The sequence below is a fragment of the Coregonus lavaretus genome (genome assembly GCF_964263955.1).
Source record: "Coregonus lavaretus genome assembly, chromosome: 15".
In the NCBI taxonomy this organism is placed as follows: Eukaryota; Metazoa; Chordata; class Actinopteri; order Salmoniformes; family Salmonidae; genus Coregonus; species Coregonus lavaretus.
The window spans coordinates 39,171,728-39,243,816 of NC_140002.1; the positions used below are offsets into that span (position 1 = coordinate 39,171,728).

Below are 72,089 nucleotides of genomic sequence, written 5' to 3' on the forward strand. Positions count from 1 at the left end.
AGGAAAAACGCCAAGGGGGATGAATACTTTTGCAAGGCACTGTATGAGTAGTATATGAGTATATGTATTTTTACCCATTTCTCAGGCCATTTTAGTGGCCTGTTAACTTAGGGGTTGGCTTGTCTTGTCAAATGGTGTTATTAAGGTTTTATTAACACTGACATACTGTCATAAGGTCATGTCAGTCCACCTTTATGTGTCACATTAATGAATCAAGGTGGATTCAATCTAAGTTGTCAAGAGCAAGCCACATCATAGCAGTTTAACATGGGTGTTGCTGTCACAAAAAACACCCAGTTAACAGAGAAGTAATGTGCTCTATGTACTGTATCTTAGGTTTTTAGGCTTTAAATGGTTTTCCATGTTAGAGTTTAAACTCACCCTGCTGAGCCTGTTACAGGAGCTTCAGACAGGATTATCCTCACTTTCCCTCTCTCTCCCTGGCTCTCTTGCTTTCTCCTTCCTTCCCCCTCTCAATTCCATTAAAGAGTAGCCTACTACAGTATATCCTTGGTGAGTTTATTACCAGTATGCTTGTACATCATTTTCACTCCAGTTCTTACTGTCATCCTTTTCTGGCCTTACATTATCTGTCTGATATGGATTTGGGGTCTTGAGATACACTACCAGTCAAAAGTTTGGCCACACCTACTCATTCAAGGGTTTTTCTTTATTTTTACTATTTTTTACATTGTAGAATAATAGTGAAGACATCAAAACTATGAAAGAACAACCCCCCTGTCTCAGCCTACAGTATCTATGTGTAATGAATACTCGGACAGAGTGGTAAGATCCAATCGCAGAATAGCGATGCTTTATTAGAGTACAGACAAGGGAATAGCTTAATCGTGGTCGGGCGGGCAGTGGTCAAAACCGGGCCAGGCAGAGGTACCAAGGGAGCGGGCGTAGTCGTAGTCGAGGGCACAGGCACAGGGTCAGAGTACGGTAATCACTGAGATAGACAAGCAGAGGGTTAAGCAATTCGGGGAGTCAAACAACAAGGCACTGGTCGGATACACGGGTAATCAAAAACAACAAACTCTCTCTCTCTCTCGGAACAAAACGCTTAGCAAGTCACAATGGAACAATACCTCGCACCGACTGAACTTCTGAGCACACCTTATATCCTACCCTAATTACGGACAGGTGTGCTCAGAACTCAGGTGAACCAGATCGAGTCTGATGACTCCCCCTCTCTGTAGATCGGGGAAGTGTCAGACTCTGTCTAGACCCAGCCAACCCCCGATCCCTTACAGTATCCCCCTCCCCAGGGCCGGCTCCTGACGGCCCTCTACCTATACCGGGTGGTCTTCCTCTGGGTCGGGGTCCGGGATGATCTGGGTGTTCAGCGTGGAAAGTGGCCTTGAGAGCGGGGTCTAGTATGTCCTTAGCAGGGACCCAGGACCGTTCCTCCGGTCCATATCCCTCCCAGTCCACGAGATATTCGATGCCCCCTCGTCTCCGTCTTGACTCCAGTATCTCGTGGACTGTATAGGTGGTGTCCTGTTCATCCTCCAAAGGTGGTGTAGTAGGTTGTTGAGCGATTGGTGGGTACATCGGGCTATAATGGACAGGTTTCAACAGGGAGACGTGGAACGTAGGGTTTATCCTGTAGTGTCGAGGGAGTAACAGACGGTAGGTGACAGGGTTAATACGTCTCTGTACCTTGAAGGGACCAATGTACCTGGGTTGGAGCTTCTTGCAGCTCCGTCGGAACCGCAGGTCTCGGGTAGACAGCCACACTCGCTGCCCGGGTTGATAAGTGGGAGTAGGTCTCCGGCGTTGGTCGCCGTAGGTCTTTTGCTGTTGTGAGGCTTGACTGAGATGTTGATGGGCCGTCTCCCAGACCTGCGCACTCCGACGGAACCACTCGTCCACCGCCGGTACCATCCCTGATGCGGCATCCCACGGGAACAGGGGTGGTTGATACCCTAGAACACACTGGAAGGGCGTTAGGCGTAGGGAGATGTGAATGAGGGAGTTCTGAGCATACTCTACCCAAGGAAGGAATCTGCTCCACTCTTGCGGCTGCCGCGAACATTGTTGCCGTAGATATTTCCCAATTTCCTGGTTGAGTCGTTCTGTCTGCCCATTGGCCTGGGGATGATATCCGGAGGTTAGGCTAACCGAGATGCCCAAGCGTTCGCAGAAGGCCTTCCATACCCGGGATACAAACTGGGGTCCCCGGTCGGAAACAATATCCTCCGGGACACCAAACTGCCGGAACACCTGGGTAAACATAGTCTCAGCCATCTGAGTGGCGTTAGGCAAACGGGTCATGGGTACCAACCGGCACATCTTGGAGAAACGATCGATGACCACGAGAATTACAGTATGGCCCTCTGATTCTGGTAGGTCGGTAACAAAGTCCATTGCAATGTGCGACCAGGGTCGTTGAGGAGTTGGCAATGGCATCAGCTTACCCTCCGGTAGTGCACGAGGTACCTTGGACTGAGCACATACTGGACAGGATAAGACATAGTCTCTGACATCATCTGTGCGGGAATCCCACCAGTATTTTCGGCTGATGAGTCGTGTAGTTCGAGTGATTCCGGGATGACCAGATCCCAGCGACGTGTGGCACCATTCCATCAGTTGAGGTCGAAGCAGAGCTGGTACAAACACCTTCGACACCGGGGTTTCTGGAGGAGCTGGTTCCGCTTGTAGGCTCTCCTGAATCGTGTCATCGATAGCCCACCTCACAGGACCAGCACGGCAACTCATGGGGAGGATAGGTTCTGGTTCCACCGGTCTTTCAGCGCGCTCGAACCGTCGGGAAAGCGCGTCCGCCTTACAATTCTTGGACCCGGGAATATAAGAGACAGTGAATTGGAAACGGGTGAAGAATAAAGACCACCTTGCCTGTCGGGAGTTCAGTCGCTTAGCACTGTGAAGATACTCCAGATTGCAGTGGTCCGTGAGCACTTGGAACGGATGAGCTGCTCCCTCCAGCCAATGTCTCCACTCCTCCAGTGCTAACTTCACCGCCAGTAATTCACGATTTCCCACGTCGTAGTTCTGCTCGACCGGATTCAGCTTCTTAGAAAAAAAAGCACAGGGTCGTGATTTGGGCGGCTCACCTTGGCGCTGGGATAGCACAGCTCCAACTCCAACCTTCGAGGCGTCCACCTCCACGATGAACGGCAAGGTAGGATCCGGCTGACATAAAATGGGAGCGGTGGTAAATCGTTGTTTCAATGTCTCAAAAGCCCGCACTGCCCCCTCCGTCCATTTCAGACCACGACCCTTGTAGCTGGTCATCGCCGACAGGGGAGCTGCGGTTGTGCTGAAATTACGCACGAACCGTCTATAGTAATTGGCAAACCCTAAGAATCTCTGGAGCTCTTTCACCGTCTGGGGTTGAGGCCAGTCTCGTACAGCTTGCACCTTGGATTCATCCTGTTTTACCCCGTCGGGAGTGAGTATGGCCCCAAGGAAGGAAATCGTCGTGACATGGAATTCACTCTTTTCGGCCTTCACGAACAGAGAGTGTTGTCGGATTCGGTCCAGAACCTGTCGTACATGGGACACATGTTCACTCAGAGAGTTAGAGTAGATTAGGATGTCATCAATGTACACTATGACAAAGCGATCAATCAAGTCCCTGAAAATGTCATTCATGAACGCCTGGAACACAGAGGGCGCGTTAGTAAGTCCATAGGGCATGACACAATATTCATAATGTCCTCGATGGGTGATGAAGGCGGTCTTCCATTCGTCCCCTTCTCTAATGCGCACCAGATTGTACGCACTCCTGAGGTCCAGTTTACTGTAGATGGAGGCCTGCCCCACCTGCTCGAGGGCTGCTGGAATCAAAGGAAGGGGGTAACGATTTTTTATGGTAATATCGTTCAAACCTCGATAGTCTATACAAGGACGCAGTCCGCCATCCTTTTTCTTAACAAAGAAAAAACTGGATGCGTCGGGAGACGTAGATGGGCGAATGGCCCCTTGCTGTAGTGCCTCATCAATATACTTGCTCATTGATTCTCGTTCCGGCTGTGACAATGGGTAGATTCGTCCGCGAGGAGGTGTAGCCCCGGATAGCAGATCAATTGCACAATCCCAGGCCCGATGCGGTGGTAACACGGTAGCCCTCTCCTTGGAGAACACCTGCGCGTAATCCTGGTACTCTGTAGGAACAACAGTAGACACCGCACCCTTCGCATCCTCCACAGTAGACGTTTTGCAAGGTAAAATGAGGCACTCTGCCCTACATACCTCACTCCAGGCCGTGATATCGCCAGATCTCCAGGAGATGACCGGATCATGGGTAACGAGCCAGGGGTGGCCGAGGACTAGCGGCTCCCGTGGAGCGGAGATGACGAACAGAATGATGTTCTCATGGTGCAGGGAGCCCACTTGTAATTGGATTTCCTCGGTACGGTGCGTAATGAATCCAGTGCCCATGGGCTCACCGTCTAGCGCGTTGACTCGCAGGGGAGGTTGAATTTGGATAAGTTGAACTCCCAACTCCTCAGCAAGACCCATATCCAGAAAGCTGGCAGCCGCTCCGGAATCAATAAGTCCTTCCAACCTGCGCACTTTCTCTCCGACAGATAAGGTGACTGGGACATACATTTGTTTGGATGTAATGTTCAAAACTGGAGTCTCACTCACCGGTTTGGCAGTTCCGAGGCGATATCCTGGGGTACGGTTTGGTCGTACCGGACATTGACGAACGAAATGACCCGACTGACCACAATACAGGCATAGTCCGTCTTGCCGACGTTGTTGTCTCACCGACCCTTGTAGAGGTGACCGTCCCAGTTGCATAGGTTCCTCCTCAGATTCTCTCCTCCGCTCTGTCGATTGCTGAGGACCAGTGGTCGAGGGCTCCCGGACTGTGGATACCTTGTGTTGCACTATCAGATTATCAATAGAGATGGCTATTTTGATAAACTCATGTAGCGCAGTGATATCTCCTCGACAAGCCAACTCAGTCTGTACGTCTTTGCGCAGCCCTCTTCGGAAAACGGTGAGCAAAGCCGTCTCGCTCCATCCGCTACCGGCTGCTATAGTACGGAACTCTAAAGCGTAGTCGGCTACGGTGCGACGGCCCTGCTGAAGTTCGCATAGTTGGTCTCCCACACTACGCCCAGATACTGGGTGGTCGAACACCTCCTGGAACAGTCTCTTGAACTGAACTTCCGCATTCAACTCGGGAACCTCACCTGCCCAAAGTGCAGTAGCCCAATCCAGTGCTCTTCCCGTTAGTAGAGAAATCATGAAATCCACCCTGCTACGGTCATCGGGAAACATAGTACGATTATACGACATATACAGGGACGTCTGAAGTAGAAACCCCTGACATTTGCCAGGTTCCCCGTCGTACCTAGTCGGTAGAGAAATCGGAGGTGTAGGACGAGGACTGACCGTGCTCGGGGTGGTGCCTTCAGCTGCACCAGCGTTGAGTAGCTGTAGGAGTTCATCCCTCCGTTTCTCCTGTATCTCCCATCGCCTCTGTAATTCCGCTGGATCCATGGTAAAGGCGAGGTATTCTGTCATGAATACTCGGACAGAGTGGTAAGATCCAATCGCAGAATAGCGATGCTTTATTAGAGTACAGACAAGGGAATAGCTTAATCGTGGTCGGGCGGGCTGTGGTCAAAACCGGGCCAGGCATAGACAGGCAGAGGTACCAAGGGAGCGGGCGTAGTCATAGTCGAGGGCACAGGCACAGGGTCAGAGTACGGTAATCACTGAGATAGACAAGCAGAGGGTTAAGCAATTCGGGGAGTCAAACAACAAGGCACTGGTCGGATACACGGGTAATCAAAAACAACAAACTCTCTCTCGGAACAAAACGCTTAGCAAGTCACAATGGAACAATACCTCGCACCGACTGAACTTCTGAGCACACCTTATATCCTACCCTAATTACGGACAGGTGTGCTCAGAACTCAGGTGACCCAGATCGAGTCTGATGACTCCCCCTCTCTGTAGATCGGGGAAGTGTCAGACTCTGTCTAGACCCAGCCAACCCCCGATCCCTTACACTATGCTGCAATAGTCTATGTGCCGGGGGGCTAGGGTCAGTCTGTTATATCTGGTGTTATTCTCCTGTCTTATCCGGTGTCCTGTGTGAATTTAAGCATGCTCCCTCTAATTCTCTCTCTCTCCCTTTCTCTCCCATCCCGGACGACCTGAGCCCTAGGACCATGCCTCAGGACTACCTGGCCTGATGACTCCTTGCTGTCCCCAGTCCACCTGGTCGTGCTGCTGCTCCAGTTTCCACTCTTCTGCCTGCGGCTATGGAACCCTGACCTGTTCACCGGACGTGCTACCTTGTGCCAGACCTGCTGTTTTCAACTCTCTCTATCTCTACCGCACCTGCTATTTCAACCTCTAAATGCCCGGCTATGAAAAGCCAAGTGACATTTACTCCTGATGTACTGACCTGTTGCAAGCTCTACAACCACTGTGATTATTATTTGACCCTGCTGGTCATCTATGAACGTTTGAACATCTTGGAGAAAAATCTGGCCTTAATGGCCATGTACTGTTATAATCTCCACCCGGCACAGCCAGAAGGGGACTGGCCACCCCTCAGAGCCTGGTTCCTCTCTAGGTTGCATCCTAGGTTTCTGCCTTTCTAGGGAGTTTTTCCTAGCCACCGTGCTTCTACATCTGTATTACTTGCTGTTTGGGGTTTTAGGCTGGGTTTCTGTATAGCACTTTGTGACATCTGCTGATGTAAAAAGGGCTTTATAAATACAATTTGATTGATTGATTGATTGATGTAGTAACCAAAAAAGTGTTAAACAAATCAAAAATATTTTATATTTCAGATTTTTCAAATAGCCACCCTTTGCCTTGATGGCAGCTTTGCACACTCTTGGCATTCTCTCAACCAGCTTCATGAGGTAGTCACCTGGAATGCATTTCAATTAATTGGTGTGCCTTCTTAAAAGTTAATTTGTGGAATTTATTTCCTTCTTAATGTGTTTGAGCCAATCAGTTGTATTGTGACAAGGTAGGGGTGGTATACAGAAGATAGCCCTATTTGGTAAAAGACCAAGTCCATATTATGGCAAGAACAGCTCAAATAAGCAAAGAGAAACAACAGTCCATCATTACTTTAAGACATGAAGATCAGTCAATATGGAACATTTTAAGAACTTTGAAAGTTTCTTCAAGTGCAGTCGCAAAAACCATCAAGTGCTATGATGAAACTGGCTCTCATGAGGACCGCCACAGGAATGGAAGACCCAAAGTTACCTCTGCTGCAGAGGATAAGATCATTAGAGTTACCAGCCTCAATTAGAGTTACCAGCCTCAGAAATTGCAGCCCAAATAAATGCTTCACAGAGTTCAAGTAACAGACACATCTCAACACCAACTGTTCAGAGGAGACTGTGTGAATCAGGCCTTCATGGTCGAATTGCTGCAAAGAAACCACTACTAAAGGACACCAATAAGAAGAAGAGACTTGCTTGGGCCAAGAAACACGAGCAATGGATATTAGACCGGTGGAAATGTGTCCTTTGGTCTGGAGTCCAAATTTGAGATTTTTGGTTCAACCGCCGTGGCTTTGTGAGATGCGGTGTGGGTGAACGGATGATCTCCGCATGTATATTTCCCACCATAAAGCATGGAGGAGGAGGTGTTATGGTGTGGGGGTGCTTGCTGGTGACACTGTCTGTGATTTATTTAGAATTCAAGGCACACTGAACCAGCATGGCTACCACAACATTCTGCAGCGATACGCCATCCCATCTGGTTTGGGTTTAGTGGGACTATCATTTGGTTTTCAACAGGACAATGACCCAACACACCTCCAGGCTGTGTAACGGCTATTTTACCAAGAAGGAGAGTGATGGAGTGCTGCATCAGATGACCTGGCCTCCACAATCCCCCGACCTCAAGCCAATTGAGATGGTTTGGGATGAGTCGGACCGCAGAGTGAAGGAAAAGCAGCCAACAAGTGCTCAGCATATGTGGTAACTCCTTCAAGACTGTTGGGAAAGCATTCCAGGTGAAGCTGGTTGAGAGAATGCCAAGAGTGTACAAAGCTGTCATCAAGGCAAAGGGTGGCTACTTTGAAGAATCTCAAATATAAAATATATTTTGATTTGTTTAACACCTTTTTGGTTACTCCATGATTCCATATGGGTTATTTCATAGTTTTGATGTCTTCACTATTATTCTACAATGTAGACAATAGTAAAAAAAAAAAAAAACCTGGAATGAGTAGGTGTGTCCAAACTTTTGACTGGTACTGTATATATTTGACTATATCAATCTACAAAGTGAAAAATCTGTCGATGTGCCCCTGAGCAAAGCACTTAACACCAATTTGCTCCTGGGGCACCGTACTACTATGGCTGACCCTGTAAAACAACACATTTCACTGCACCTATCCGTTTTGACAATAATAATTTAAAACAAATCTAAATTGATATCAATCCCCAATAAATGTTCACCACAGTGCTTGAGAGCTTCATGCTAACATTTCATAGAGGTTATGACAAGTTATAGGAGTGGCAGACGTATCAGTGCCCATGCTTATATCTATCATCCTGTCATCTTCAATTTGGTTCGTCAGAGCTCATCCATGTCCCCACCCCTGCTTCAAGGGAGGCTAGCTTTGCTGACCAGACAGAGGCCTGAATTCCAATAGGAAAGGCCCGTTTAATAGGATAGGTGAGAGATTAGTGCTAAGACGCTCCAGACGTCCAACATTGTCCAAATCCATTGTCTCACCTACCTAAGCATGGGCACACAGGTGCTAGAACAGGACTGAAGGGGCATCTGGACTTTATTAAATCACTTTTTGGGGGGATCAAGCATGTGAACTTTGACACACCTTCACCAACGAATCCAGAAGATTACAATTAAGTGTTTGGTGGCTTTTATTTCTCCCCACAGATTTTTTTTTCACAAACCCTTTGGTCATATTATTATTTATTTACTTTTGGATAACAAAACCATCTTTCTTCAACAAGAATCATCTTACTGTCTTTCCTTTGAGAAACACTCATCAGAATACTCCATCTCCAATTCAGAATTCTACCTGTTCCGCTTGAAGTTTTTCCAGACTTACTCTTCTTCACCTTTGACCCGATCCTTTCTCAGATCGGTCCAGCAGTCTGTTGCTGCACTCTCCTTCTTCCCCTCAGATCCAACACATCATCCCTTCATCACCACATTCCTCATCCATTACTCCCAGTGACCCTTGGAGCCTCAGTGGGCTCCCACCAACACCATGGTGCTGATGAAGATGAAGTTCCCTTTTGAGAAGAGGATGAAGCTAGCCCAGGGGCTATGGCTGCTCTCCTGGATGGCCACACTGGGCGGAGCGTTCACCTTCACCCTGGGCTGCTTCCTCAAGACCGAGCTCCGCAGGAGGGCCGAGGTACCACAATGCTCTACAACATTACACTGTACACAACGCCACTATGATTCTTGCAATACAAGGCATATTACTTATCCAGAAGCTTCACTTTCTCAGATTTCTCCTCTGGTGTTTAGGGTTGTATTCAGTGAAGTTCTACAGTAGAATGGAATGATACTAGTAAAGAGTGATACTAGTAAACGTTTAGTCATAAACTGCATGAAAAGCATGAGGGTGAAAAGGGGGGAAATTCATTACAGCTTATTTGAGTGTATTAGAGCTTAAATTAAGAGTTTATTTTTGAGTGCTTCAAGATAACACAATAAAATGCATTGGAGTGTTGAAGATAACATCTCATGCAGAATACAGGAGCCTTTGATAATGCTCTTATGAGTGAGATTGTGATAAGGTATTCATATTGGATAGGTGGTTAGGTGTGGACGTTATCAACAGGGGGAAACTGTCTCTGGTGTGAACATACCGGTGATAAACTGAGAATAGGGACAAGATAAATTGACCTACAGAGTCAAATCAAATGTTATTTGTCACATACAATGGGTGTAGACGTTACCGTTAAATGCTTGCTTCAAGTGACTGACATTTTTATTATGATCTCTATTCATCATCTATCTTGAGATTTCAGAATTTGGAATAATATACTATCAACTATTGCACTTGTTGAATACATAAATAGAAACAAAATTACCCTCAATGTAGCCTCTACCAGGCTTTCACCTCAGAGCAAGGGCTGGAAGCCGAGGCTACCCTCAATGCCGCCCTTTTGCAGCAAATAACTACCTAATTGATTTCCTCTAATACATAATTATGTTTCCAACTTTAAAGAATTAGATTAATCACCAACCTCTACACATTCAATATTACTCAAATATGGGATCAATGGGTTGAAAGCCTAAAATATCAGTTTATACTGTATAGTTTGCTGTATCACTGATGCATGAGGTCTTTCTGCCTACAGGTAATGGACAACACAGAGATCCATGCTGTGCCCAACACCCTGATGATAGTGGGCATGGCCTCTCTGGGTATCAACTACTTTGCTGGCCGTATGTGCCAGGATGCCCTGGACGCTGGACGCTTCCCCCGCTGGAAGACCTTCCTACAACCCTACTGGGGAGTCTCTCTCCTTTTCACCCTCCTCATGCTGATGACTGTGATCATGAGCTACGCCATGAAGGGGAATCTGGAGTGGTCCCTAAAGATCGGCCTGAAGAATGGCATCCGCTTCTACAAGGACACAGACACCCCTGGTCGCTGCTTCCAGAAGCAGACCATTGACCGCCTGCAAATGGAGTTCCAGTGCTGTGGAAACACCGACTTCAAGGACTGGTTCGAGGTCCAGTGGATCAGCAACCGCTACCTAGACTTCAGCTCTAAGGAAGTGAAGGAGTGAGTACTGGCAGAGACTATTAGAGGACTGGGAGCAGTCTGACAGTCTTTGGTAAAGGAATAATCCCATGTCATATTATAATTTCAATAAATCATTAAGGTTATAGGAAATTAGGCAGTTGAGGTGATACAAAGGCATGATGTAGACTGTTTATTCTCTACATTCCTCCCCTTCCCCATCTCTTCTTCTTTAGCCGTGTTAAGAGCAACGTGGACGGGCGTTACCTGTTTGATGGGGTCCCTTTCAGCTGCTGCAACCCCAGCTCCCCAAGACCCTGCATTCAGGACCGCCTCACCAACAACTCAGCCCACTACAACTACGAGCACCAGACTGAGGAGCTCAACATCTACATCCGCGGCTGCAGGGAGGCTCTGGTCAATTACTACATGGGCCTGATGAACACTATTGGTGCTGCGGTGCTGTCCTTCTTCCTGGTCCAGGTACCGTGCAGATATACAGTACCGGTCAAAAGTTTTAGAACACCTACTCATTCAAGGGTTTTTCTTTATTTTTACTATGTTCTACATTGTAGAATAATAGTGAAGACATCAAAACTATGAAATAACACATATGGAATCACGTAGTAACCAAAAAACTGTTCAACAAATCAAAATATATTTTATATTTGAGATTCTTCAAATAGCCACCCTTTGCCTTGATGACAGCTTTGCACACTCTTGGCATTCTCTCAACCAGATTCATGAGGTAGTCACCTGGAATGCATTTCAATTAACAGGTGTGCCTTCTTAAAAGTTAATTTGTGGAATTTATTTCCTTCTTAATGCGTTTGAGCCAATCAGTTGTATTGTGACAAGGTAGGGGTGGTATACAGAAGATAGCCCTATTTGGTAAAAGACCAAGTCCATATTATGGCAAGAACAGCTCAAATAATCAAAGAGGAACGACAGTCCATCATTACTTTAAGACATGAAGATTAGTCAATATGGAAAATGTCAAGAACTTTGAAAGTTTCTTCAAGTGCAGTCGCAAAAACCATCAAGCGCTATGATGAAACTGGCTCTCATGAGGACCGCCACAGGAATGGAAGACACAGAGTTACCTCTGCTGCAGAGGATAAGTTCATTAGATATAATAATATGGATATGTATAACAGTGTACTGGCATGTAGGTACTTCATAGTACCAGATCTACTGGGCTCTGTCCCAAATTGCATCATGTTCCCTATATAGTGTACTACTTTAGACCACTGTGGGCCTGGTCAGGAGTAGTGCCCTACATAGGGAATATGATGCTGTGGGCCTGGTCTGAAGTAGTGCCATTTGGGACGCACACTGAGTCATGTAGCTCCTTCATATACACCTGGGGCTGACAGACCGGTAGACAGACTGACAGACCGGTAGACAGATTGACAGACCGGTAGACAGACTGACAGACAGGTAGACAGACTGACAGACCGGTAGACAGACTGACAGACCGGTAGACAGACTGACAGACCGGTAGACAGACTGACAGACCGGTAGACAGACTGACAGACAGGTAGACAGACTGACAGACCGGTAGACAGACTGACAGACCGGTAAACAGACTGACAGACCGGTAGACAGACTGACAGACCGGTAGACAGACTGACAGACCGGTAGACAGACTGACAGACCGGTTGACAGACTGACAGACCGGTAGACAGACTGACAGACCGGTTGACAGACTGACAGACCGGTAGACAGACCGGTTGACAGACTGACAGACCGGTAGACAGACCGGTAGACAGACTGACAGACCGGTAGACAGACTGACAGACCGGTAGACAGACTGACAGACAGGTAGACAGACTGACAGACAGGTAGACAGACTGACAGACCAGTAGACAGACAGACAGACAGACAGACAGACAGACAGACAGACAGACAGACAGACAGACAGACAGACAGACAGACAGACAGACAGACAGACAGACAGACAGACAGACAGACAGACAGACAGACAGACAGACAGACTGTATGTAACAGAGATGTATCATCTACACATGGTGTATGACCAGTATGACAATGTATGCACTCACTAACTGTAAGTCGCTCTGGATAAGAGCGTCTGCTAAATGACTAAAATGTAAATGTAAATGTTACCAGCCTCAGAAATTGCAGTTCAAATAAATGCTTCACAGAGTTCAAGTAACAGACACATCTCAACATCAACTGTTCAGAGGAGACTGTGTGAATCAGGCCATGGTCAAATTGCTGCAAAGAAACCACTACTAAAGGACACCAATAAGAAGAAGAGACTTGCTTGGACCAAGAAACACGAGCAATGGACATTAGATCGGTGGAAATGTTGTCCTTTGGTCTGGAGTCCAAACTGGAGATTTTTGGTTCCAACCGCTGTGTATTTGTGAGACGCGGTGTGGGTGAACGGATGATCTCTGCATGTGTATTTCCCACAGTAAAGCATGGAGGAGGAGGTGTTATGGTGTGGGGGTGCTTTGCTGGTGACACTGTCTGTGATTTATTTAGAAATCAAGGTACACTTAACCAGCATGGCTACCACAGCATTCTGCAGCGATACGCCATCCCATCTGGTTTGGGCTTAGTGGGACTATAATTTGTTTTTAAACAGTACACCTTCAGGCTGTGGAAGGGCTATTTTACCAAGTAGGAGAGTGATGGAGTTCTGCATCAGATGACCTGGCCTCCACAATCCTCCGACCTCAACCAAATTGAGATGGTTTGGGATAAGTCGGACCGCAGAGTGAAGGAAAAGCAGCCAACAAGTGCTCAGCATATGTGGTAACTCCTTCAAGACTGTTGGAAAAGCATTCCAGATGAAGCTGGTTGAGAGAATGCCAAGAGTGTGCAAAGCTGTTATCAAGGCAAAGGGTGGCTATTTGAAGAATCTCAAATATAAAATATATTTTGATTTGTTGAACACTTATTTTGTTACTACATGATTCCATATGTGTTATTTCATAGTTTTGATTTCTTCACTATTATTCTACAATGTAGAAAATAGTAAAAATGAAGAAAAACCCTTGAATGAGTAGGTGTTCTAAAACTTTCGACCGATAGTGTATATCAACCTACAAATCTAAAAGTGAGATAAATGTCCTGTGTGGCAATCAGAAGGTCCCCAGAACAGACTCCTGTGAGGGGCCACAATTATACTTGTAGCTTGCTGTTGAGTAATACAGTATACCCACCCCCCTGTATAACCTTTCTCCCTTCTCCCATCCTTCCCCTCCAGTTATCAGTGCTGGTAAGTCTGCGGTACCTGCAGACAGCCATGGAGGCGGTGGCAGGGCAGGAGAACACTGAGATTGAGACCGAGGGGTACCTGTTGGAGAAAGGGGTGAAGGAGACAATCATGGAGTACGTGACTCCTGTGTTGGTTTTCCTTCAGCTAAACCAGGTCGGAAGTGAGGATGGCAGCGCTGAAGCTGGGGAGACCCCCGCCAAATAAAGTGGAGAAATCATAAGTTTTCAAACCGGGTGGTGTATGGGGCAAACATGGCACTTTATTGGGTAATAAATAATCTAACTAGACACTGATCAATTAATTTGGTATTTCTTTGACATCACAATCCATTTTAATGCTGATATATTTCTATAATGTTTTACCCCCAAATGAGTGATTTGAATGTTGTAATCTATTTCAGTCACTTGAGGGCAAATACGTTTTTGTATCAGTTGTCCCAGTCTGAGTTTTAGGTACCCATGGCCATGCTAACCACACACACACACACACACACTAAACACACACACATAATCCTTTCATGATTAATGAAGCTATTTGATGTTCAGTCAATTCCATGTTCTCCCCAAAGGAGACATAAAGAACACATTTCTTCTTTTATAACTGGGGGTTGCCATGCACGATTATTTATACAGTCCACAATCCACCTTGAAGTAAAATTTGGTTGTGATTCATTAAAAGATTATTAAATTGAGAAAGATACAAAACCAGCTGTAACATGATCATGACATGAATTAGTTGGATATGTTCAATTACCTCACAATTGCAGTGTTCAACAGTCAATACCACAACAATATCATGGTTGACACTTACAATGTAAAGAGATTTCCAATTACTGAGGGATAGAGTTATATCAAATGGATACAGACACAAATTTAAAAAATGTATTTTGAGGAATACTTTCAAAAGTACTGTATAATCATGGAACATTTTGCATAAAAGACAAACAGCAATGTAAAGCTGACTGTAGAATGATACAATGCTCAATGCTCTGCTACATAACACTCAGCAAAATGTCATACACAGCACTGTATTACAGAACTATTATGACAGAGAATCTATTAAAGCTGACCGTATATAATTGCTTTGTGGCATTCTGTCATTTTGTCTTTGTGTCTTTGTTTTAACCAGCTTCCCTTTACCATTTCGCTCTCTTTATCTGCCTTTCACTAAACCCCTCCTCACCTCTCTAAGAAGTGTCAGTCAGTGGGAGGAATACGATTATGAAGATGATGATTGATGTCAGTAATGCAATGAAAGCTGTGAGTCTGTGTCCTCTGTCCTGACACCTTTCACAACTCTGCTAATCTCAGGGATAATACTCCAACTGCTGCCCCAGCAGTCATCATACAGGAAGGCCATGAAGTCCCATGTGGCTCAGTTGGTAGAGCATGGCACTTGCAATGCCAGGGTTGTGGGCTCGATTCTCACGGGGCAACAGTGCAACATTTATTTAAGAGGTATGCAAATGTATGCACTGGATAAGAGTGTATGCAAAATCAGGGTTTCCCAAACTCGGTTCTGCCATCCCAGCACTACACAGCTGATTCAAATAATCAAAGCTTCATGAGGAGTTGGTTATTTTAATCAGCTGTGTAGTGCTGGGGCAAAAACCAAAACGTGCACAGGGGGACTGTGTTTGGGAAACCCTGTGCTAATGACTCAACTGTATGTGGAGAAGGGGTAAATGTACTGTTGACATACAGTATATGTGGTTTATTATGCAAACCAGAAATACAACCAACATTATATGGAATAAGATTAAACAACTGGAAATAATTAGGTGTAGGCCTACTAGATAGCTGATAATTAATCAATATAAAATAATCATCATCATCATCATCATCACCACAGTCATAACTTAGCTAGCTATCCTCATTAATATCAGCAAAAATGTCACCTGCTGCAGAAGCTAACTTCAGAGGTCTAACAGGTCTCTCTCTCCAAAAAGTTATAAAGGATGTGACATTGCGGCTTCCGTACTACGGACTCCCCAGCCACAACATCGTCTAGCTAGCTAGCTAGCTAAACTACCGGGAGCTAGTTTTTCAGTCATTGTTGTCAAATGTATTAGATTGATAAGGTGCATATCTTAAGCGTGAGTCACATCCTATCCGGACGAAACAGGATAAAATAACTCTTCGCGACATGCTATAAACAGTAAGCTTGCTATGGAATTAAAATAAACCGATTGTCAGTAGGCAAGCTAGCTAGCTCTGACAAGATAGCGAGCTTTTACATAGCTTTGTGGTATTACTGAAGTTAGCTAGTTAGTTGTAATTCTTTCTAACGGCTTTGCTACAAACGAGTAGATAGTTTCAGTTTGTCAAAATATATTGTTGCAAAAGGTAACTAGCAAGCAAGAGATAGGCTACTATGTAGGCAGCTTAACGCTGTCTGGTCAGTTCGGAGCTACATTGTAACCAGGTCAGCGCTAGAGAGATCAGCAGCAGTTTGTCTGTCGTAGTAGGAAATAACATCCTCATGATGGACACAGTTAGTTAGCAAACTAGCTACAGATTTACGATAACTGGTTGATTATTACAGTGATGGCTATATTTGGTAGATGGTGCTAGTATTTGCCCTTTAGTACAAGTAAAGCCTTGCTTTGTGATTTCTGACTCAGACGATCGTCATTATTAGTTGTCGTGTAGTGAAAATCTATGTGCGCCTGAAGATTAGGCGGAACAGCAGGATGTCTAGGGGATTTAGTGCAGCAATGATATTGTTTAGAAAACACAACAACAAAACCATGTTCACAATACATACAAAGGCCCCCAAATGAAATCTTACAAGGCTCAACTTTTCATTTTCTCTGACTATTCATCACATCTGGTGCGTCTGAGGTTATAGAAAACACATACGCATATAGCTAAATCGGTTTATTTCATTTGAAGAGTAGCCACATAAATATTTGATATGCCTGGGGACGGCTCGGATAGTAGTAGTAGCCAGGACTCCGATACAGGGATCCGGAGAAAAGCCTCCACTGTCAAACATGAGATTACCAATGGTAAGTAACATCAAAGTAACTAGCGCCTCGCCTGATTAATCAGACTGTGCTACACAATTGAATTGGTATTCAGTCTGAAACATAGGAGTGCAAAATTGTGGAAATGTTCCTTACAAGCCAGAATGTTAAATACGATTACATTTTAACTTACTCTACTGCTTGTCTGTACGGTTGGTCCTTCAGCTGCTCGAAATTTGAGACAAAATATCCACGGTTAAGTATTGTTTACCCGACTTTTTAGACTAGAGCGCCAGTACTGTAGTTTAAACTTCTATCACCTGGCACATGCACAAAACCATGTAAACACCTGTGAGACTTTGGTTAGTATGCATGCACTTCTGTCTTGTGTAAGTGCCTTCGGTCATGAGCAAACACATCTTGATTGCCACACACATAGACCTGGATTTCGAAGTCGGTTTAATAATTCTTTCCCGGGGATGTTTTGTTTTACATTTCGAGCAGCTGAAGGCCCAACTGGTAGAGGAAGTTCAAATGTAATTTTATGAAACATTCTAGCTTGTAAGGAACATTTCCACGATTTTGAACTCCTGTTTGACTGTATACCAATTCAGTTGTGTGGCACAGTCTGATTAATCTAGCGCTATGCTGTTTCATAATTGATTATTTGAATCTGCCAAAGGATTTCAAGATGTGGTACACTGGGTAAATATTGCCCCTCTGTAATTTCAGCTATTGTACTAGGGCTCTATGTAAGGTGTTTGGAGTTTAAAATGATTATGTTTGGAGTTTCTGTAATTCTGTGTGGATCAATATCTGCTTCCTGACACAATTGCATCCTGACCTTGACTGACACAGCAATAGCAGAAGTAGTAGTGAATGTTCAAGCTGTGTTCAGTTGTCTTCAGGTGCAGATTGATGTGCAATATTTTGGTGAGTGGTGGTATCTCAGGGAACCACCTGGGACCACAGCCATGGATGAATGCAAGCAGACAATCAATCATGTTTGTTGTGGTGTCACAAAATATTCAGTTTACTGTGCTCTGCTAGAGTTTGTGTGTGTGTGTGTGTGCCTGCACGATCGTGTGTTGTGTGCGTGCAAACACTGATACTGTACTCCTCCCCCCGCCAGCTAACCTCACTGGCCATTCTGAGAGAGTGGGCATGGAGAACTTTGAGCTTCTCAAAGTCTTGGGCACAGGAGGTGAGGCTCACTGCGCCGATCTTGGGTCGATTGCATATACACTGAGTATACCAAACATTAGAAACACCTTCTTAATATTGAGTTGCACCATAGTATTATTGGAGACCTGGATAACTTAATTTTACTGTCTATTTTTTGTGTAACATTTAGAATGAAAGGTTAAGGTTGTAAATGTGGTGGATGCTCCTGGGTGGGTGGTAGGGGCTACAATCAAATGTGATAACCTTTTCGAATCTTTCCTCTGTGTCACTGTCTAGCCTATGGGAAAGTGTTTCTGGTCAGAAAGAACAGTGGTCATGATGAAGGGAAGCTGTATGCCATGAAGGTGAGTCTCCGTATCATCTTTGACGTTGGTCCAAAGACAACCAAAGCGTTGACATTGTCTGATGTAGGGAGAATTTCTGGACGGGTTGACCCACCTGTTGATAATAATGTCTCAGGTGCTGAAGAAAGCAGCCATCGTTCAGAAGGCGAAGACAGCGGAGCACACTCGTACAGAGAGACAGGTGCTGGAGCACATCCGCCAGTCCCCGTTCCTGGTCACCCTGCACTATGCCTTCCAGACCCAGACCAAGCTCCATCTCATCCTGGGTGAGCGCTGGGTCAAACAGACCCATACATGGAACTCTCCGGCTATGACCTTGAAGGGCTGAAAGTGTGTCTCTGTGTGTATACTGCGTTTCTGTCTATATGCCTGTGTATGTGTGTTTTTTTTGCTTGTCTATTCAAGTGTTACAGTGAGGGAAAAAAGTATTTGATCCCCTGCTGATTTTGTACGTTTGCCCACTGACAAAGAAATGATCAGTCTATAATTGTAATGGTAGGTTTATTTGAACAGTTAGAGACAGAATAACAACAACAAAATCCAGAAAAACGCATGTCAAAAATGTTATAAATTGAATTGTATTTTAATGAGGGAAATAAGTATTTGACCCCCTCTCAATCAGAAAGATTTCTGGCTCCCAGGTGTCTTTTCTACAGGTAACGAGCTGAGATTAGGAGCACACTCTTAAAGGGAGTGCTCCTAATCTCAGCTTGTTACCTGTATAAAAGACACCTGTCCACAGAAGCAATCAATCAATCAGATTCCAACCTCTCCACCATGGCCAAGACCAAAGAGCTCTCCAAGGATGTCAGGGACAAGATTGTAGACCTACACAAGGCTGGAATGGGCTACAAGACCATCGCCAAGCAGCTTGGTGAGAAGGTGACAACAGTTGGTGCGATTATTTGCAAATGGAAGAAACACGAAATAACTGTCAATCTCCCTCGGCCTGGGGCTCCATGCAAGATCTCACCTCGTGGAGTTGCAATGATCATGAGAACGGTGAGGAATCAGCCCAGATCTACACGGGAGGATCTTGTCAATGATCTCAAGGCAGCTGGGACCATAGTCACCAAGAAAACAATTGGTAACACACTATGCCGTGAAGGACTGAAATCCTGCAGCTCCCGCAAGGTCCCCCTGCTCAAGAAAGCACATATACAGGCCCGTCTGAAGTTTGCCAATGAACATCTGAATGATTCAGAGGAGAACTGGGTGAAAGTGTTGTGGTCAGATGAGACCAAAATCGAGCTCTTTGGCATCAACTCAACTCGCCGTGTTTGGAGGAGGAGGAATGCTGCCTATGACCCCAAGAGCACCATCCCCACCGTCAAACATGGAGGTGGAAACATTATGCTTTGGGGTTGTTTTTCTGCTAAGGGGACAGGACAACTTCACAGCATCAAAGTGACGATGGACGGGGCCATGTACCATCAAATCTTGGGTGAGAACCTCCTTCCCTCAGCCAGGGCATTGAAAATGGGTCTTGGATGGGTATTCCAGCATGACATTGATCCAAAACACACGGCCAAGGCAACAAAGGAGTGGCTCAAGAAAAAGCACATTAAGGTCCTGGAGTGGCCTAGCCAGTCTCCAGACCTTAATCCCATAGAAAATCTGTGGAGGGAGCTGAACGTTCGAGTTGCCAAACGTCAGCCTCGAAACCTTAATGACTTGGAGAAGATCTGCAAAGAGGAGTGGGACAAAATCCCTCCTGAGATGTGTGCAAACCTGGTGGCCAACTACAAGAAACGTCTGACCTCTGTGATTGCCAACAAGGGTTTTGCCACCAAGTACTAAGTAATGTTTTGCAGAGGGGTCAAATACTTATTTCCCTCATTAAAATGCAAATCAATTTATAACATTTTTGACATGTGTTTTTCTGGATTTTGTTGTTGTTATTCTGTCTCTCACTGTTCAAATAAACCAACCATTAAAATTATAGACTGATCATGTCTTTGTCAGTGGGCAAACGTACAAAATCAGCAGGGGATCAAATACTTTTTTCCCTCACTGTAAATGTATCTGTCTGTGTATAGACTATGTGAGCGGAGGGGAGATGTTCACACACTTGTACCAGCGGGATCACTTCTCTGAGGAAGAGGTGCGGATCTACATCGGGGAGATTATCCTGGCCCTGGAGCACCTCCACAAGGTATGTTATCGAGCCTTTCTGTCCTTTACATTACCTTGCTGATATTCCATTCCTTAATTGTATCTGTGATCCACATACATGTTAGCCTTACATGATTACATGTGGGCTAGATACTATGCTCTGATCTGTTAATCGTATGTTATCCTGTGTATGTAACTTCTTTCTCGGTATGATGCGTACAGCTAGGTATCGTGTACCGGGACATCAAGTTAGAGAACATCCTATTGGACAGCGAGGGACATTTGGTGCTGACAGATTTTGGGCTCAGCAAAGAGTTCCTGGAGGAGGAGGTACATAAAAAAGGAAGACCTTTTTCATTGATACCTCTATTTGTGTGGACGCAATCTGTGCATGTATGTATCCATGCATACATATATTTTTGTCACTACAGACTGAGACGTGTGTTTATTTTCCCCACTACAGAAGGAAAGGACGTATTCGTTCTGTGGCACCATAGAGTACATGGCTCCAGAGATCATCAGGGGGAAGTCTGGTCATGGAAAGGTAAGAGTTAACCCATCATTCATTAGACATGAATTACTGTAGAACACAAATGTATCATCTTTCTTGCATTTTTTCCTTCTTCCGTTTACCCCGTTCTCCTGCCCACCCCAGTCGGTAGATTGGTGGAGTCTGGGGATCCTGATGTTTGAGTTGCTGACGGGGGCGTCACCATTCACCCTGGAGGGGGAGAGGAACTCCCAGAGTGAGGTGTCCAAGTGAGTGCTGCGTGCCATCCACCCCTCCACACATACAATGGTTCCATCCCAGTCTTTCATCATTGTCTGTGGCCCTCGGCAACTTTATCAAAATAATGACATCTATTGTAAAGGTGGCTCCTTTCCCCCTCTTTATCTTGCTGTCTGAATACAATAACAAATAAATGAGTTGTGCTGCGTCCTATGTGTAACATAAAGCCTGCAGCCTAATTAGACATTCTGGTAATGCGTTGCTTTTCAATCATGTTCTTTATGGCCATAATGGTTGCCTTTTAATGAGGGCTGTGTTTACATAGTGCCTTCAGAAAATATTCATATCCCTTGCCTTATTCATTGACATTTTAGTCATTTAGCAGACGCTCTTATCCAGAGCGATTTACAGTTAGTGAGTGCATACATTTTCATACTGGCCCCCCGTGGGAAACGAACCCACAACCCTGGCGTTGCAAGCGCCATGCTCTACCAACTGAGCTACAGGGGGCTTATTCCACATTTTGTTGTGTTATAGCCTGAATTCAAAATGGATTAAAAACAAAAAAAAATTCACCCATCTACAAACACTACCCCATAATGACAAAGTGAAAACATGTTTAGAAATTAACAAATGTATTGAAAATGAAATGCAGAAATATCTCATTTACATAAGTATTCACACCCCCTGAGTCAATATTTTTTTGAAGCACCATTTGTGGCAATTACAGCTTTAAGGTCGTCTTGGGTTTGTCTGTATCAGCTTTGCACATCTGGATTTGGGGATTTTCTCCCATTCTTCCTTGAAGATTTTCTCAAGCGCTGTTGTTAGATTGCTGTTCACCGACTCTTCAAGTCTTTCCACAGTATTTCAATGTGATTCATGTCTGGGCTTTGGCTGGGCCACTCAAGGACTTTCAAATTCTTGTTCTGAAGCCATTCCAGTGTTGCTTTGGCTGCTTGGGGTCATTGTCCTGTTGGAATGTAAATCTTTGCCCCAGTTTGCACTCTGAAGCAGGTTCTCATCAAGGACTTGCCTGTATTTGGCTCCATTCATTGTTCCCTCTATCCTTACCAGTCTCCCAGTCCCTGCTGCTGAAAAGCACCCACATAGCATGATGCTGCCACCTCTATGCTTTACGGTAGGGATGGTGTTAGACGGGTGATGAGCTGTGCCTGGTTTTCTCCAGACATGGCGCTTTGAATTCAGGCCAAAGAGTAAAATGTTTGTCTCATTAGACCACAGAATATTTTGCCTTATGATCTGTCTTTCACGTGCCTTTTTGCAAACTCCAGGCGTGCTGTCATGTGCTTTTTTCTCAGGAGTGGCATCTGTCTGGCAACTCCCATAAAGCCCAGTTTGGTGAAGTGCTGTAAAGACTGTTGTCCTTCTGGAAGGTTCTCACATCTCAGCCAAGGAACTCTGTAGTTCTGTTAGAGTGGTCATTGGGTTCTTGGCCACCTCCCTGACCGAGGTCCTTCTTGCCCGGTTGCTCTGTTTGGTCGGACGGTCAGCTCTAGGCAGAGTCTGGGTAGTTCCATATGTTTTACATTTCCCAATGAAGGATACCACTGTGCTCTTGGAAACGTTCAACACTCTAGAAATGGTTTTATACCCTTCCACAGATATATGCTTCATCACAATTCTATCTCAGAGATCTACGGACAGTTCCTTGGACTTCATGGTATAGTTTCTGCTTTGACATGCACTGTAAACTGTGGGACCTTAAATAGACAGGTGTGTTTCTTTCTAAATGTCCAAACAATTGAGTTGGCCACAGGTGGACTCCAAACAAGTAGTAACATCTCAAGGATGATCAAAGGAAATGAGATGTACCTGAGCTCAATTTGGAGTGTCATAGCAAAGGGGGTGTGAATACTTATGTAAATGAAATATTTCTGTATTTCATTTTCAATAATTTTGCAAACATTTCTAAATACATGTTTTCACTTTGTCATTATGGGGTATTGAGGGGAAAAAAACTGATTTTAATCCAATAAGTCAAGGGCTATGAATACTTTCTGAAGGCAAAGTGATTGCTCTTCCCTGTTTCTCTTCTTCGGACCGCCCCCCTCCTGCCCTCCTCTCAGGCGTATCTTACGCTGCGAGCCGCCGTTCCCCTCTATGATCGGAGTCGTGGCTCAGGACCTACTGAGGAAGCTGTTGGTCAAAGACCCCCACAGGAGACTGGGCTCGGGGCCACGAGGGGCCGAAGACATCAAGAGTCATGCCTTCTTCAAGGTGCTCCTCTTCTCTCCTGCATCTCTCTCTCTAGGCCCATCTCACTCCCTCTCTCTCTCTCCCAACGTGCACACACACTCCTCTCACCATTCTCGTCCCATTGCTCTATATTCCTAGGGTCTCAGTTGGTCAGACCTGGCTGAGAAGAAGGTAGTCAGCCCATTCAAACCAGAAATCAGGAGTGAGTTGGATACAGGGAACTTTGCTGAGGAGTTCACTGGCATGAATCCTGTCTACTCTCCAGCCAGCACCCCACCAAGTACTGACCGGCTGTTCCAGGTACGTTAAATACACATTGTGTGCTGACACTGTCACAGAAAGCCACCCTACATGCACAATAGTCTTCTCTTCTATTTCAGGGCTACTCCTTCGTTGCTCCCTCCATTCTGTTCAACAAGAACGTGGTGATGGGTGACTTCATGGAGGGCCAGATGGGAGCAGACCGGCCGGGCTCAGCCACTGTCCGTCGCAGTGCTATGTTAGAGGTATTGAACTAGTCCTCTCATGGCCTCAGGATAGACAAGAGGTTAGGTGCTATGTATCGGTGTTAATGTTGGCACTCTTTAAAAAAAAATGTAGTCTAGTCTTAGTCATTTTGACTCAAATATAATTGTCTTAGTCACATTTTTGTCATTTGAATAGTGATTTACTCTAGTTAATGTCAAAATGACGAAAACACTGGGCCATTTTAGTCAACTAAATGCTCTTTCATTTTAGTCACCATTTTCTTGTGCCTCATTAACCTATAGTAAACATAAATGATTGACTTCCATGTGCACAAACATGCATAGCTTGTTCTACCAACATATCTTTCTGCATAACATCCTTCTCTACCCAACAGCCAAGGTGGCAGAACACATTACTCTGCAGCAGATTAAAATCACACCCCTTGACATACTGTAGCTATATTGTAATCAAAGTTCTGTCATCAGTAGTGGTCTGATAGGTTGCAGCAAACTAACTAGATAGGATTATCAATCTGTTATTACCTGAGCGTATGTATTGGGATGATGCGCTTTCAGATATCTCTTGAGGTTGGTAGTAATTTTCCCCGTCAACTTGTGGGTGCAAACACTGTCTTCTCCTGTGGAAACGTTGCATTCGGTCTTGTTTGAATCGACAAGGTGGCTCCAAACGTCGGCCCTTTTCCTACCGGTAGCTTGTACCACCGGGAGTAGCCATGGCGTGTGCCTTATTTGCATCAATGATTTGTTGTCGCCAGATTGGATAACGGTTGCTGGGCAGAGAGGTGAATCGTGAATGACCTGAGCATGGTATTTATTTTCCACCAATAACAGAATTGCAACATTGCATTGAGAAAGCCTTACAATTCTGCTAATGTCCTGCATGCTTTTGATTGGACCAAAGAAATAACACTGAAAAGCTCTCAATCTCTACAAAAATTATTGTCCAGTCCACTTACTAGTCATATTTTAGTCACAGAGATAAATTCATCTAGTTTTCGTCAACCAAAATGAAAAAATCATTTTAGTTATGTTTTTTTCTGGGTGTATTAAGTTAGTTATTGTCTTGTCAATTGCCACTGAAAAATAGGCGTTTGACAAATAACTAACACTGGAATGTATCCAGAGAGGGTCTGTTAACCTGAGCTGCATTAGTAAAACAAATCTGTGTGCAATAATTTGACATTTAACAAGGGTAAGATTTGGACATTTCCTGCAGTGGAGCACATTTTGACACATTCTGCAGTTCGCTGTGTAGTTTGTACTTCACTTCCCTCTCTTGTCCTCTGCAGGACTCTACGTTCTTCCAGCTGTATGAGCTGTGCCTACAGGGGGCGCCGCTGGGTGAGGGCAGCTTCTCTGTGTGCAGGAAGTGTCGACACCGCCAGAGCGGCCATGAGTACGCCGTCAAGATCATCAGCCGCAGGTGAGCCGGGCGTGGCGCTGGCTGAGACTCTGTCACGCACTAATGCAACGTGTCATTGCTACACCTGCATGATGAATTACACACTTCACGCTGCTGTGTGTTTTAATATATTCTATTCCAATGCATTACCATACCTGTTTGGCGCACTGAGGTGCTTTGTGTTGTTGACCTTTTAATGTATGAATGCCTTTGAACTCTCTCTCTCTCTCTCTTGTAAGAATGGAATTGAACACTCAGAGGGAGATTGCTGCCCTCAGGCAGTGTGAGGCTCACCCCAACATCGTCAAACTGCACGAGGTCTACACTGATCAGGTACACATTGATGATAGAAATGCCATCAGCAGATGTTCAAGCAAAACTGTCAGGCGTTCTTTCTCTTCTCATTTGCTGTGTTTACTTACAAGGGGGCAGGACTTGAATCACAATCATGTTTGACATTTGGGGAACTTATTGGGAAACTTAAGCAATCATGCAGCAATAACAACAAATTCTCATCACAGATACAACGTAATCTTCTCTCTCTGTCTTCCTCCTCTCCCATCTCCCTCTCAATCACCCCCATCTCTTCCTCCCTCTCTCAGTTCCATACGTACCTGGTGATGGAGCTGCTGCGTGGGGGGGAGCTGCTGGAGAGGATCAAGAGGAAGAAGCTGTTTGGGGAGGCAGAGGCCAGTCAGCTGCTCAGGAGCCTGGTGTCAGCTGTCGGCTTCATGCACGAGGCTGGAGTGGTGCACAGAGACCTCAAACCAGAGGTGGGCCAACAGACTGACTCACAGAGAGTCTGCATATATTCTAGGATCTATAGAAATAGATGTCCAGGAAGGAGTCACACATTGAAATAGCTGCAATATTACACTACACTGACCAAATTCTGCAGCCAGTGAGTATAATGAAATCAAGGTGTTTAGCAATGCTGTAAAAACCACTAAGCATGGCCTATTTTATTTGGTTGTTTCAGGGTGAAATACATTGACATTTGTTGCTCCATTACATCAGCCAATGAATGTAACCTTCTGTTGACTGAGTTGTTCCTGCACTGCCCACTCACTGCTCTCGCTCTCTCTCCGCCTTGCAGAATGTGCTTTTTGCAGACGAGGGGGAGGACTCGGTACTCAAGGTGATAGATTTTGGTTTTGCCCGGCTGTGCCCTGTGGGCAGCGCCCCCCTGCAGACTCCATGCTTCACACTGCAGTACGCGGCTCCTGAGCTCTTCCACAGCACTGGCTACGACCAGGCCTGCGACCTCTGGAGCCTTGGGGTCATCCTGGTACTTACTGACTCTAATGTGTCATTAGTTCAATTAATTATCATTCTGTTATTAATGATGTGGGTGTGTGTTTCTCTGGCAGTACACCATGCTGTCAGGACAGGTGCCCTTTCAGAGTGAGCAGCAGCAGCGGGCGGGGATGACCTCATCTTATGCTGCTGACATCATGCATAAGATTAAAGAGGGTGACTTCTCATTGGCTGGAGAGGCTTGGAAGGGTGTGTCAGAGGAGGCTAAAGAGCTTGTGAAAGGTGTGTTTCAGATGCAATTCATATGTTCACTACATATACAGTACCAGTCAAAAGTTTGTACACACCTACTCATTCCAGGGTTTTCTTTATTTGTAGAATAATAGTGAAGACATCAAAACTATGAAATAACACATTGAATCATGGAGTAACCAAAAAAGTGTTAAACAAATCAAAATATATTTGAGATTCTTCAAAGTAGCCACCCTTTGCCTTGATAACAGCACACTCTTGGCATTCTCTCAACCAGCTTCATGAGGTAGTCACCTGGAATGCGTTTCAATTAACAGGTGTGCCTTGTTAAAAGTTAATTTGTGGAATTTCTCTCCTTCTTAATGCGTTTGAGCCAATCAGTTGTGTTGTGACAATTTAAGGTTGGTATACAGAAGACAGCACTATTTGGTAAAAGACCAAGTCCATATTATGGCAAGAACAGCTCAAATAAGCAAAGATAAACGACAGTCCATTATTATTATTATTATTATTATTATTTTTTTAATTTTTTTATTTTTTTATTTTTTTAAACTGTTTATTGGTCATTTGCTTTGGGACTTGTTCTTTTTCCATGGAAATACAAATAACCTTCATATCAAACACTGAAAAAATAAAAAATAAAAAAATAAATCATACTTCATGCTTTAGCGTACAAAATGTTTTATTTTCCAAACTATTGTCCAGGTGTTAAAACCTCTTCACAATAAGTTGTAAAAGGGAAATGTATATAATGCTATACAGAAACTAAAAGTACAGAGATACCACTCCATTTAAACATTCAATAGAAATTGGTTCAAATATAAACACAGCATGTACAACAATGTTTTCACAAGGTGTCTTCACTGAGGATAAAACATCTTCACTGCCCGTCACAAAGTCTTCACTGAGGATAAAACATCTTCACAAAGTCTGACACACCAAAAAAAGGATGGCATCCTATTAAAAAATAATAATCATCACAGCATAAAACAAAACAATTCCCCAAACGGTTACCTTACGCCACCCCTACACTGAGATGAGAATGGTACGACCCAAAACCTTACCCAATCACATTCATTACCATCATGCAACAGGACTTGGAATTCTCAACTGTTCATGATAATCAGAGCTGCCAACCAACAGCGGGCAGAGGGGAATCAAATTATACATGAGCTTTGAATTACAAAAACAAAAAAAACATTCCAAGTAAAAAATACTGACCGAAACAAAACCAAGGTTTCAGAATAAATGCTCAAACTGAAACCGTCATTGTGTTCAGAGTGTGATGCTTTTACCGAGGACACCCACCATGCTGCAGTAGGTCAAAGGTCAGCCATGTCAGAAGAGAGGGGGCCGGAGAGAGGAAACCGAGGGAAAACACAGAGATAGCAGGCCCTGTAGTCTTACTAAAACAGTGTGTGTGTGTGTTCACGTTTTTCTTAATGGGAGTGTATTCATGTACTGTGTATGTGTGTGAGCGTTAGCTATGCGTGTGTTCATGTCAAAATGAGTGTATTCCTGTTCTCAATACTCAGTGGCGGCTGTCCGTGGACGGGGAACGAGAGCCACGAGACCTAGACCGAGACCTGGAAGGTGCACGCTGTGCAGGGGGAGGGGAGTGTGGAGAGGCAGACTTGCTTGGCTTGGAGGGCCGTTTGGAGGTCTCCTTAGCCCTGGGTGGTGGGGAGGCGGGGGCAGCCCCACCTCCTGCGCCTCCACGGGGGGCTGGGGAGCCGCTGTGGGACCGAGAGCGAGAGTAGTCCCTCTTGGGGGAGTGGGACCTGGAACGACGGGGTGTCCTGGAGCGGGACGGGGAACGGTTACGAGAACGGGAACGAGAGGAGCTCTCTGAGCGGGAACGACTCCTGGAACCCCTCTTCTTAGCTGCCTCAATCAGCTTGATCTTCCTTCCATTGATCTCCTTGCCAGACAGCTTCTCAACTGCGTTTTTCAGATCGCTGTAAGAGGCGAATTCAACCACCCCTTCGTTGAGCTTGGGGCGGTGGGCATCGGCAAACGTGACTTCCCCAGCCTGTCTCATGAAATCTTTCAGGTCCTGCCAGCTGACGCGGGATGACAGATTCTCCACGATGAGACGGTTCTCCGTACGCATCGGAGGAGGGTTCCTACTCCGACTATCCTGGGAGCCACGGCCGTAGCGATCCGGGAAGCGACCTCCACCACCTCCTCTGTCGCCACCACGTCCCCGGCCACCACGCAGGCGCACACGGGCGTGCTCAATGGTCACCCTCTCATTACAGAGCTCCTTGCCGTCCAGTTCATAAACTGCATCCTCCGCATCCCTAGGATCATCAAACTCCACAAAACCAAAGCCCCTCTTGAGGTCGATGTCTCGGATGCGGCCATATCCTTTGAAGAATCTCTCCACGTCCTTCTCTCTGGCAGACGGGTTCAACCGGCCGACAAAAATGCGACATCCACTCATTCTGGCTGTAGGATGTGTATCTTTCTGTGTGTTTTCTTCTGAGGGATCGTCTTGCTGCCTGCTGCCTCTTCAAAACACAGCGAGAAAGACACGCACACAAAATGGAGTCTGTTTTCACTCGGCTTTTCAATGACACGGCGCACTAGTACTTTATCTAGCCGCTAGGTGTCACCCAGTCACAAGGTTCAAAATCTACATAAAACAATGGATGGTGGCGCTCGTCACTCGTCATAGTAGTCGGGGACCCAATATAAAATGGCACGGCGCTTTATGTCCTCAGACTTGATTGTATGTTGATGTACAGGTAAATGCTGCTGTTGCGTTTACAGTTAGTAAGACGAACAGCTAGCCAGTATCATGATACTATATAGGCTGATGTTAGACACAATTTTGCACTCCAATGAGGTGCGGTTGTCCTGGAGTGTCCTTGAGGTGGTCACAGTGGGGTAGGCTTCAAAGTATCTGTTCTCTACAGGCCTTCCACCCATGTTTACTATGGATCTATCGATCTTTTAGCCTGCTTACTTAACTACACATCAATCTTTGGGCCGCTGAATAAAAACCACCGAAGACTGATCAATTCAGGTGTTCTTAAAATGTCTCTGTCGTAAATCCAGGCTCTGTCGTAGCTGGCTGTGACCGGGAGACCCATGGGGCGGCGCACAATTGGCCCAGCGTCGTCCAGGATAGGGGAGGGAATGGCCGGCAGGGATGTAGCTCAGTTGGTTGAGCATGGCGTTTGCAACGCCAGGGTTGTGGGTTCAATTCCCACGGGGGGCCAGTAAAAAATAATAATATATATATTTAAAAAAAGAATGATGTATGCACTCACTAACTGTAAGTCGCTCTGGATAAGAGCGTCTGCTAAATGACTAAAATGTAAATGTAATGTCTAGGCCCTCTTAAACAGTGAGGTCCAACCTTTAGGTTTCATTTAATGAATCATAGGTTTAAATGGTTTTATTGAACTGTGATAGACTACATCCAATTTGCTGAGTAGAGTGTTGGAAGCTGTTTTGTAAATGACATCGCCGAAGTCAAGGATCGGTAGGTCAGTTTTACGAGGACATGTTTGGCAGCATGAGTGAAGGAGGCTTTGTTGCGAAATAGGAAGCCGATTCTAGATTTAATTTTGGATTGGAGATGCTTTTTTTTTTTTTTTTTTTTTTTTTTTTTTTTTCTCGGGGGGAAGGATCAGCTTAATATTGCAGATAGATTGTATCTTCTATCAATGTAATTGTCTGCATCACTTCCAATCCCCCATATTTTATTTTATTTTTTATATATATATATTCCCCTTTATTACTTTTCAACCCCACCATCCTTTCCCTACTTGGAGTAAATTAGTGAACAACAACGCCCAGGCCTCTACTTCCGGTCCATACTCACTATCTACACCTTATGGACAGAGTTAATTTTACAATAATTCTATATCTATATATATATATATATATATATATACATATATACATACATACACATACACACACACACATACATATATATATATATATATATATATATATATATACATACACATATACACATCTATTTATTTTTTTTCTCCTGAACTTCTTCTACTCTCAACCTCTCCGATCATCTTCATGATGTCCATCCGGTTTGCCTCTAAATGCCATATCTTTCTAACTGTGCTCCTTCCCAAAAGCTCCCAACATACAACCTATATACTTATTATGGACACAGTATGCTTACATTATTAGCTATCTTTGTTATTATTTGTTGTTATTTGTTATTAGTCCCATCCTTCAACTCTATTCAATACCTCCCATCTATCTCTTAACACCATCCATATAGGATTTCTATTTGCCATATATATTTCAACCATACTGTGATGTTTTACAAAAGTTCTGAACCTTTCTATTCTCATTGCTTCTACAGATTGTGAATTAAAAATAAACAGTCCATTATTACTTTAAGACATGAAGATCAGTCAATACGGAACATTTCAAGAACTTTGTTTCTTCAAGTGCAGTCGCAAAAACCATCAAAAACCATCAAGCAGTATGATGAAACTGGCTCTCATGAGGACCGCCAAAGGAAAGGAAGACCTAGAGTTACCGCTGCAGCAGAGGATAAGTTTGTTCGAGTTACCAGCCTCAGAAATTGCAGCCCAAATAAATGCTTCAGAGTTCAAGTAACAGACACATCTCAACATCAACTGTTCAGAGGAGACTGCGTGAATCAGGCCTTCATGGTCGAATTGCTGCAAAGAAACCACTACTAAAGGACACCAATAAGAAGAAGAGACTTGCTTGGGCCAAGAAACACGAGCAATGGACATTAGACCGGTGGAAATCTGTCCTTTGGTCTGATGAGTCCAAATTTTAGATTTTACATTCCAACTGCCGTGTCTTTGTGAGACGCAGAGTAGGTGAACGGATGATCTCCGCATGTGTATTTCCCACCGTGAAGCATGGAGGAGGAGGTGTTATGGTGTGGGGGTGCTTTGCTGGTGACACTGTCTGTGATTGATTTAGAATTCAAGGCACACTTAACAAGCATGGCTACCACAGCGGTACGCAATCCCATCTGGTTTGGGCTTAGTGGGACTATCATTTGTTTTTCAACAGGACAATGACCCAACACACCTCCAGGCTGTGTAAGGGCTATTCTACCAAGAAGGCAAGTGATGGAGTGCTGCATCAGATGACCTGGCCTCCACAATCCCCCGACCTCAACCCAATTGAGATGGTTTGGGATGAGTTGGACCGCAGAGTGAAGTAAAAGCAGCCAACAAGTGCACAGCATATGTGGGAACTCCTTCAAGACGGTTAGAAAAGCATTCCAGGTGAAGCTTGTTGAGAGAATGCAAAGAGTGCGCAAAGCCGTCATCAAGGCAAAGGGTTGTTACTTTGAAGAATCTCAAATATAAAATATATTTTGATTTGTTTAACACTTTTTTGGTTACTACATGATTCCATATGTGTTATTTCATAGTTTTGATGTCTTCACTATTATTCTACAATGTAGAAAATAGTAAAAATAAAGAAAAATGCTTGAATGAGAAGGTGTGACCAAACTTTTGACTGGTACTGTGTATATAAGAAATGTAATCCCTTTATCGGTCACTCCCTTTCCTCCTTTCAGTCTTACTTTCTCTGCCCCACCTCATATTTCATTTTTGCTCTCCCTCCCTAACTCTTCTAAACCAACCCCCCTCCCTGTTTGTGTTCAGGTCTGCTGACAGTGGCTCCAGAGAGGCGTCTCAAGCTGTCTGCTCTGAGAGAGAACAGCTGGCTGCAGGGCGGCGCCATTGTATCTTCCACCCCCCTCTGCACCCCAGATGTGCTAGAGTCCAGCGGCCCCATCGTCCGCTCCTATGTCAACGCCACCTACAAGGTAATGAAACTCTTAATCTCTTCTTTTTTTTTTTTATACTCCAATCCAGTGCGGAAAAAGTATACCAGTAGATTGCATTCCTTGTGTTCTTTTTAACTTTTTGATTTAATGTCTTCTTACATTTACATTTCAGTCATTTAGCAGATGCTCTTCCTACTCTCCCGACCAAATCAAAGTTAATTTTAACACTGTACAATTAAATGCGTACTCGCAAGCTCTTCTCTCGAACAGTGCAACATTTATGAACGTTTTCAAGAAAAAATTGAGTCAAAAGTAGAAGTTAAAAATATATAGTATACGAGTAGTCATACGAGTATATATGAGTATTTATACAACAGGTCTAATCCTGGATGCTGATTGGTTAAAACCGCGTTCCAGCTGTTGTCTGTTCCACAAGTTACCACCGGCTAAGGCTATGACGTTGAAATGCCTATTTACTGTTCCATCTCACTGCGCAATCCACTGTCTCATCAGCCCAGCCAGACAATTTATCAACTTGATCTCCACTGTATAAAAGCATCTAGACATTATCTCCCCTTTCTTTTAGACTAGCATTTGATTTTCAACAGTGGAGATTTGTATAAGCCTTGCCATCTGAAATTCAATCTCCAGCTGTCCCATACAGTAATAAATGTGAAGAAAGGCAGCTTTTCTCAGCCAGTCGAAATCATGAATCGGCATATTTTTTTATAGATATATACAAAGAAATGTCAATAGAAAAACAGGTCAAATGAAATGCAGCTAGTTTGCGGTCTTTCCAACTTCAGTTTGAATCATTGTGTTAGCTGTGTAGTTGGCTAGCTCCTCTAAACCGTGTCCTTGCAAGAGAGCCAATTTTCTATGCCAGGCGAAATCGCGCATCATTAGCTCATTGTTATGGATGTATCCAAATACAGTGAGGGGAAAAAAGTATTTGATCCCCTGCTGATTTTGTACGTTTGCCCACTGACAAAGAAATGATCAGTCTATAATTTTAATGGTAGGTTTATTTGAACAGTCAGAGACAGAATAACAACAAAAAAATCCATAAAAACGCATGTCAAAAATGTTATAAATTGATTTGCATTTTAATGAGGGAAATAAGTATTTGACCCCCTCTCAATCAGAAAGATTTCTGGCTCCCAGGTGTCTTTTCTACAGGTAACGAGCTGAGATTAGGAGCACACTCTTAAAGGGAGTGCTCCTAATCTCAGCTTGTTACCTGTATAAAAGACACCTGTCCACAGAAGCAATCAATCAATCAGATTCCAACCTCTCCACCATGGCCAAGACCAAAGAGCTCTCCAAGGATGTCAGGGACAAGATTGTAGACCTACACAAGGCTGGAATGGGCTACAAGACCATCGCCAAGCAGCTTGGTGAGAAGGTGACAACAGTTGGTGCGATTATTTGCAAATGGAAGAAACACGAAATAACTGTCAATCTCCCTCGGCCTGGGGCTCCATGCAAGATCTCACCTTGTGGAGTTGCAATGATCATGAGAACGGTGAGGAATCATCCCAGAACTACACGGGAGTATCTTGTCAATGATCTCAAGGCAGCTGGGACCATAGTCACCAAGAAAACAATTGGTAACACACTACGCCGTGAAGGACTGAAATCCTGCAGCGCCCGCAAGGTCCCCCTGCTCAAGAAAGCACATATACAGGGCCGTCTGAAGTTTACCAATGAACATCTGAATGATTCAGAGGAGAACTGGGTGAAAGTGTTGTGGTCAGATGACACCAAAATGGAGCTCTTTGGCATCAACTCAACTCGCCGTGTTTGGAGGAGGAGGAATGCTGCCTATGACCCCAAGAACACCATCCCCACCGTCAAACATGGAGGTGGAAACATTATGCTTTGGGGGTGTTTTTCTGCTAAGGGGACAGGACAACTTCACAGCATCAAAGGGACGATGGACGGGGCCATGTACCGTCAAATCTTGGGTGAGAACCTCCTTCCCTCAGCCAGGGCATTGAAAATGGGTCGTGGATGGGTATTCCAGCATGACAATGACCCAAAACACACGGCCAAGGCAACAAAGGAGTGGCTCAAGAAGAAGCACATTAAGGTCCTGGAGTGGCCTAGCCAGTCTCTAGACCTTAATCCCATAGAAAATCTTCAGCCTCGAAACGTCAGCCTCGAAACCTTAATGACTTGGAGAAGATCTGCAAAGAGGAGTGGAACAAAATCCTCCTGAGATGTGTGCAAACCTGGTGGCCAACTACAAGAAAAGTCTGACCTCTGTGATTGCCAACAAGGGTTTTGCCACCAAGTACTAAGTCATGTTTTGCAGAGGGGTCAGATACTTATGTCCCTCATTAAAATGCAAATTAATTTATAACATTTTTGACATGCGTTTTTCTGGATTTCTTTGTCTCTCACTGTTCAAATAAACCTACCATTAAAATTATAGACTGATCATGTCTTTGTCAGTGGGCAAACGTACAAAATCAGCAGGGGATCATATACTTTTTTCCCTCACTGTAAACGTCACTATAAAACAGCTTGAAGAAGCGCAAATGCAGCTAATTTTCTCTTATTCTGGCTGCACTGTTTGACGTGACTGTGTTAGCCCAAGTTGGCTAGCTAGCAAGCCTGGTGATAAGAACGTTGCCAGCCAGCATGGCAAGGGAACATTTAGAATGAACGACTGGGTCCCGTCCATAGCTGTAGAATAAAAATACTTCATGACTGGGTCTGGCAACCTAACCGATGGAATGAACGACCAGCCGACTTGGGGAGCAACCCTAGATTTGTGTCGGGACTATAACTTGTGTTAGAATGAAATAAATTAGTATGAATAAATTCATCAAAATAACATTTATGAAAAATATGTCAATCATTATTTGAATGTGTTGGTAACCCATTGTATAAAAGTGATCATGCCCTCGAAGCTGGTGTTTGGAGGATATATTGACGTCTCAGGCCTAACAACACAATATGACTACAAAAACAGTAATATATTAATATAATAAATGGTATGTGCAATATAACGACAATAGAGAAATACATTTAGTTGCCTGTTTATTAGGTACACCATCTAGTACCGGGTCGGAGCCCCCTTTGCCTCCAGAACAGCCTGATTTTGTCGGGGCATGGAAACATTGCTCAATTAGTATCAAGGGACCTAACGTGTGCCAGGAAAACATTCCCCACACCATTACACCGCTGACACCAGGCAGGATGGGGCCGTGGACTCATGCTGCTTACGTCAAAATCCTGACTCTGCCATCAGCATGACGCAACAGGTACCCGGATTCGTTGGACCAGGCAATGTTTTTTCACTCAATTGTAAAGTCTTGGTGATCGTGTGCCCACTGGAGCTGCTTGTTCATGTTTTTAGCTGATAGGAGTGGAACCTGGTGTGGTCGTCTGCTGCAATAGCCCATCCGTGACAAGGACCGACGAGTTCTGCGTTCCAAGATGCCGTTCGGCACACCACTGTTGTACTGTGCCATTATTTGCCTGTTCGTGGCCTGCCTGTTAGCTTCTTGCCATTCTCCTTCGACCTCTCATCAACGAGCTGTTTTCGCCCACAGAACTGCCGCTGACTGGATGTTTATTGTTTGTCGCACCATTCTCAGTAAACCCTAGACACTGTCGTGCATAAAAATCCCAGGTGGCCGGCCGTTTCTGAGATACTGGAACCGGCTTGCCTGGCATCGGCGATCATACCACGCTCAAAGTTGCTTAGGTCCCTCGTTTTGCCCATTCCAATGTTCAATCGAACAGTAACTGAATGCCTTGATGCCTGTCTGCCTGCTTTATATAGCCAGCGAACCATTTTTGTGAACGGTGTGCCTAATAAACTGGCCACTGAGTGTATAATGGAGGTAGGTGGATGTGCAATGTAATAGAATAAGTAGGCTATATAATTGTATGTACATCCTCTCCATTAGGCGTTCAACAAGGGGAAGAGGGAGGGCTTCTTTCTGAAGAGTGTCGACAACGCCCCCCTTGCAAAGCGACGCAAGCTCAAGATGACAAGTACAGGTGTGGAGACTCGACGGAGCTCCTCTTCCTCCTCCTCTTCCTCCTCTTCCTCAGCTGCCTCTGCCGCTACAACAAACCTAAAAACACAGCCACCACACCAAACTCTACCCCCAAAGCTAGAAAAGAGCTAGCAGGCGAGGAGGGGAACAAGAGGAGGGGGAAGAGTGGGAGGAATAGAGTTAGGAGAATGAAGCACATTAATTCAGCTATGACAGATTGGAATACTAGCTCTGAAAGACCAGAAATTACTTGATTTGTTATATCCCCTCTAAGTCCAAAGTCATATAGAATCTCCAAATTCTAATAACTTATTTATGAACAAAGTAAGAGACTAGTTCAATACTTAAGATGAAACAAAAGGGTTCACGACCCTGTTTTCTTTAAAAGACTATGCTGAATGGCATTTTGAGTTATCATAATGATGCAAGGACTTCATCTATATGTATTAATACCATCTGTAGTAGCTTGTACCATCTCATACGTTTTCTCAAGAAATTAACTAACATGTAATTTCTTGAGTGGAACTAAGCTTTAGACTATTGTTTTCTAATTTCTGGTCTAGAGGCTATATATCAGTATGGGTAAGTTATGGAAGACACTTCGTTGGCTTTAAGATCATACTTATGAAGTTTTCAGTCACCTTAGCAGGGTGATGATGAGCACGCAGTTGGAGATAATCCTGATGTTTGCATGTTGTCATTACCTGGGGTAAGGAACCCTGTCGTAGAACAAGTCAGAGAGAAGCGGAGTGAGAGAGTTCAAAAGGGGTAAAGGGAAATACGGAGTCATGAATGAGCACAAGCCATATTTACACAGGGAGGTCATGACCTCCACAACAGAGCACTTATGGATAGATACAGAGCACTCATCGCATGGCGAGGAAGTGGCTTGGAGTCTGTTGGCAGTCTCACTGTTTTTAATGATGTGGTTGAGATTAAGAAAGAATGGTGGTTCTGCGGACAGCTATTCAAATGAACTTTGACACTGTCTTTGTAACCCAATGGTTCTTGTCACATAGTGCCAATTTACAGGACCCTTAGTATTATTTCCTTTGGCTTGCGATTTCAGCCTTCTATCGACGTTGGTGTCTGTTTGCATAGTTAACTGGTTCGCTGAAGTTCACCTGAGAATCAAATAATGGCATCCATTGTTCTGTATTCATATGTGTGCTTCATTAACAACGATCATGATTCTGACAGTCAGAGAAGACAGGGAAATGGAACACTTGGTGATAGACATTCTGATTTGACATAGTCCCATACACAGTGCCCTAAAGCGCATTATGTAAATGATTATGAGCAGAGCAACTTTTCGGTATATTAGGGGGCCAAACCAAAATATGAATTATTTTTACTGGCGGTAAATATTGTCACCCTGATTTAAAGAAGTTAGTGTTTTTGTAGACATTTAGGTGTTTGGTCATTGAATGTCAGTTACACTGATCATTTACTAATCACTTTTTTTACCGGAATATATTGACTGTTGATTTGATTTATACCTGGATATCACACAAATGTAGTCATTTAATCAGTGATATTATTTCAGATTTAAACAGTGCTTATTTGAGTATTTATTACATTTCATGGGTTTTTATGTGTTTTTATAATGCTGTGGTTATGGTTTTCATGAGCATATGTACTTGTATACATGTTGGTGTGCGTGCGGCGTGACTGGTTCTGGTGATTGGATGTGCTCTTTTCCTTATTAGTCTTCAGGTAAAGTATTATTGCAAGTTACTGTAGTAAATAGAATTGTATTGATCACAGATTTTTTATTAGTTACTCCTTATAAACATTATTTTGTGTCTGGAACCGTGCTTTTGTAACTATGCTATTGTTTGTATTTTCATTTGGCTGTTGATGTCGTGTGTTGTCTTTTTAATGTTATGAATTTGAGACTCTTTTTAATGAGCTACTACCGATTTCATGTATTGCTGTCCTTTTTGCCCAACATTTTTTTGCTTTCTTCAAAGTATATCATGATATTGAGATTCACTACGTCACGATAACTTGTGATGCTTGGTGTGCGTCAAGATCACTTCAATCTGGAGCAAAATAAATGACTTTACTCGTTTTCTTCTGTGTTCTTAGTCTCATACATCAATTTGACATTAGTATTTTTGCATTAGAGATGATGACTGATGTGTGTTTTTCAATTAAACTGTCTTGGAATGTATTTTGTGGATCCAGGAAATATTTGTGACATACAGTATTATTTGTTAAATTGAGAGTTGACAGAAATGGCCTGTAGTATTATTATGTTGCCAGCAGGGGACAGTAGGGTGCTTACCAGTAGCAGGCCAACAGGCACAATGAGCCATTGAAAACCAATGACTATAATGTGACTCATTGTGCCATTAATCAAAACGATCCTTGAGTGGATCATTTGCATAGGAAATTGTGATATATTGAGCATGACACAGATGGAACGCTAAATCAAAACCATTCCATCAATTACAATCTGCAGCCTTGGAAGTGACCCAAGAGGCCTGAGCCTGCCTTCGGTGAGAACACACACTCTCTCTCTCACACACACACACACATACACACACTGGAATGGATGAAATGTATACGTGAGCAGATATACCCGGCCCTTTCACACAGATACACACAAACTCTTCTGGCAGACCCGAGAGCCCTGCGAACAGATCACACATGCAGACTTTGTCTTGCATTCCTCCACCAAGCTTTTAAATAATTAACAGTAGAGAAGTGCAGCTCTACCCGTGTCAGTAAATGCATCAAGGTTGATTTTATGGCAGATGTACCACTTTTATTCCCCTGCCATCAAAATGTAACCCTTGCTTTCCGACAACTCCTTCCATTAAATCTAAAGATGACTTATGTGCACCATAGGACTCGAGGAGGCAACATTCCATCACCAGCATGTACTATATGGAACCCAAACAGTTCCAGTGCTATCAGGTAAAAAAGGCAAAAACAGCAATCGTGACTGTAGAGGTGAAGAGGGTGTCCGCATTCAAGGTCACTGGTGGTGAGTGCTCATTTGTAACTCCAAGCGCTAGTCCCATTGACTGATGTGTTGCTGGCACAGGGAAACAAGGAAGGTGTGTGTGGGTGTGTGTGTGTCCATACAGCAAGTGTGGGTGTCCGTGTCCTTATGCTTTGGGAGATGGCTTGCTGAATACTGCATTAGCCAGCTGCCATGAGGAGGTAAGAGTGATCCTCTGTGTCTGTCCCTCTACCCCTTTACCACTCTCAGCCTCTCATTCAATGACACTGTAATATTGCAACAGTCAACATCTGAGACATCTTACTCAGAGACTGCGTTTACAAAGGCAGCCCAATTCTAATATTTGTTTCACTAATTGGTATTTTGACCAACCGGCTTTGAAAAATATCTGACGGGAAAAGATCTGTTATTGGTCAAAAGACCAATTAGTGGAAAACATATCAGAATTGGGCTGTCTGTGTAAGTGCAGCCATAGAGTGTGGGTACACATACACACAATTACACAGTCACACATTGGCTCTCTCATCTTCCTGTCACTGCAGTGAGCATCCACTTCACCATTGGCAGTTAAATAGCTTGAAAAAGAACAAAATGATCTTTCATTGTTTCAAGTGAATACTTTTTAAACATTGATACATGTTTCCTTTGAACAGCTTTGTTGTTGATGGCCTTGGATTATTGAACAATATTGAACATGTAGACTCTTGGATTATACTGTATTTATATCATATTTATAGCAAGCCTATGCTGGATCACTGTGTTCTTTCTACAGTAATTAGAATGTTGATTTGGTTTGTGACTGGTGATTGTTGGTCATTGCTTGAAACACTCAGTTGGTGGTCTTTTTGTGCTAATGAAAAGCTGTTGTGTTTCCTTTTAAACAAATGAAAATCATTCCTATAATAAATAAGGACAGATTCCTCTTTAGTTGGCTCCCCTACTTCCTCTGCATATGATTTTCATTGCATGCTGATGAACGTGATTAGAAGCGTGCATAGTCTTTGCATAAACTCTCACAGATGTATAGTAAATTATTCATCCGTTGTTTGTTTATTGGTTAAAAAAAAAAAACATTTTGTAAAACCAATTAATTCCTAGCTCAGTATTTATTTGTCTGAGATGTGTAATGCAAAGCGAGGCAACTACAGCAGTGCATTGGTCTCTGGCCTAAAATAAATGTGTGATTGTTGACATTTAGTTTCTAATTCCTTGAATGTAAACAGCAGTTTCCTCCTGTTTCTCTTCATCCTGCACCCATCTACCCCCATCCCCTACTGTGACAGGCTCTCAGACAGAGAGGCTGTGCATCGATTCAGCGGCTAAAAAGGCATTTTGAATTCACATGCCATTTCACCCCCCCCCCCCCCCCCCCTCACTTTACTCCTGCAATTCCATTAACCTATCCCTCCCCTCTGGCACAACCCCCCTCTTCTAGTGCTCTCTCTTTTCACCCTGTCCCCTTTTTTCCTAACCCTTCATTTCTGGTTCATTACAGAGAGAAAGAGTGAGAGAGAGGGATGACCCCTGTCTTTTTTTTAACTTTCTGTCGCTTGGCAGTGATGTTACTCTGACCCCCACCCTTAACACCAATTATCTTCATCCTGCCCCTCTCTGCCCTGACCGACCACCAGCCCCACCCTTCTCTTTCTCTCTCTGTCCGATCAAATGAATGAAATGTAAACTAATGTTATCACTAACGGAACGTCCCTTAAACACTGATTCATTTATATGCATATTCATACATTCCCACAAATACACCAGGTGGGGCCTGCTGCGGCTGACATACTGACCCAGTTGGTCGAGGAAGTGTAGTGTGTGTGTGAGGCGCAGACACAGAATGAATCATGGCTGTAAAAAAAGAGGAATACATTTAGCTGGAGGGTATGAAAAAGCACTGTAGGGCCAGCACTGAGGAGAGGATGAGATGGCTGCTAAAGGTGTCAAATGTCAAATTAGAGGTAGAGGGGGAGGGTACAAAGTGAGAGGGGGTTTCAGGCGTATGCCCTTTGGTTGGTATAATTTCTAAATCATTTCCACAAAATAACGACTCATATCTGTCTCTCTGTCATTGTTAAGTGCACCTCCCCCAGTATCTGATCTACGGGGCCGTGAGCAGTTTATTAAAAAGTGAAAGTCATTCTAAATGAGCTTATAATGCTCACCCCTCTCTGGAAACAGCAGACAGACACTAATGGGACGCTGCAGTGCATCTGACAAGGTTAAACACAATGAGACAGACAGACAGAGGGGGAGATGGGGGATGTAGGACTGCAGGCAGTGGGATGAACTAGCCAACACAAACATATTTCTGTTCTCAAATAAATAAGCTGCCCCACCCATTAGTACTTTATAAGTAGCCTACTGTCCCTTATGAGGGCGACCGTTAAGAGGAGCTCAATGCAAGCCTGACGGTATCAGACACTGAGGCTGTGAAATGGTCGGCCTGTCTGTTGGGACGTGGAGCATTCAAAAGGATAAACTGTCATGAATTGTCGTGTCCATCTGTGATTTAGGTCAAGGCCATTTACGGGTCCGGTCAGGCAAGCACAGAGACGACGCGTGCAGTGCCACCATTTCAAAGGCAGCACAATCTACTGCATTGTGGAGACGCCACTGCTCTTATTAGCGTCCTCTCTCTCCATCTCTCTCTATTGATCTGAAGCTGAATCTCAGTCACAGTGTGGTATTCACAGTGCGTACAGTCACTGAGTCCTCACAGGCCTGATGCCTTTAATAGGTTGCCTGTGTGCTGAAGCTAGCTCAAACCACTAAGGGATGCACTGTTGACTACATTCTCGCCCTTGTGCACAAACAGAGTGTCAGTGTAGCGTCATGATTACCATTGAGGTGATTCATAGTAGAGGGGAACCATGCCTAGCAAACAGTAGGAGTGCAACCTCATCGTTCACAACCAGTCAGTCCCCCCCCATCATCATCATCGTTGTCTCTGCTCTCAGTTTGGGGCAGTCGTCATAACAGTTGTGCCCAACAGGAAACAGGTCAGAGGGATTTCAGAGTACACACTCCCTCCCTCTGCCAGCTAGGACTGCACTCAGTCCAAGAGTGTCAGCTGGACTGAAACCATTACAGCTGTTGTGTCGTCTTCTCAATGGACGTCTTTTTTTTTTCACCCTATCGTGGTACAGTATATGATTGAGTTGAGGGACAGGGATTAATAGAGAGATGTTTGATGCAGTAAAGTAAATTCCGTTCTGGAGTGTATATCCGAATGCATTCCAGTGCCATCATCGGAGAGGTTTTCTTCTCAACAGACACACACAGCACTTCTAACCATATGTATCTATGGCAACTCCTCCAACCTTCTCCACCTCCGATATTTCCGTCCCCTATGCTCCGTGACGGAGTAAGTCGACCCAGTGGTGTGGAAAATTAGATCTCTAATTGGGAATCTTCTAGCAGGAATCCTTGATTAGTAATTTCACACGTCTTTGGAGTCTGTGGGGGATGAGCCCTGTGTTGAGAATAACTCACCACCCAGACATCCGAGTGGTAACGATAACCCACAAACAGACAGGGTGTGGTGGTGCTGGGATGCATGTCTCTCTGCATCCCCACTGTTCCCTCTACCCTATGCTTCTCTCTCTCCATTCTGCTGGTTCTCTCCTTTTCTGCTGTGTGTCTGCTTGTACCAACCTCAGGCCCTTCTATCTCTATTGTGTCTTCACTGAATGGCTATTTGGATGCTGCATGCGTGCTGTTGATATGTCTGATTTATGTTAGCCTCTGTGTGATGATTGTTGTGTTCGTATAAAAGGCCAGGCAAGACGTGTGCGCTGACTCAACACAACTCCCTGTCCCCCTCACCTCCCTGTCCCTACCTTACTATAGCAGTCCCAGTGTGACACCTTTTAATCTCCCCCCGGAAACAACAACAGCAGGAACAAGAGTCCCAAGGACGGACACAATGGACCTGCTGGGATGAATGATATCAACCTATTAATCATAGGTTGGTTGGTTTAATCATACAGTATAATATATCACACCAATAACACAGATGACATCACCAAGGCTACATAATAAACAGGTATAAAATACTTTGAACGGGTTGCTAGTTATCTGTTCATCTCAGTTCTATATAGCTCATTGGAGTGTTTCCTGTCAAGTCAAATGTTCATTTGACTTCTGGCACCAGATTTGATCAGAGTGGTTGAGTGATATTGCTCAGTCCCCTCCGGTCCTCTGAAAGGTTTGCGGCGTAACAAAATTATGATGAAAGGGGGAGGCGTGTGATTTTATTGATTGCATTGACAGACAAATTAGATATTAAAGCAGGAAATGAAAAAGGAACTCCTCTCCTCCTCCGCCCCTTTCTGGCTGTCCTGTTCCTCTGCCACGATGGCTTATTTACAACCTCGTTCCACTCCTGTTTACAGCATCGATTGACCCTGTGTTTGTTTTACCTGTCACCTAGGCCATACATCAACAGAGAGAGAGAGAAGGTGTGAAAGGGAGAGGAAGTGAGAGAGCTTTAGCAAATGGAGCGATAGTCTTGTTTGCTCATCAATTTGATTAAGATTGAAATGTGTACAGCACATTCAGAGTCAACAGAATCCGTCAGTAGTGCTGTTGTTAGTTGTCTCAGCACCAATTCAAATCGAAACATCTCAAGGGCATGTGTGCCGGCGCAGATTTACTTGCAGAAAGACGGTTTATTTATAATGCAGCGAGTGGTTTTACTGTTGTCAGTGGTGATATGGGACAGAGAGATGGTCTCACCAGTATCGCCACTCCCCATTAGTGCAGCGGAGCAGACACACTGGCCATACAGTGCCACAAAAGCATTCCTGGCCTCATTCCCTGGGGCGATCTGCTCATTTTACCCCTGCCGTTCTCTCTCACTGTCCTGCCTCTCCCTCAGCCCTGTCTCTCCCTCAGCCCTGTCTCCTCTCCTCCCAACCTGCTCTCTCAGGTGACCAGCCAATGAAAAGAGGCAGATATGAAGAGGAGAAAAGGCATTTGAGTTGAGACCAGAGAATAAAAGAGATAAATAATTAAAATTATAAAAGGATGGATTTGGTGGCTTTTCTGTCTGCCCTCTCTCTGCTTCCATCTGAATCCATTCAAATCCAGACCCTTCGTGAGTTAGGGGTTTTAATGCTTTTCTGAGGGGGTTTTCCCTCAAAGCCATCCATAACAATGAAGAAATGTAATATCAAAATGCAGTCAACGTTAGAGAAGGCATATTTCAATGCAAAGCACGCTGCCTATATGAAGTGTTGCGCAAGGTATGTTAGCTATATATAGGTACATATTGTATATTTGATAAAACATTTTTTTATTCATGTTGGTATGTTGACTGTTTCACCACTGGAATATATTTTGTTCTCTAACAGATTACAGTAGATGAAGGGAATGAGAAACAACTTAAAAAACACTCTTGAGAAAATACTCTTGAGGTGGCAGATGAAATGCCTGGGTTGATGGAAGGAGCTATAGACTAACAGGAGGAGCACTGTTTACTGGACTCATTGTAACAATAAAACTGTGACATGACAGACAACAAAATAACAACACCAAAGCTCTGATCTGCATTTCATGAATGCCATTACGGGTGTAGGATCTTAGTTTGATCAGCCTGCTGCAGGATAACTTTCCTGCAATGCTGGACTAGGCACCGGTGGAGCAGACTACTCTGGCTCCGGAGTGGAGCCGCTGACCGGATTTGGACTGGACCCCGGTGGAGTGGACTGCTCTGGCTCCGGAGTGGAGCAGCTGACTGGAGCTGGATCAGGCACCGGTGGAGCGGACTGCTCTGGCTCCGGCGTGGAGCCGCTGACTGGAGCTGGACTGGACCCCGGTGAAGTGGATTGCTCTGGCTCCGGAGTGGAGCACCTGACCGGAGCTGAACTGGGCACCGGTGGAGCGGACTGCTCTGGCTCCGGAGTGGAGCAGCTGACCGGTGCCGGACCAGGCACCGGTGGAACAGGCACGGGCCGTGCCGGACTGGACACGCACCACTGGCTTGGTGCGGGGAGCAGGAACGGGCCGGACCGGGCTGGCGACGCGCACCACTGGCTTGGTGCGGGGAGCAGGAACGGGCCGTACTGGACTGGTGACGCGCACCACTGGCCTGGTGCGGGGAGCAGGAACAGGCCGGGCCGGGCTGGCGACGCGCACCACTGGCTTGGTACGAGGGGCAGGAACAGGCTGGGCCGGGCTGGCGACGTGCACCACTGGCTTGGTGCGAGGGGCAGGAACAGGCCGGGCCGGGCTGGCGACGCGCACCACTGGCTTGGTGCGAGGGGCAGGAACAGGCCGGGCCGGGCTGGCGACGCGCACCACTGGCTTGGTGCGAGGGGCAGGAACAGGCCGGACCGGGCTGGCGACGCGCACCACTGGCTTGGTGCGAGGGCCAGGAACAGGCCGGGCCGGGCTGGCGACGCACACCACTAGCTTGGTGCGAGGGGCAGGAACAGGCCGGGCCGGGCTGGCGACGCGCACCACTGGCTTGGTGCGAGAGGCAGGAACAGGCCGGACCGGGCTGGCGACGCGCACCACTGGCTTGGTGCGAGGGGCAGGAACAGGCCGGGCCGGGCTGGCGACGCGCACCACTGGCTTGGTGCGAGGGGCAGGAACAGGCCGGACCGGGCTGGCGACGCGCACCACTGGCTTGGTGCGAGGGCCAGGAACAGGCCGGGCCGGGCTGGCGACGCACACCACTAGCTTGGTGCGAGGGGCAGGAACAGGCCGGGCCGGGCTGGACACACGCACCACTGGCTTGGTGCGGGGAGCAGGAACGGGCCGGACCGGACTGGCGACACGCACCACTTGCTTGGTGCGAGAAGCGGGACTGGGTTCCTTTATAAACCCCCGCTCCTTCTGCTGCCTAACCAGCTCCTCTCGCCGTGCCTCTACACTTTCCTTCTCCCTTTTAGCCTCCTGTAGCACCTCCCTCTGACCGAATAACTCCTGCTCCCTCTGAACCAATAGCCCCCGTAACATGGTGGCCTCCTCTCCTAACCTGCAGATCCGCCCTTTAACGGCCTCCTGCTGCCTCGTTGTCCACACCGTGTGCCCCCCCCAAACATTTTCTTGGGGTTGCCTCTCGGGTCTCCGTCGTCGGCACTGTTGGCGCCGTTTCTCCTCTCCTACCTGGGCATCCTCCTTCATCGCCTTCCGGTAACGGACGGCCTCCTCCTCCGTAATTCTCCCCCAACCGAGGAGGACATCTACTAATGTAACCTCCTGTTGAATTCCCGGCGTTTGCTCCTGAACACGCTGCTTGGTCCTCATTTGGTGGGATCTTCTGTCACGTTCGTTGATGAACGGGTCAGACCAAGGCGCAGCGTGATATGCATACATGTTGATTTGAACTGAATAAACAACGACAAAACAACAAACGAAACGTGAAGTCCAAGGTACACAAACAACATACCTAACACGGAACAAGATCCCACAACCCACTAGTGCCAATAGGCTGCCTAAGTATGGTCCCCAATCAGAGACCACGAGCGACAGCTGCCTCTGATTGGGAACCACACAGGCCAACATAGATCTATACATACTAGACTGTACAACATGGACAAACACAGCAAGGAAAATACACACCCTGACTCAACATACAAGCGTCCTCTGAGTCAGGGCGTGACACTTATTCTAAAATGGATTAAAGTGTTTTTCCCCCTCATCAATCTACACACAATACCCCATAATAACAAAGCAAAAACAGATGTTGAAATATTTGCAAATGTATTACAAATAAAAAAACGGAAATATCACATTTACATAAGTATTCAGACCCTTTACTCAGTACTTTGTTGAAGCACCTTTGCATGCGATTACAGCCTTGATTCTTCTTGGGTATGACGCTACAAGCTTGGCACACCTGTATTTGGGGAGTTTCACCCAATCTTCTGTGCAGATCCTCTCAAGCTCTGTCAGGTTGGATGGGGAGCGCCGCTGCACAGCTATTTTCAGGTCTCTCCAGAGATGTTCGATCGGGTTCAAGTCTGGGCTCTGGCTGGGCCACTCAAGGACATTCAGAGACTTGTCCCAAAGCCACTCTTGCGTTGTCTTGGCTGTGTGCTTAGGACCGTTGTCCTGTTGGAAGGTGAACCTTCGCCCAAGTCTGAGGTCCTGAACGCTCTGGAGCAGGTTTTCATCAAGGATCTCTCTGTACTTTGCTCCGTTCATCTTTCCCTCGATCCTGACTAGTCTCTGTCGTAGAAATATATATGACTCGAAAGTAGTCAACTCAAACATATCTCACAAGAAACTAGAACCTGTGAATCCAAAAATTTGACTTTTATTATCTATTAACAAAAGCCGAGCAATTTCATGGAACGACTGTCTCTCTCTGGCTTAGACATCCCTTTTATACACCCACACACAACTGCACAAACATGCGTACATGGCATATAGTTACCCCCTTATGGCAAATTCCTAAATTATTTTAGTTCTACACCACCCTTCTTTTTCAACGTCCAGCTGTCACACAATGTCCACACCAAAAGGTAATGAATGCTTTTTTCTATATGAAGCCTCTCATTCTATCATTCTATTGGCTGCGTGGCCTAGGCCCCTTCTTAAAAAAGAACTACGGTAATGCATACCATGTGTCCATAACAAGCCCATGGGCCACAGTTTGAGAGCCCCTGCGACAGAGCACATACATTCATTTAAACATAGTCATGTTTATTACTAATATTATTATTTTACCTTTGACCTCTCCCTACATTTGCCTTAATGATACATAAAATAATACCATATCTCCCAGTCCCTGCCGCTGAAAAACATCCCCACAGCATGATGCTGCCACCACCATGCTTCACCGTAAGGATGGTGCCAGGTTTCCTCCAGACGTGACGCTTAGCATTCAGGCCAAAGAGTTCAATCTTGGTTTCATCAGACCAGAGAATCTTGTTTCTCATGGTCTGAGAGTCCTTTAGGTGCCTTTTGGCAAACTCCAAGCGGGCTGTAATGTGCCTTTTACTGAGGAGTGGCTTCCGTCTGGCCACTCTACCATAAAGGCCTGATTGGTGGAGTGCGGCAGAGATGGTTGTCTTTCTGGAAGGTTCTCCCATCTCCATAGAGGAACTCTGGAGCTCTGTCAGAGTGACCATCGGGTTCTTGGTCACCTCCCTGACCTAGGCCCTTCACCCTCGATTGCTCAGTTTGGCCGGGCAGCCAGCCCTAGGAAGAGTCTTGGTGGTTCCAAACTTCTTCCATTTAAGAATGATTGAGGCCACTGTGTTCCTGGGGACCTTCAATGCTGCAGACATTTTGTGGTACCCTTCCCCAGATCTGTGCCTTGACACAATCCTGTCTCGGATCTCTACGGACAATTCCTTCGACCTCATGGCTTGGTTTTTGCTCTGACATGCACTCTCAACTGTGGGACCTTATCTTGACAGGTGTGTGCCTATCCAAATCACGTCCAATTCATTGAATTTACCACAGATGGACTCCAATCAAGTTGTAGAAACATCTCAAGGATGATCAATGGAAACAGAATGCACCTGAGCTCAATTTCGAGTCTCATAGCAAAGGGTCTGAATACTTATGTAAATAAGGTATTTCTACTTTTTAAATAAATAAATGTGCTAACATTTCTAAAAACCTGTTCTCGCTTTGTCATTATGGGGTATTGTGTGTAGATTGATGAGGGAAATTTTTTATTTAATCCATTTTAGAATAAGGCTGTAACGTAACAAAATGTGGAAAAAAAGGAAGGGGTCTGAATACTTTCCGAATGCACTGTGTGTGTGTATATATATATATATATATGAGAGAGAGACACTTGGGGATATGTACAGTGGGGAAAAAAAGTATTTAGTCAGCCACCAATTGTGCAAGTTCTCCCACTTAAAAAGATGAGAGAGGCCTGTAATTTTCATCATAGGTACACGTCAACTATGACAGACAAATTGAGAAAAAAATATCCAGAAAATCACATTGTAGGATTTTTAATGAATTTATTTGCAAATTATGGTGGAAAATAAGTATTTGGTCACCTACAAACAAGCAAGATTTCTGGCTCTCACAGACCTGTAACTTCTTTAAGAGGCTCCTCTGTCCTCCACTCGTTACCTGTATTAATGGCACCCGTTTGAACTTGTTATCAGTATAAAAGACACCTGTCCACAACCTCAAACAGTCACACTCCAAACTCCACTATGGCCAAGACCAAAGAGCTGTCAAAGGACACCAGAAACAAAATTGTAGACCTGCACCAGGCTGGGAAGACTGAATCTCCAATAGGTAAGCAGCTTGGTTTGAAGAAATCAACTGTGGGAGCAATTATTAGGAAATGGAAGACATACAAGACCACTGATAATCTCCCTCGATCTGGGGCTCCACGCAAGATATCACCCTGTGGGGTCAAAATGATCACAAGAACGGTGAGCAAAAATCCCAGAACCACACGGGGGGACCTAGTGAATGACCTGCAGAGAGCTGGGACCAAAGTAACAAAGCCTACCATCAGTAACACACTACGCCGCCAGGGACTCAAATCCTGCAGTGCAAGACGTGTCCCCCTGCTTAAGCCAGTACATGTCCAGGCCCGTCTGAAGTTTGCTAGAGTGCATTTAGATGATACAGAAGAGGATTGGGAGAATGTCATATGGTCAGATGAAACCAAAATATAACTTTTTGGTAAAAACTCAACTCGTCGTGTTTGGAGGACAAAGAATGCGGAGTTGCATCCAAAGAACACCATACCTACTGTGAAGCATGGGGGTGGAAACATCATGCTTTGGGGCTGTTTTTCTGCAAAGGGACCAGGACGACTGATCCGTGTAAAGGAAAGAATGGGGCCATGTATCGTGAGATCTTGAGTGAAAACCTCCTTCCATCAGCAAGGGCATTGAAGATGAAACTTGGCTGGGTCTTTCAGCATGACAATGATCCCAAACACACCGCCCGGGCAACGAAGGAGTGGCTTCGTAAGAAGCATTTCAAGGTCCTGGAGTGGCCTAGCCAGTCTCCAGATCTCAACCCCATAGAAAATCTTTGGAGGGAGTTGAAAGTCCGTGTTGCCCAGCGACAGCCCCAAAACATCACTGCTCTAGAGGAGATCTGCATGGAGGAATGGGCCAAAATACCAGCAACAGTGTGTGAAAACCTTGTGAAGACTTACAGAAAACGTTTGACCTGTGTCATTGCCAACAAAGGGTATATAACAAAGTATTGAGAAACTTTTGTTATTGACCAAATACTTATTTTCCACCATAATTGGATTGTGATTTTATGGATTCTTTTTTCTCAATTTTGTCTGTCATAGTTGATGTGTACCTATGATGAAAATTACAGGCCTCTCTCATCTTTTTAATAATAATATAATAATAATAATATGCCATTTAGCAGACGCTTTTATCCAAAGCGACTTACAGTCATGCGTGCATACATTTTTTTGTGTACGTGTGGTCCCGGGGATCGAACCCACTACCTTGGCGTTACAAGCGCCGTGCTCTACCAGCTGAGCTACAAGTGGGAGAACTTGCACAATTGGTGGCTGACTAAATACTTTTTTTCCCCACTGTATGTGTTAGGCCACAGGGGTATTCACTGATGTTAATTACACAGACGGTAGAGAGACCAGACGCCAGGTCCCCTTGATGATGGCTGCTGTTTGTTTCTCTCTGCTCCACTGGGGTGAGCCTTCCGTTGGTACACAGGTGACCCCTATCACCAAGAACACCCAAAAAATAATCAACACAAGACCAGACCCCTCCTGTCTTTTACTGCCTTTCAACTCTAAACTAAAATGTCTCCCTGCTGCACATACAGTATCCCTCCTGCCGCCCTCCCACCTCCCCTCTCCCTCACTAGGAGCAGCCCCATGCTGCGACCCAGCAGTGGTACAACACCCTCCAGGGGCCACCAGGCCTGCTAACAGACTGACGACACTCCCTCTCCCCATGCTCAGCTAGCTACCTCCCTCTCCCCATGCTCAGCCCAGGCTCTATCCATGCTTACACCAAAATAGAGAACACCTACTCTACTGCCACGTCCATGTCTGACACAGGATATCTTGGGACCAGTTCCCTCGACCCAGATTAAGCTTACTCTTCAACTAAAACGTATCCTGTCCTGAATGGGGAGACTACCTTCTCCTTCTTCCTTAAGGAAAGGATGGTTAGAAGGTTATCCCCAGTCTAGTGATACACCATGCATCTCCCACTCAAAAGTGTACTCCATATCTAATAGACACAAACACTCTGGGAGCCCATGGAAAACACACAACATGAGTCCATAACACTCTCGCTTTCCCCCTGGAGACAGAGGCTCTCTGTAGATATGAAGTCCACACACTAAAAGGCTGGACTGACGACACCACTTAATGCCCAGACAGAGTGCCTCTCTCTCATGCTGTTTGCTCTGGCCTCTGTGGTGGATGGGGGTCCTCTGACTGTAAATATTGAGTGTATGAAGTGCTAACGCCCACAGCAAGACTGCCATTAATCACAATGACTAATGGCCACAAAGTAATTGATTGTTTTGGAATCACATTGATAAAGCATGACATGTTAATAACTAATCCTTAACACCATTATGGCTTTCTGTAAAAATATGCAGAGGAAGGTATTTTTAAAGCAGAAAATAATGCCTTGAATATATAATGTTTGGCTAATGCGTTGTTCAGAGTCTATATGAAAGGTGTTGCATTTTTTTTAAAGCGTAGAGATAAATAATGAACAGACCTTGTGTTCATCACATGCCCATTACTGATCAGTCTGTAGCTAAACGTGGCATTTGACGTCATCGAACACAGTGACTGAAATATCATTGAATGTCATCCAGCTTGTCATACTGGAGATGGTGTTAGCTGATGCTAATAAAGCCTCAGCATCAGTGGTATGAAGTAACTAAGTAAAAATACTTTTAAGTACTACTTAAGATGTTTTTGGGGTATCTGTACTTTACTATTTATATTTTTGACAACTTTTACTTTTACTCGTACACAAAAGAATGTATGCACGCATGACTGTAAGTCGCTTTGGATAAAAGCGTCTGCTAAATGGCATATTATTATTATTACTCCACTACATTCCTAAAGAATATATCTACTTTTTACTCCATACATTTTACTCGTTACATTTCGAATGCTTAGCAGGTCAGGAAAATGGTTAAATTCACACACTTATCAAGTTAACGCGTGGTCATCACTACTGCCTCTGATCTGGCGGACTCACTAAACACAAATGCTTTGTTTGTAAATGATGTCTGAGTGTTGGAGTGTGCCTGCCCCTGGCTATCCATAAATAAAAAATACATTCAAAAATCGTGCTGTCTGGTTTGCTTAATATAAGGAATTTGAAATGATTCATAGCATTTACAATTACTCTTACTACTTAAGTATATTCAAAACCAAATACTTTTTGACTTTTACTCAAGTAGTATTTTACTAGGTGACTTTCACTTTTACTTGAGTCATTTTCTATTAAGGTTTCTTTACTTTTACTCAAGTATGACAATTCGGTACTTTTTCAGTCAGCACACAAACACCACATACTTTCCAGGGACATGAATGAATGGACAGATTTATGGGTCATTTTAAAGTAAATAATTTCGGTTATTTTCCTTTCCACTAAAGCTCGGTGGCCGGCTGCAGGGGTGCATCCTACGCCACTGATTCCAATTGGTTTCAACAGAAAAGTCAAATCCCTTCACATTTCCTGTGGGTTGAAATCTTTCAATAGAACTGAAACATTCAAAGGAAAAGGCCTAAAAAATCTGAAACAGATTGTTAAATCTCTTAAAGTATAGTAGTGTGTAGGGTTGATACTGAGTGTACAAAACATTAAGAACACCTTCCTAATATTGAGTTACAACCCCCTTTTTGTCCTCAGAACAGCCTCAATTCGTCGGGGCATGGACTCTACGAGGTGTCGAAAGCGTTCCACAGTTGTTGACTTCTGGCACCAGAAAACCCCAGCAGCGTTGCAGTTCTTGACACAAACCGGTGCGCCTGGCACCTACTACCATACCCCGTTCAAAGGCACTTCAATCTTTTGTCTTGCCCATTCACCCTCTGAATGGCACACATACACAATCCATGTCTCAAGGCTTAAAAATCCTTCTTTAACCTGTCTCCTCCCCTTCATCGACACTGATTGAAGTGGATTTAACAGGTGACATCAGTAAGGGATTATCGCTTTCACCTGGATTCACCTGGTCAGTCTACGTCATGGAAAGAGCAGGTATTCATAATGTTTTGTACACTCAGTGTATGCTCTCTCTCCATCTCCCTCTCCGGGGTGGGGGAGCTATAAATTAAAGTGGGGAATTACTGCTAACTGTTGGAATAAATTAAAGAGCATTTGCATCTGTAAACACCGTCTGACTGTGTAATTACTGCACACTCCCACTGAGAAGGAGGAGAGAGAGAGAGAGGGATGAGGGAATAAATGGGTAAGGAGGGCGATAGAGGGCGGTGGGGGAAGAACATGGAGGGGGAACTGACTCGGGCCTCGTGATTGGGGGTTGGATAGTAGATTTATTTACTAACTTTGTTTATCTTTTTGTTGAGCGTAAACGAGAGCAATCTGAATAATTTAGTTGATTTATTTGCGCATGTATCTGAGGCTTCTGTGCAGATGTGTACTCTGCTTTATATGAGTTATGTCAGATTATGAGGTCATAGTAAAGGCACAGATTCATAATATCAATATTACACACATTACCAATAGCTGTGTCCTCATGCTTATGGAAAACAGGGCTGCTACCTTGTGTAGGATTAGCCAGACATTCATGGGATCCAAACAGAGGAAAGCCCCATGTCAAGTGTAACATTTATGATGTGGTTCTTTTTACTGTGATTGGCCAGGCCCATTTTTTGGGGGGTGCAATTGATCTTTGCTGCCCTGCAGGTAGAATAATAGTTTGACATAATCAGGCAGGAACCAAAGGGCTTGAGCATGCTCAATCAGTAATCAAAGAGAGGATTATTCACATGTCACTCATACTCCAAGGATAATGATGACAGCCACTCAAATAAGATACAGGGCCATCAGGCTGACTGGAGGGGAAGATACCACGGAGACTTGAGGGAGTGATAAGATGAGGATGAGTTGATGTCGTACACTCTTAAAAATAAAGATGCAAGTTGTAACCAAATAAGGTTCTTGAGAGCAATGCCATAGGGAAACCATTTTAGGGTCTCTGAAGAACCAACCATAAATGGGATGGTTCTTTAAGGAACCATACAACAGTTTCGGCCTTCCAGGACCAGATTTGAATAGCCTGCTGTATGGTTTTAAGCCTTACTTGCATATTTCCCAGGGTGTTTTAGCGTTACCAGTACCACCCATGACTGTGTTTGCTAGTGACAGAGACATGGTTGTTGCATTTATTCATTTTCAGTCCTGTGTCCTTCACCAAGTGAGATCCTACGTGATTACGTTGTCATTAAAATTAAGACAATTAATAATGTGCAGTTCGCGAATGATTCACAACTCTTTTTACTGACTCGAGAGTCATGATTTTCCCCCCCAAGTGACTCGTTCATTTAAGTCGTTTTCGTTTGACCTGCTGGCCACAATGAATACAGCAGGGTTAATACACGCTCCTCCGGCTCAGCAGCTCCAGACTGTCTAACATATACGATACGCAGATACATGATAATATACTGTACATTAACTGATAATTGATCGCATGGTGCAAGAATGAATGCAATTAATTGATTATTTTATGTTATCGATGGACACAGCTTTGTAGAACCAAAACATACAGCCTGGCTCTGTTTAACAAGCTCGAACTCGAGAACGAATCATTTGTTTTGGGGGGCTGCTGCAGTTCACAAACGATATTGTGCTAATCTCCCTCACGGCAGTCAAGCAATTGCATTCTGCCAAAAGTGGTTCACAATCTAGTCTGGCTGCGGCCGCAAATAGACCTCGTTTCAAAGGTATCAAGAACAAATCTTATTTGTATGCCTAGCAATCACAAAAGTGTATTGTTTGAAGCACACTTTTATAAGTCGAAAGATTTTGTTATTTTGGCTGAACAAGTTGGAAAGATCCAAGTCAGTAAAAAGAGTTGAACTTCCCATCACTAAAGACAATACAATACATATTTCATAAGGCCTTCTTTTGAGGGCCTAGTTTTACCTTAATACAGTGGCATGAAACTCATAGTTTACAGGCCACATCAAGCCTGCAAGTCACATTATGCTTGGCTTGCAAAGTGATGTGTAATTACTATTGGAATCCAGCCAGTGAGGATATTCAACATTTTGAATTTTTGTTCACTCGCAACCTGCATTCAGAATGACTGCCAGGGTAGAGAAGACTAAGATATGAGACTACCTTAAACATCTAAACTGGAACGACCATTTCAGTAACGGGAGCAATAACAATAAGTAACAGATTGGAATAGTTTAGAAAAATGTATGTTATTTATATTTGAGTAGCATAAGATTAATTAATCAATGTACATACAAAAACATAGATATTGAAACAAACAATTCTACAAAATCAACCTGCAATAGAGCATGCTGGGAAATATGATAATGCGTTGTTTTAGTTCGACTTTGGTTATTAACACCAACACTGGGTTTTTTTTTGCACCACAGTGTTAATTTAACTCTTTACTATGTTAATTTAACTACTGAATCAATACTAGAAATGTTTCACTGAAAAATCAACACTATTTAACACTGGCCAATTAGCTGTGTGCTATGAAAGGGACACATCTGCAGGCTTCCATACATTTCAATAACCTTTTAGAATTCTGAAGAACCGTAGATGCCACGTCAAGGACCCCACACTTAACTCAAAGGTTATTTAAATTGGGCAAGAGTTCTCCCAAGAAACCTTAATAAGAGCTGAGGAAGAACCATTTAAGAACCTTCCTTTTTTTCAGTGTAGGTGAACAAAAACACAGTGGTATAAACATGGCGAGGATGAGGAAAAGTCGACACTGCAGTAAGAGCAAGAACTACAACAAAACTGGTGATGTTAAAACGTTTATAAAATGGAAGATATAGAGATTATATAGGGGGAAACAGCGAGCGAGGGACCTGTGGGGTGTAGAGGACAGAGGGAGAGAGAGGAGACATGTTGGAGTTCTTATCCGTGCCGAGTTGATTGAGGGGCTGTGAAGAGTGTGGCTCAGTGAGTCAGATAGTGAGAGAGCAGTGGTGGCCTTGGGGTTCATGGGCTTCTCTGTGTCACACACACCATACACCTCAGATTCACGTACACACAATGTGCGCACACACACACACACACACAAACATCATCATATACAGGCTCATTCGCAGGTGCAAACTAGCCAAGCACTAAGCAGCTGACAAGGCCCGGAGCCTGCAACCAGTTGTGAGAGCTTATTTATAAACCCGGCACATGCCTTCGGAAAGTAATCAGACCCCTTGACTTTTTCCACATTTTGTTACGTTACAGCCTTATTTTAAAATTGATTAAATAAATAAAATCCTCAGCAATCGACACACAATACCCCATAATGACAAAGGGAAAACCGGTTGTGAATTTGTTTTTGCAAAATAAATAAATAACACTTATTTACATAAGTATTCAGACCCTTTGCTAAGAGACTCGAAATTGAGCTCAGGTGCATGCTGTTTCCATTGATCATCCTTGAGATGTTTCTACAACTTGGAGTTCACCTGTGGTAAATTCAATTGGTTGGACATGATTTGGAAAGGCACACACCTGTCTATATAAGGTCCCACAGTTGACAGTGCATGTGACAGTGCATGTCAGAGCAAAAACCAAGCCAGGTCGAAGGAATTGTCCGTAGAGCTCCGAGACAGGATTGTGTCGAGGCACAGATCTGGGGAAGGGTACCAAAAATATTCTGCAGCACTGAAGGTCCCCAAGAACACAGTGGCCTCCATCATTCTTAAATGGAAGATGTTTGGAACCACCAAGACTCTTCCTAGAGCTGGCCGCCCGGCCAAACAGAGCAATCGGGGGAGAAGGGCCTTGGTCAGGGAGGTGACCAAGAACCTGATGGTCACTCTGACAGAGCTCTAGAGTTCCTCTGTGGAGATGGGAGAACCTTCCAGAAGGACAATGAGAAACAAGATTCTCTGGTTTGATGAAACCAAGATTGAACTCTTTGGCCTGAATGCCAAGCATCACTTCTAGAGGAAACCTTGTACCATCCCTACGGTGAAGCATGGTGGTGGCAGCATAGTACTGTGGGGATGTTTTTCAGTGGCAGGGATTGGGAGACTAGTCAGGATCAAGGCAAAGATGAATGGAGCAAAGTACAGAGAGATCCTTGATAAAAACCTGCTCCAGAGCGCTCAGGACCTCAAACTGGCTAACGACCCTAAGCACACAGCCAAGACAACACAGTCTCTGAATGTCCTTGAGTGGCCCAGCCAGAGACTGGACTTGAACCCGATCTAACATCTCTGGAGAGACCTGAAAATAGCTGGGCTCTGTGATATTTCATTATTATAATTGTTTTCATTATTAGCAAACATTTCTAAAAACCAGTTTTTGCTTTGTCATTATGGGGTATTGTGTAGACTGATGAGGGAAAAAAAACAATTTAATCAATTTTAGAATAAGGCTGTAACCTAACAAAATGTGGAAAAAGTAAAGGGGTCTGAATACTTTCCGAAGGCACTGTTAATACAGATATATTATACATCTTTCTACATTGCCGTTGTCTGAATAGTTTGGCTGTCGGTGCCAACATGTCTTGCTGACTTTCCCTGATGTTTTATCACAACTTCACTCTGTCTCTCTCACAGACTCGCTCTCTTTCCCCTGCTCTACCTTTCCCTCTCCATCCCCTCTCTCTCGCTTCATCAGGCATACTGTATCCCTTGGAAATGATCTCCTCTCTTCTCTCTCAGTCCCTCAATAATTAACACTAAGGTTCTATGCTTGTCTGCTCTCAGCAAAACCCAGGAGATGAGAGATGACATGAGCGAGAGAGAGGGAACAAGAGAGAGAGAGAGCGATGTAGGGACGATGTACTTTTCACTCCTACTCTAAAAGCACAGGTACATGACCAGTAACCATCAAGGCATTACTGAAACTAGTGTTGTTGATAAAGTACATTCTCCATCAATAGAAACGTCAGTTTAAATTCTGACGTATTTCCCTCTGAACAGAGAATCCTCATACAGTCTCCATCAGTGAGTTTGCTTGCATAGATATATGGGCAGAATTTAATGTGTATTGGCTTTAAGAACAACATGTAACTAGAAAGCCTGTACTGTCTGTAAATGTGACATAATTACAAAACCTCTGAGGCACAAGAGTCTGAGTCACAAATGGAAACAGAAATCTATACTTGTACTCTCTGTTCAATTGGCCACAGTAACGCCAAGAATTGAAACAGAACTAGCTATGAAACATATGGTCACAGTTACCGACAATGACCATCGCAAACATTGACACAAATTATGTCACCGTACTGTGTTCAAAGGCGGGTGATACTCTGAGCCTGCAGTGCCACATCGCATAGGTACTGCCTCCCAGATATCAGTCCTGAAAAATAGCAGCATGCTCTTGGATGCCTCTTCAAGGAGTACTATCATCTTACTGGGACACTACAGAGCACCACCACCATGTTCACTATTCCCACCACTGGGCTCCAAAGATAAACTCCCAGCAGCAAAATAAATAAAAATGCATCTGCCATTGCAACAGTATCTCTGCAGTAGCCAAACATTGCAGGATTTAAGGCAAGCCCAATAAATCTAGCTTTCCTTCACCAATTTACCAAATGAGAGTTTCGACAAGACGAAGTGGAGAACTTACTTTGTCTAGAGGAATTTTTAAACAGTTTGTTTGACATGGTTTGTTGCTCTATTGGCAAAACTAAGTTGACAGGCTAAGAGAAATAAGCGAGAAGGTCAATGAGAGACAGAAGTGAGGGAGGTGGTGGTGGGGGAGGAGGAGGAGAGTGATGGTTTTGATGAGTAGGAATTAGCAGTGCAGATTTATCACTGGGATAAATGTGTCCGCGACCACTAAAATTTTATTTTATTGATTAGCACACAGCAAGGCACTTAACAGCCCCCCCCCCCCCCCCCCACACACACACACACACACCACCCCAAAGAGTACTGAGTCAACACTCCGATATTAATGAATATTTACACAGCAGTACATTACACCCCATAAATTACACTTGCATGTCACACAAAATAAGTTGTTGATGCTGTCACGTCTCCACCCGTTGCTCCCCTCCGGCGCTCTGATTTGCCGGTGTACTGAGCCACCGGTCTGAACGCACCACCTCGGCAACACCGGAATGGAAACCCAACGCACCCTAATCACCTCCAGCGCACCTGCACCTCATCTCATCACCACCCCAATACAGCCCTGGACTGTTCAGTGTTGTGTTGTGTGTGATTGTTAGTGTCATGTTGTGTACTCGCTCTTTGTTGTTCTCTTGCTCAGTGTTAAGTAAACCTTTACATTGTTGATTCCTGCGTCTGCGTCCTGCCTCTTCGTATCCTCAGTACTCGTCACAGATGCATCACACATGCTCTCTCTCTCTTTCAAACTTACAAATACTGTAAATCCACACACATAAAACCCACAGCTACAAATAGAGCGGTTGTTGAAAGATGGTCCACTCCCATGATATGTGTTCATTCATTGCTAATGCACATTTACAGTTGAAGTCTGAAGTTTACATACACTTAGGTTGGAGTCATTCAAACTCGTTTTTCAACCACTCCACAAATTTCTTGTTAACAAACTATAGTTTTGGCAAATCGGTTAGGACATCTACTTTGTGCATGACACAAGTCATTTTTCCAACAATTGTTTACAGACAGATTATTTCACTTATAATTCACTGTATCACAATTCCAGTGGGTCAGACGTTTACATACACTAAGTTGACTGTGCCTTTAAACAGCTTGGGAAATTCCAGAAAATGATGTCATGGCTTTAGAAGCTTCTAATAGGCTAATTTACATCATTTGAGTCAATTGGAGGTGGACTTGTGGATGTATTTCAAGGCCTACCTTCAAACTCAGTGCCTATTTGCATGACATCATGGGAAAATGAAAAGAAATCAGCCTCAGAATTTTTTTTGTAGACCTCCACAAGTCTGGTTCATCCTTGGGAGCAATTTTCAAAACGCCTGAAGGTACCACGTTCATCTGTACAAACAATAGTATGCAAGTATAAACACCATGGGACCAGGCAGCCGTCATACCGCTTAGGAAGGAGATGCGTTCTGTCTCCAAATCAATCCCAGAACAACAGCAAAGGACCTTGTGAAGATGCTGGAGGAAACCGGTACAAAAGTAAAAACAAGTCCTATATCGACATAACCTGAAAGGCCGCTCAGCAAGGAAGGAGCCACTGCTCCAAAACCGCCATAAAAAAGCCAGACTACGGTTTGCAACTGCACATGGGGACAAAGATCGTACTTTTTGGAGATTTGTCCTCTGGTCTGATGAAACAGAAATAGAACTGTTTGGCCATAATGACCATTGTTATGTTTGGAGGAAAAAGGGGATAGCTTGCAAGCCGAAGAACACCATCCCAACCGTGAAGCACGGGGGTGACAGCATCATGCTGTGGGGGTGCTTTGCTGCAGGAGGGACTGGTGCACTTCACAAAATAGATGGCATCATGAGGAAGGACTATTATGTGGATATATAGAAGCAACATCTCAAGACAACAAAGTCAAGGTATTGGAGTGGCCATCACAAAGCCCTGACCTCAATCCTATTGAAAATATGTGGGCAGAACTGCAAAAGCGTGTGCGAGCAACGAGGCCTACAAACCTGACCCAGTTACACCAGCTCTGTCAGGAGGAATGGGCCAAAATTCACCCAACTTATTGTGGGAAGCTTGTGGAAGGCTACCCGAAACGTTTGACCAAGTTAAACAATTTAAAGGCAATGGTACCAAATACTAATTGAGTGTATGTAAACTTCTGACCCACTGGGAATGTGATGAAAGAAATAAAAGCTAAAATAAATCACTCTCTGCTATTATTCTGACATTTCACATTCTTAAAATAAAGTGGTGATCCTAACTGACCTAAGACAGGGAATTGCTACTAGGATTAAATGTCAGGAATTGTGAAAAACTGAGTTTAAATGTATTTGGCTAAGGTGTATGTAAACTTCCGACTTCAACTGTATATAGCCAGGCAGCTGGGTTTGCCCTACCATCACCCTTGCACCTCAGGCAAAGCCATTTGTAGATACTACCAGTATGCATGCTAAAGGAACAGGATAACATGAAGAGGGGAGAGAGCAGAGTGAACCACACAGTAACTGTGACATACATAGAAGTACTGATACACTATATATAAACAAAAGTATGTGGACACCCCTTCAAATGAGTGGATTCGGCTATTTCAGCCACACCTGTTGCTGACCAGGTGTATAAAATCGAGCACACAGCCATGCAATCTCCATAGACAAACATCGGCAGTAGAATGGCCTTACTAAAGAGCTCAGTGACTTTCAACGTGGCACCATCATAGGATGGCACCTTTCCAAAAAATCTGTTTGTCAAATTTCTGCCCTGCTAGAGCTGCCCCGGTCAACTGTAAGTGCTGTTGTTGTGAAGTGGAAATGTCTAGGAGCAACAACGGCTCAGCCGCGAAGTGGTAGGCCACACAAGCTCACAGCTGAGTGCTGAAGCGCATAAAAATCGTCTGTCCTCGGTTACAACACTCACTACCGAGTTCCAAACTGCCTCTGGAAGCAACGCCAGCACAATAACTGTTCGTCGGGAGCTTCATGAAATGGGTTTCCATGGCCGAGCAGCCGCACACAAGCCTAAGATCACCATGCAAATTGCCAAGCGTCGGCTGGAGTGGTGTAAAGCTCGCCACCATTGGACTCTGGAGCAGTGGAAACACATTCTCTGGAGTGATGAATCACGCTTCACCAACTGGCAATCCGACGGACTAATCTGGGTTTCAAATAAAATAAAATAAAATCTTATTGGCCACATGCGCCGAATACAACAGGTGCACACATTACAGTGAAATGCTTACTTACAGCCCTTAACCAACAGTGCATTTACATTTACGTCATTTAGCAGACGCTCTTATCCAGAGCGACTTACAAATTGGATTTATTGTTAATAAAAAAGTAAAATAAAACAACAAATAAGTGTTGAGAAAAAAAGAGCAGAAGTAAAATAAAATAACAGTAGGGAGGCTATATATACAGGGGGGTACCGGTGCAGAGTCAATGTGCGGTGGCACCGGCTAGTTGAGGTAGTTGAAGTAATATGTACATGTGGGTAGAGTTAAAGTGACTATGCATAAATAATTAACAGAGTAGCAGCAGCGTAAAAAGATGGGGTGGGGGGGGCAGTGCAAATAGTCCGGGTAGCCATGATTAGCTGTTCAGGAGTCTTATGGCTTGGGGGTAGAAGCTGTTGAAAAGTATTTTGGACCTAGACTTGGCACTCCGGTACCGCTTGCCGTGCGGTAGCAGAGAGAACAGTCTATGACTAGGGTGGCTGGAGTCTTTGACAATTTTGAGGGCCTTCCTCTGACACCGCCTGGTATATAGGTCCTGGATCGCAGGAAGCTTGGCCCCAGTGATGTACTGGGCCGTACGCACTACCCTCTGTAGTGCCTTGCGGTCGGAGGCCAAGCAGTTGCCATACCAGGCGGTGATGCAACCAGTCAGGATGCTCTCGATGGTGCAGCTGTAGAATTTTTTGAGGATCTGAGGACCCATGCCAAATCTTTTCAGTCTCCTGAGGGAGAATAGGCTTTGTCGTGCCCTCTTCACGACTGTCTTGGTGTGTTTGGACCATGATAGTTCGTTGGTGATGTGGACACCAAGGAACTTGAAGCTCTCAACCTGTTCCACTACAGCCCCGTCGATGAGAATGTGGGCGTGCTCAGTCCTCTTTTTTTTCCTGTAGTCCACAATCATCTCCTTTGTCTTGGTCACGTTGAGGGAGAGGTTGTCATCATGGCACCACACGGCCAGGTCTCTGACCTCCTCCCTATAGGCTGTCTCATCGTTGTCGGTGATCAGGCCTACCACTGTTGTGTCGTCAGCAAACTTAATGATGGTGTTGGAGTCGTGCCTGGCCATGCAGTCATGGGTGAACAGGGAGTACAGGAGGGGACTGAGCACGCACCCCTGAGGGGCCCCCGTATTGAGGATCAGTGTGACAGATGTGTTGTTACCTACCCTTACCACCTGGGGGCGGCCCGTCAGGAAGTCCAGGATCCAGTTGCAGAGGGAGGTGTTTAGTCCCAGGATCCTTAGCTTAGTGATGAGCTTTGAGGGCACTATGGTGTTGAATGCTGAGCTGTAGTCAATGAATAGCATTCTCCCGTAGGTGTTCCTCTTGTCCAGGTCGGAAAGGGCAGTGTGGTGTGCAATAGAGATTGCATCATCTGTGGATCTGTTGGGGCGGTATGCAAATTGGAGTGGGTCTAGGGTTTCTGGGATAATGGTGTTGTGAGCCATGACCAGCCTTTCACTTCATGGCTACAGACGTCAGTGCTACGGGTCGGTAGTCATTTAGGCAGGTTATCTTAGTGTCTTTGGGCACGGGGACTATGGTGGTCTGCTTGAAACATGTTGGTATTACAGACTCAGTCAGGGACATGTTGAAAATGTCAGTGAAGACACTTGCCAGTTGGTCAGCACATGCTCGGAGTACACGTCCTGGTAATCCGTCTGGCCCTGCAGCCTTGTGAATGTTGACCTGCTTAAAAGTCTTACTCACATCGGCTACGGAGAGCGTGATCACATAGTCATCCGGAACAGCTGGTGCTCTCATGCATGCTTCAGTGTTGCTTGCCTCGAAGCGATTTGGCGGATGCCAGGAGAACGCTACCTGCCCCAATGCATAGTGCCAACTGTAAAGTTTGGTGGAGAAGGAATAATGGGGTGGTTTTTCATGGTTCGAGCTAGGCCCCTTAGTTCCAGTGAAAGGCAATCTTAACTCTACAGCATACAATGACATTCTAGACAATTCTGTGCTTCCAACTTTGAGGCAACAGTTTGGGGAAGACCCTTTCCTGTTTCAAAATGACAATGCCCCCGTGCACAAAGCGAGGTCCATACAGAAATCGTTTGTCGAGATTGGTGTGGAAGAACTTGACTAGCCTGCATAGAGTCCTGACCTCAACCCCATCGAACACCTTTGGGGATTAATTGGAACGCCGACTGCGAGCCAGGCCTAATCGCCCGACCTCACTAATGCTCTTGTGGCTGAATGGAAGCAATCCCTGCAGCAATGTTCCAACATCTAGTGGAAAGCCTTCCCAGAAGAGTGGAGGCTGTTATAGCAGCAAAGGGGGGACCAACTCCATATTAATACCCATGATCTTGGAATGAGATGTTCGACGAGCAGGTGTCCACATACTTTTGGTCATGTAATGTAGCACATGCATCATTGACCACACTTGCATTAATTTACACTATTCATGCAGAGGTTGATATTCAGTATCATCAACCCTACTGGCTTTACAGTATGTCCTTTAGAAAAGTCATTCAGATGTCCTGTGGTCATTAAAGGTCCCTTGACAGGGAGGAATGGTGTTACAGTAATCAAGGCCTACTTCCGAATCTAGCCATCCACATAATTGCTGTACCTTTGCCAGCCAATCAGCGACTAGTCAGCGACTAGTTCTACAGCTGTGTGTCTGGTGCTCTGATTGGATTCCCAGCCTCTGTAACCCTCCACTCCTCTGTTGAACACTTCCTGAAAAAACCCCCCAGATGAGATGTAGAGTGGGGTACATGAAAGAGATGGAAATAAACGGACTGACATCATCCTTTATCTACTGTCGTCCTTTTGATGTCATTTTTGCATAGCCACCGTGGCCACTATGGACCCTTTCTATGGAAATAAACAACATTATGTAACCTAGACACCAAGGAGAAGATAGTGCGAAACAAATAACATCAATGGGCAATAATACTATCATTATCACAGTGTCTATTGAATAATAATGATCATCATTTGTATTTGGCTTTGAAGTTATGCTCTAGTATAGTTCAAAAGCCCATGTGGAGACAAACACGATCTAGTGTATAATGTATCCAAGCACATACACAGTCAAGAGACACAGATGCAAAAAAATGGGGATGGGGTAGCTATGGCAACGGTGATGCCTAAAGGATAGCCACTGAAACCAAGTTAATTATGGAGAAGATGGAGATGTATCTGTCTCTGGTGGCACCTCTCTTTGCCCCGTCACTCTGTCACAGCAATACTGACAAGTGGTAAAACAAATGGTTTAAATGAATGAAAGGAGCGATAAAGACAAAGAGACAAATGTACAGACTGCGTAAGAGGGAGAGAGGGGAAGATGATGAAATGAAGGTTGGGAGAGGATGTTTTGAGATGCTGCTATTATCCTGGACATGGACGACTGTCTCACAGCATGGACTAAGAGTCTGAATGTACTCAACAGTGTGCACATTTAGCATTTACATAAGTGTAAATGTTTAACTGTTTCAGAAAAGAATAAGAAAGCATAGCTAAACCTTGAAACTGTCTTTATTTACACTTAACTTTACTTAAGACAATTATATTAGAGGCTTGTTGTTTAGGCCCTTGTCTCAATTTCTCTCTCACTCTGTCTCGTCTCTCTCGTTCTGTCTCCCTTCTTTCCATGTCCATTGAGACCATTACCAAATGTTCCTGTTCTGTAATATTTATAAGTCCTAGCCTCCTTTCTTCCATCCATCTTTTCCTCCTCCCTCTGCAGTTGCTGCTACTGCTCTCAGTTTAATTGCTTGCATTGTCAATTCCACTCTAAGTTCTGACATAAAATAAAATAATAATTGTGCCATAGCAAATATTTTTTCTCTCTCTCTCGTTTCATTCCTGCTGCAAAGAGAAACAGTGCAAACAGTGAGAGAAAGAAAGAAAGAAAGAAAGAAAGAGAGGGGAGGAGAGACAAATGCATTTATATAATCACTCAGGCAAACAGGCTGATGTATCTGAACATCTCCCCATTGGACTACATACTAGGCAGGCCTATGATATTGCTAACAGTAAGTGCTTGCAGCACATATACAGTTAATCATTCATATGCTATGGGAAAATATGGCATGGGTTACATTTGACTTGTAATGTAGATGGACATCCAGTGAATAATTGTAAATTAGGTGTACCACTCTGGGTTACAACAGCCAACATACTCAAACATATATTCAAAGCTTTGTAATGGAGGAACACTTAAGTGACATGTCCCATTGGGACTCTACTATGCCATAAAGGGTTAAAACCATGTTAAAACCAAGTTCCTCATACTTTGTTTCAATTGTATGTAACGACCAGAGCATTCTATCCTCCTAACTGTAATTATATGCATATTAAATCCCTTAAACTGTGTGAGTGTAATATTGAGTGTAATGTGTTAATCTTGTCATGTGTGTTTCTCTTCTCATTCTGAATATTTCAACTGTAAATTGAATTATTGCATTTCAATGTTGCATAATAATGCTCAGTGCTGTAATTATTCATTAATCTGATGATGTTCTATTATAGGAAATGAGTCATAGACTACAGCAGTAACAGTATGCATGCAATATGCCCTAAGGACATTTTAGGAAGGCTACATATTTTATTTCCAGACAAATTGCATCAAAACTGCCCCATCTCAAGTTGAAAGCAGGAACATGCAGTCACACTGTCTGGGCTGGAGGGTCATCACTAGATACCACAGCCACAAAGTCACAATTATGTTGAACCTAGCTACAGATTTCTACACCAGATAATGTGATTTAATGAAAGATGTTTGGTATCCATTACTGGGAGTTACAGGATAGGTACAGTTTGGTGTAGCACAGAGAATTTTCGACCAACCTTAGCGATAATGTCTTCGTCCTAGATTTTGTGGAAACAGGAGCCTCATGTAATTCCCAAATTCAGCTGGCCACCTGTGGCTGTGCAGAGAATCATTATTCTGTTTTATCAATCATTGTGCGTGAATTCAAGAAATGTGAGTTCAGTATTTGTTTCCTTATGTTTCCTGACAAAGTTTTTGTCATATTGTCGTCATTGTGTACAGCATTTTATGCACTCGTTTTTATGCTAACTAAGAAACTACTGCCACATTTTGCCTGTCAGCTGAATAGCTTGCTAGCTAGCTAGCTATGTTGTAGCCATTTTTGAGTCACTGTATTGTTATAGCAGATGATAAATGTTTTTTGTTGTCTGTTATTGCTAAATATATGTGCCTTATTATAGGCAAGTCAACCCTGTTTTCATGATTTCTGGTAGAAATTAATTTTGAAAGTTCCATTGTTGAAAGTTCCACGTTGAAAATGATGCTGTTGCTGCTTCCCATTGGCAATAACTTTTTGATAAATAGCCCAATGTCAAAACACGGTGTCCAAACCAATAAATAGTTTGTGATATATTGAAAACCTAAACATAAAATGTACTACCAACACATACAGTGCCTTCAGAAAGTATTCAGACCCCTTTACTTTTTCCTTATTACTACATCCTTATTCTAAAATTGATTACATTGTTTTTTCCCACATCAATCTACACACAATACCCCACAATGACAAAACAAAATGTTTTGCTAATAAAAAAAAAATAAAACTGAAATATTACATTTACATAAGTATTTCAGAACCTTTACTCAGTACTTTGTTGAAGCACCTTTGGCAGCGATTACAGCCTCGAGGCTTCTTGGGTATGACGCTACAAGCTTGGCACACCTGTATTTGGGGAGTTCTTCCATTCTTCTCTGCAGATCCTCTCAGGCTCTGTCAGGTTGGATGGGGAGCGTTGCTGCACAGCTATTTTCAGGTCTCTCCAGAGATGTTCGATCGGGTTGAAGTCCGGCCTCTGGCTGGGCCACTCAAGTACATTCAGAGACTGCGTTGTCTTGGCTGTGTGCTTAGGGTCGTTGTCCTGTTGGAAGGTGAACCTTCGCCCCAGTCTGAGGTCCTGAGCGCTCTGGAGCTGCCACCACCATCCTTCACCGTAGGGATGGTGCCAGGTTTCCTCCAGACGTGACACTTGGCATTCAGGCCAAAGAGTTCAATCTTGGTTTCACCAGACCAGAGAATCTTGTTTCTCATGGCCTGAGAGTCTTTAGGTACCTTTTGGCAAACTCCAAGCAGGCTGTCATGTGCCTTTTACTGAGGAGTGGCTTCCGTCTGGCCACTCTACCATAAAGGCCTGATTGGTGGAGTGCTGCAGAGATGGTTGTCCTTCTGGAAGGTTCTCCCATCTCCACAGAGGAACTCTAGAGCTCTGTCAGAGTGACCATCAGATTCTTGGTCACCTCCCTGACCAAGGCCCTTCTCCCCCGATTGCTCAGTTTGGCCGGGCGGCCAGCTCTAGGAAGAGTCTTGGTGGTTCCAAACTTCTTCCATTTAAGAATGATGGAGGCCACTGTGTTCTTGGGGACCTTCAATGCTGCAGAATATTTTTGGTACCCTTCCCCAGATCTGTGCCGACACAATCCTGTCTCGGAGCTCTACGGACAATTCCTTCGACCTCATGGCTTGGTTTTTGCTCTGACATGCACTGTCAACTGTGGGACCTTATATAGACAGGTGTGTGCCTTTCCAAATCATGTCCAACCAATTGAATTTATCACAGGTGGACTCCAAGTTGTAGAAACATCTCAAGGATGATCAATGGAAACAGGATGCACCTGAGCTCAATTTCGAGTCTCATAGCAAAAGGGCTGAATACTTATGTAAATAAGGTATCCGTTCATAAAAAAAAAAAATACATTTGCAAAATGTTCTAAAAACCTTTTTTCACTTTCTCATTATGAGGTATTGTGTGTAGATTGCTGAGGATTTTTTTTTTGTTAATACATTTTAGAATAAGGCTGTATAAAGTAACAAAATTTGGAAAAAGTCAAGGGGTCTGAATACTTTGTGCCACAATAGAAATTATATTACTTGTATTCTTTTAAACAAGCACCTTATCAACTGCATATGCACCAAGTGGCAATTAGTCACATATTTATTAGGGGGGGAAATCAGGTTGTATGCGCTGTTGAAACTAACAACTCAAAAACAACATTGAAACTGGAAATATTGTTTACATCACACTAGAGGACAACCTGCTGAAGACAACCAGCTACATTTTGGAGAGATGCATTTTGATTTGAGGGTCGCCAAAACGTAAAGAGAAACGCACACTTATTTGTCAATCACTCATCTTGATGTCATGTTGAAATCAATAGAATGAGAGGGGGGAGTCGGCTTACACGTCCTGTTCAAACTAACTTTACTAAAAAAAAACACAGGGAATCTGGAAATAATATTTATATCACTGGTTAGAGGACAACTTGTAGAAGACAGCCAGCTACATTTTGGATTGTTGCATTTGATTTCAAGTGGAAAGGTAAACGAAACACTATTCTGTTAATCACTGATATCGATATCAATTTGAAATCAATAGAGTGGGGGCAAACGTTTGGGGTGTATGCACTGTTTAAACCAGGGGTGTCAAACTCATTTTAGCTCAGGGGCCACATGGAGGAAAATCTATTCCCAAGTGGGCCGGACCGGAAAAATCATGGTATATATATAACTTAAAAACAACAACTTCAGATTGTTTTCTTTGTTTTAATACGATCAACATACAACATAAAGCTGGAGCCTGAGGACAGTGTGTCCAAAATAGTACAAGCACAACATCACTATTAATCATAAAACACGTCAAGTTTATTTGTAAATTCTAAAGAAAAAGAACACACAAACACACAATGCCTCAGTGATTAACAGAACTGTTTCACAGATCACAGAACTATATCAGGGTGTCATTTCTCAGGCAGAAATGTAGATAAAAATAATGAAATCCTGTTCCCCAAACAAGTGCAAGAACCACAGAGTCAAGAATAGGTTAAATATACAAATAAAATAAAATCAATTAAAAACAATAGCACATCAACATAAAAACATATAAACATAAATCTGAAAGCGTTGCTCAAACTCCCGTAACAGTCCCGTTATTTTATCTTTGAACCGCTTCATGTCTGCCACATGTTGGGTCGCGCACACATTTTTCAGACAGGGGAAGTGAGCTGCATCACCACCGGCAAGTTGCGTCTCCCACAATGACAGCTTCAACTTGAAAGAACGTATGCTGTCATAATACTGCGTGACAACTTTGTTGCGCCCTTGCAGCTGTTTGTTCAAGTTATTCAGGTGCTCTGTAACATCCACCATAAATGCAAGGTCCTGCATCCATTCTGCGGAATGAAATTCTAACACTGGTTTGCCCTTTTCTTCCATGAACTGTTCAATTTCTTCTCGTAAATCAAAGAAACGCCTCAGCACAGCACCTCGGCTTAACCATCTTACCTCAGTGTGGTATGGCAGGCCATAGATGTGGTCTTTCTCTCTGAGAAGGCTGTCAAACTGACGGTGATTCAGGCTTCTGGATCAGATGAAATTAACAGTTTGGATGACCACCTTCATGACGTTATCCATCTTTAATGACTTGCAACACAAAGCCTCCTGGTGCAAAATACAGTGAAAAGTCAAAAAATCACGTCCTCCATTTGCAGATTGCACTTTCTCTCTGAACTTTGTCACAACGCCTGCTTTTTTCCGGTAAAAAAATCAGCTGCTGTCGTTGTATCTGTCATCGGCACCAACTCCACGAACTCCTCGGTGACGGTCAATGTGTCATCAACTCCGCGGATGAAAATGGCCAGTTGTGCAACATCTGTAATGTCCGTGCTTTCATCAATTGCAACCGAAAACGCAATAAATGACTTTACTTTTTGCTTCAACTGGCTGTCCAAATCCACTGAAAGATCGGAAATCCTGTCTGCAACTGTGTTTCTTGTCAGGCTGATATTTGCAAAAGCCTGCCGCTTTTCAGGGCACACAATCTCCGCTGCCTTCATCATGCATGTTTTTACAAATTCACCCTCACTAAATGGTTTTGAAGCCACTGCGATTTCATTAGCAGTGAGGTAGCTAGCTTTCACTGCAGCGTCACTGATGTCTCGGCTGTGAGTAAACACAGACTGCTGTTTCTTCAGACCCGCCAACAGTTCATTCACCTTCTCTCATCTCCGCTGTCCTTGAAAGTTGTCATATTTGTCGGCATGAAGACTCACATAGTGGCGACGAAGGTTATATTCTTTCAGCACTGCAACATGCTCTGAACACACCAAACATACAGCTTTCCCATTCAATTCCGTGAATAAATAGGATGACCATTTTTCTTGGAACACTCTGCACTCTGCGTCCACTTTTCTCTTTTTTGACAGAGACATATTGGGGCAATGAGGGTGCCAAAGCACATAATGTTAAAAGTAGAAGCCGTAATAAATATCGCGGGCAAAACAAAGTAGCTCATTGGCTGCACGTGCTTGACCTACTTGCTCTGCCCCGATATAAACAGTTTGCTTGCTTAACACAATTGCTATTGCGCCAGCCAGTGGACGCAATTGGAACAGCAGTTTATTTTATTGAAAAATTGCAGCGCATTTTTATACTTTACACATTTTTTTTTTTTTTTTTTTTTTAATCATCTCGCGGGCCGGATTAAACCCGTTT

The 72,089-nt window shown here is 44.3% G+C and overlaps 3 protein-coding genes across 4 annotated transcripts; 2 read left to right on the forward strand and 1 right to left on the reverse strand.

The window, feature by feature from the left end:
- Window positions 1-9,208: 9,208 nt before the first annotated feature.
- Window positions 9,209-14,156, forward strand: LOC311143146 (RDS/peripherin-like protein xRDS35; the record flags this gene model as incomplete). The annotated part of the gene is made up of 4 exons (XM_084178941.1): window positions 9,209-9,358; window positions 10,314-10,744; window positions 10,939-11,185; window positions 13,941-14,156. 4 exons carry the CDS (start codon window positions 9,209-9,211, stop codon window positions 14,154-14,156), a joined length of 1,044 nt encoding a protein of 347 aa, XP_084035067.1.
- A 1,798-nt stretch (window positions 14,157-15,954) lies between these two features.
- Window positions 15,955-38,772, forward strand: LOC311143000 (ribosomal protein S6 kinase alpha-4-like). 2 transcript variants are annotated; one of them, XM_084178792.1, is made up of 19 exons: window positions 15,955-16,109; window positions 16,847-16,962; window positions 18,053-18,124; window positions 18,382-18,449; window positions 18,565-18,715; window positions 20,489-20,604; window positions 20,787-20,894; window positions 21,028-21,108; window positions 21,220-21,323; window positions 23,385-23,535; window positions 23,653-23,814; window positions 23,895-24,020; window positions 25,292-25,425; window positions 25,644-25,737; window positions 26,007-26,177; window positions 26,501-26,692; window positions 26,775-26,943; window positions 32,556-32,719; window positions 36,604-38,772. In XM_084178792.1, exons 2-19 carry the CDS (start codon window positions 16,869-16,871, stop codon window positions 36,826-36,828), a joined length of 2,382 nt encoding a protein of 793 aa, XP_084034918.1. In that variant the 5' UTR covers window positions 15,955-16,109; window positions 16,847-16,868; the 3' UTR covers window positions 36,829-38,772. The 2 variants fall into 2 exon arrangements, with proteins under 2 accessions (XP_084034918.1, XP_084034917.1); XM_084178791.1 differs by having other exon boundaries at window positions 15,955-16,962.
- Window positions 28,347-29,458, reverse strand: LOC311143001 (serine/arginine-rich splicing factor 5-like). Its single transcript, XM_084178793.1, has one exon. It carries the CDS (start codon window positions 29,357-29,359, stop codon window positions 28,445-28,447), a length of 915 nt encoding a protein of 304 aa, XP_084034919.1. The 5' UTR covers window positions 29,360-29,458; the 3' UTR covers window positions 28,347-28,444.
- Window positions 38,773-72,089: the final 33,317 nt, after the last annotated feature.

What these genes read in the sequence shown, in the direction of transcription:
- LOC311143000 (XM_084178791.1), top strand. Translation starts at nt 16,869, where the DNA reads ATGCCTGGGGACGGCTCGGATAGTAGTAGTAGCCAGGACTCCGATACA. An exon ending in GTCAAGATCATCAGCCGCAG is followed by an intron (nt 25,426 to 25,643) that starts GTGAGCCGGGCG and finishes CTCTCTTGTAAG; the next exon opens with AATGGAATTGAACACTCAGA. An exon ending in ATGTCAACGCCACCTACAAG is followed by an intron (nt 32,720 to 36,603) that starts GTAATGAAACTC and finishes CCTCTCCATTAG; the next exon opens with GCGTTCAACAAGGGGAAGAG.
- LOC311143001 (XM_084178793.1), bottom strand. Translation starts at nt 29,359, where the DNA reads ATGAGTGGATGTCGCATTTTTGTCGGCCGGTTGAACCCGTCTGCCAGA.